Raw genomic sequence first — 72,089 nt, 5'->3', positions numbered from 1 at the left:
ATATTGTAGTATAGAAGACGTAAAGAAAACAGCAGTGACAGCACATCCACAGTGAATCCCTGTTTATTCACTCATCTCTGTTTATGCACTTGTTTAACATCTAGCAAATTTAAATTGTGTTAAACCAGAACACTGTATCTGTGAATGAATGGGGATTCACTGTGGGTGTGCTACCTTGAACGTTTTTTTTTTTTCCTACAAATATTTATTAGGCTAAGTTCACACAATGTATATTTTCTATTCATTATGGCCATTGTTGCCAATTTGCAACAATAACCGTGATTAATAGAAAATTTACAGAACGGCCAAAGTCTCATGCTGTGTGAACCCAGCCATAGGTTGTATAAGAAAAGTTATGTCTATTAGACTTTATTGAACAAAGCTAACATGTCAAAAATATACTGCAATTCTATTGATTTGCCAATACCCTCTGATGCTCTGTAGTAGCAGCAAGTCTTCCTTTAAATTAATTTTAGCTTTAACCCCTTAGCGACCCATGACGTATCTGGTACGTCATGGTGCCGCGGGGGATGTTCAGAGCGGGGTCCCGCCGGGACCCCGCTCTGAACGGCACAGCTCCCGGCTGCAATCTGCAGCCGGGCAGTGCCTCTATTAGCTGGCGCGGGTCCCGTTGCCGCGCCGGCTAATTAAGCACTTCAATGCAGCTGTCAAACCTGACAGCTGCATTGAAGTGCTTTATGCACAACATCCCTGGTGTCTAGTGGGACTGATCTCAACCTCCCCCCCCCCCTCGCGGGGGGGAGATCCGTTCTTCTGTCCGGCCAGGGCCTCAGCTTTGCAATGACGCTGATCCCGGCTCTGCAATAGATGCTCGTTTTTGGTCGCATCAAATCAAGAAAGAATGTAATAAAAAGCGATCATAAAGTCGTATATGCGTAATCAAGGTACCAATAGAAAGTAAACATCATGGCGCAAAAGATGACACCTCACACAGCCCCATAGACCAAAGGATAAAAGCGCTATAAGCTTAGGAATAGAGCGATTTTAAGGAACATATATTTGTTAACAATGGTTAGAATTTTTTAAAAGCCATCACATAATATAAAAGTTATACATGTTACATATTATTGTAATCGTAACAACTTGAGGGACATGCATGACAAGTCAGTTTTACCACAGGGCGAACGGCGTAAATGCAAAACTCCGCGAAATAAAAAAGAAATCGTTTTTTTTTTTTTTCAATTTGACAGCGCAAATGATTTTTTTCCGGTTTCACAGCATATTTTATGGAAAAATAATGCCTGTCATTGCAAAGTACAATTTGTTTCGCAAAAAATAAGCGCTCATATAAGTCTCTAGGTGAAAAAATGCAAGCGCTATGGACTTTTAAACATAAAATGGAAAAAGCAAAAATTAAAATTGGCTTTGACCTTAAAGGGTTAAAAGTATGTTTTGATGTAACTCGTAATTTTGTTAGGGTCATACCCATACTGTACTTTTTTAATATAAAATGTCAAATATTACTACTCCTTCCTATATCTTTTTTTTTTTGTTTCAGTACAATAATCATGTCTTGTATCCTATTCATGTTTCAGGCTTAGAAAAGAAAACCCAGGTTCTACATCCTGAGGAAAAGAAGACTGTAGCTTACCATGAGGCTGGGCATGCTGTGGCAGGGTGGTTCTTGGAACATGCAGATCCACTTTTAAAGGTTACACATCTAGCTGGGGCTGGTGATTTCTCAATTTTTAATCAGTTTTCTTTTTTTGCTAAACATGACAAATTATAGTTTTGTGTTTATTACACAGCACTGCATCAAAAGGGTTGTCCCAAGGATAGTTCTTAAAGGGGGGTTCTGGCAAATCTAATACTTTATTATCCACCTTGTGCATTATGAAAATAAAACCTGCCTACTTGTCACCCCCACCAATGCTGCTGTCAAATCTTCTGGTGTTAGCAGAAGGCCCTATTCTTTCTCCTTTTGATGATGATCTGCTCCTGTGCTGCTGCTGATTTTCTGCAGGAATTAAATGTAACAATCTGAGGAAAAGGACTGTAGCAGGGACTGAAATATTTACCTGCAGCTAGTATGCCAGTTTTTATTTAATATCTAATGCTTAGGGAAGTAGTAAAGGTTCAGATCTTTACAGGGTACTCTGACAAAACACAATTCTAATCAGTTGGTGCCACAGAGTTATAAAGATTTGTAAATTACTTTCATGTAAAGAACAAACAAAACTCAAGTCTTCCAGTACTTATCAGCTGCTGTATAGCCTGCAGGAAGTTGTGTGTTTTCTTCACTAAAACACAGTGCTCTCTCTGTCTGGGTCAGGAATTGAGTGGCTTGCTATTGGGATTTGCTACTCCTCTGGACAGAGAAAGAAGTGGCAGCAGGGAGTACTTAGTCTGACTGGAAAGAGTACACCACTTCATGCAGGACATACAGCAGCTGATAAGTTCAGGAAGACTTGAGTGTTAGTTATACAGATTTGTAAATTACTTCTATGTATAAACAAAGTTGATTAGAAAGTGTAGAAAATACTCCACAGCACTTCCAAAATGTTCCAAACATATAGTAGAATTTATTCCATAACGATACACAGCAAACTTCACATGTATACATTAGTGCATCACTTGTGTTAAGTTTGCTGTGTATTGTTATGGAATACATTCTACTATACGTTTGCAACATTTTGGAAGTGCTGTGGAGTGTTTTCTACACTAGCTGACCTACAACCCTTGGTCTGGGATTAGTCTGCTGGCACCTATTCGTTGGTTTCTGATGTGCTGCTTACATTTCACCAATAAGTTGACTAGAAAACATTTTTTGGGGGTTTTCCGGAGTAACCCTTTTAAGTATCTGCTTGCTGGGAGTCTGATCACTGGGACTCCCCCTGATCATGAGAATGAGGTCACATGCCCCTGAGTGAATCAACCATCATCCAGCATGCTTTTCCACCCATCCATTAATTTGCTATAAGGTAGCAAAAGGTACCAAAGGTAGCAAAGTGCTGTACTCCGTTATCTTAACACTCATAGCAAATGACTGGAACATCAGCTGAACATGCACACTCCTCATTGGTGAACAGTCATGATGAGAAACATGTCACCTATCTGGTGGATAGATGATACATTGTCATCTTGCGATAACCCTTTTTTTTAAAAACTATTTTGATTATCAGAATTGTCCCAGTTACTTTCATGTGCCCTTGTAAGGGGCTTGTCCAAACCAGAAAATTCATTTTTTATATATATATAATATATATATATATATATATAATTTATATTATATAATTTTTTTTTTAATTATTATTATTAACTTTATATTTAGTGTAAAGATTTTTTGTGTATATTAGAGCATAGTTACTCTTACTATTTGGATCAAGCAGTTAGAAGAAAATAACATACTGAACTATAACCGCATTATTAGCCACATATCTGTGAGTTGTCTATGACCTAATGTAGTACTTTTGCTATATATTCAGAAGGAGAGGTAAAGTTGGGACATTAAACGTTTTTATTTATGTAATAGTTTTTATGTTAATGTGTATATATATTCTGAATTATACCACGTTTATATTTATTTAAATAAATCCTTAGCAGTTTTCACTTTACATATAGTTACATAGTTAATACGGTTGAAAAAAGACACATGTCCATCAAGTTCAACCAAGGAGGGGATGGATACAGGGAAGGGGGAGGGATGATAGGTTCTATACATATGCATTTATATTATTTTGCTCTTCGAACTTGTCTAAGCCTGTTTTGAAGCCCTCTACTGTTTTTGCTGTGACCAGATCCTGTGGTAGACTGTTCCACAGATTCACAGTTCTCATGGTAAAGAAGGCTTGTCGCCTCCGGAGGTTGAACCTTTTTTTCTCAAGGCGGAGGCAGTGCCCCCCTGTCCTTTGAGGGGGTTTTACCTGGAACATCTTTTCCCCATATTTCTTGTAGGGGCCATTTATATATTTAAATAAGTTAATCATATCTCCCCTTAAACGTCTCATCTCCAGACTAAACAAATTTAATTCTTTTAATCTCTCCTCATAACTAAGATGCTCCATTCCCCTTATTAGTTTAGTTGCCCGTCTTTGTACCCTCTCCAGCTCTAGAACATCCTTTTTATGAATCGGGTTCCAAAACTGGACCGCATACTCCAGATAAGGCCGCACCATAGCTTTATAAAGCGGTAATATTATATCCCTGTCCCGTGAGTCCATGGCTGTTTTAATGCATGACAATATCCTGCTGGCCTTAGAAGCAGCTGACTGACATTGTGTGCTGTTCTGTAGTCTATTATCTACAAGTACACCCAGATCCTTCTCTATCATTGACTCTCCCAGAGTAACTCCCCCCAGGACATATGATGCATGTGGGTTATTAGTACCCAGGTGCATAACTTTACATTTATCCACATTGAACCTCATTTGCCAAGTGGACGCCCAAACACTCAGTGTGTCTAAGTCATCCTGTAACATCTGCACATCCTCCATAGACTGTACTGTACTACAAAGCTTGGTGTCATCTGCAAAGATAGAAACATTGCTGTTAATTCCATTCTCAATATCATTAATAAACAAGTTAAACAGAAGAGGGCCCAGTACTGACCCTTGGGGTACACCACTTATTACTGGGGACCATTCGGAGTAGGAATCATTGACCACCACTCTCTGGGTACGATTATTAAGCCAGTTTTCAATCCAGTTACACATTAAATTTTCCAAACCGATAGACTTTAACTTACCCATCAGACGTCCATGAGGAACTGTGTCAAACGCTTTAGCAAAATCCAGGTACACGATATCCACAGCCGTGCCGCCATCCAGGCTTCTACTTACCTCTTCATAGAAACATATTAGGTTGGTTTGACAGCTTCTGTCCTTAGTATTATAGGTGATAACCAGCATGGTTTTACTATTAGCCACTACATATTCATGGATGTAGTCCCTTATAAGCCCCTCAAATAGTTTCCCCACAATGGACGTTAAGCTTACAGGTCTATAGTTACCTTTTTGAAGATCGGCACTACATTTGCCTTACGCCAGTCCCTCGGCACAATACCAGTAAGCAAAGAATCACGGAATATTTCATACAAGGGTAGAGAAATTACAGAACTGAGTTCCCTAAGAACTCTGGGGTGTAATCCATCAGGCCCTGGAGCTTTGGTTACATTGAGTTTGTTTAATTTATCTTGGACCATATCTATAGTAAACCAGTTCAGTACATTACATGTGTTAGCAGCACTGGCCCCACCCACCTCAGTACTGGCCCCACCCACAACAGCTCCATCATCTTCTTTTGTATATACAGAGCTGAAGAAGCCATTAAGTAACTCAGCTTTCTCCTGATCCCCAGTTATTAACTCCCCGTCACCATTATTTAGGGTTCCTACATGCTCTGACCTTGGTTTTTTTGCATTAATATATTTGAAGAATTTTTGGGGTTTTCTTTTGCTATCTATAGCTACCTGCCTTTCATTGTGAATTTTTGCTGCTTTTTATTAAATTTTTACAGGTTTTGTTGACTTCTTTGTAATGTTTAAAGGCTACAGCTGACCCCTCTGATTTGTATTTTTTGAATGCTCCTTTTTTCTCATTTATGGCCCTTCTAACCTCGGTTGTAAGCCATGTGGGATTGGATTTTAACCGTTTATATTTGTTACCCATAGGAATATATTTGGCAGTACAATTATTTAATGTGGATTTGAAGATTTCCCATTTATTAGCTGTATCCGTATGTGACAGCAGCCGCTCCCAGTCTATGCCCTTAAGTTCTGCCCTTAACCCAGGAAAATTGGCCCTTTTAAAATTAAAGAGTTTTTGCCCTCCCAACATGTTTTTCTTTTCTACACTTTAAGCTAAAAGTCACTATATTGTGGTCACTATTCCCCAGGTGTTCATGGACAGTGACATCCCCAACTAGCTCAGCATTGTTAGAAATAACCAGATCCAACAAGGCATCACTTCTAGTTGGCTCCTCCATAAACTGGCCCACAAAATTATCCTGCAGGAGGTTAAGAAATTCCCTCCCCTTTGTGGATTTAGCTGAACCGTGACCCCAATCTATATCTGGGTAGTTGAGGTCCCCCATTACCGCTACTGTCCCCTCCCGGGCAGCCCGCTCTATTTGTCTATTCAGCTCACCATCTATTACCTCAGTAATGTTGGGAGGTCTATAGATTACACCAAGAATAATTTTATCACTCCTTACCTCCTTCTGTAGTTCTACCCACAATGCTTCCACATCATCACAGTCATCTCCCACTATTGCATCTTTTACACTCACTTTAATGTCATTTCTGACATACAGACATACTCCTCCTCCCCTTCTGCCCACCCAGTCCCTTCTGAACAACGCAAATCCCTGAATATTGACAGCCCAGTCATGTGAGGAGTCCAGCCATGTCTCAGTCACACCAACCACATCAATGGACTCCTCCAGAACCAAGGCCTCTAGCTCCCCCATCTTGCTGGCTAGACTTCTGCCATTAGTAACCATACACTTTATATTACCATTGAGTTTAACCGCTACATTATAAGAAATAGGATTTATTACTGTGCTGTGGCTACAATCATCCCCACTGCTCATCTGCAACATATGGATCTCCCTATGCACTGCTCTTATCCTCCCCCCACAGGACCCTCCTCCTCCCTCCTCAATGTTCTGTCCCCTTTCTAACCTATCCGCCACTATATTACACACTACATTGTACTCCCTCCACATCCCTAGTTTAAAAACCTCTCCACCCCTTCTAGGACATCTTGACAGTATAACGTGTAATATAAACACATGTTGGATCACACATTTGCTAGTGTGGTTGTGATTTTCCCCATTACAGAAATGTAACCTTTCCCTAGAATATATGCATATTTGAATTATTTCACATAGTGGATATTTGCCCAGAATTTTGAATTCTCTTCCAGGTTTCTATCATCCCTCGTGGAAAGGGGTTAGGATATGCTCAATATTTGCCTAAAGAACAGTATCTGTATACAAAGGAGCAGCTGCTGGATAGGATGTGCATGACTCTGGGCGGTCGTGTCTCTGAGGAAATATTCTTTGGGAGAATAACAACTGGAGCTCAGGATGATTTGAAGAAAGTGACGCAAAGTGCCTATGCACAGGTGGGCGAATGACTGTGTGTATGTGCAGCTATAATATGTAATCATTATACATTCATACTACAGTGTGTATAATATTACAGTACCAACATGCCATTCTGTACAGATCTATTTAACACAGCAATCTGAGCTTTGTATAGCTTGCCTTTTGTTTTATTTTAGTTTTCATTCATATGGTTTGCTCATTTGTATTGGGGTGGGGGTCTATATTTACAAAAATAAAATATTCAAAAGATCTCTGTCTATACATAGGGAAAAATTTAGTCTGGTGGGCAGAAGCCTCCTGGGACTACCACAATGACACTGGGCCTTGCTTTTGACCTGCTTATAATTTTGATTTCTCTGAAATGCTGGCATGTCATGGACCGTTATAAGGAGGGATTATGTCCCTGTTTCATGCTTTCTTCCTTGTGTACATGCTCGTATATGGAATCTAAACTAAATTGGTATTGCATTTATTCATATCTTTAATAACTTCTGTTAAAACATTTCCAGTCATCATATATATTACATATACTATATGATATATACACTTTATACTTTTTATGATTTGTATGACCCTTACATGCTTAATAGCTGGTGTAATCATCCTATCCATTATTGAACTTTCTAGAATAAAGTGCATCCTTCTATTTTATAGATTGTCCAGTTTGGCATGAGTGATAAAGTTGGGCAAGTTTCATTTGACCTCCCTCGCCAAGGGGAAATGGTGTTAGAGAAGCCTTATAGTGAGGCCACTGCAAGACTCATTGATGATGAAGTTCGAATACTGATTAACTCTGCATATGAAAGGACTGTCAAACTGCTCAAGGAGAAGAAGTCTGATATAGAGAAGGTAGGTCACTGCGCTGTAAACCATCCCAGTTTTATTTATTTTTTAAGTTAAAAAAAGGCCTTTCAAATGGTTGTTTCATCTTCCATTCTTTGTAGGTTGCTCTTCGTCTTTTAGAGAAGGAAGTGCTTGATAAGAGTGATATGGTTGAACTTTTGGGGCCAAGACCATTTGCAGAAAAATCTACATATGAAGAGTTTGTAGAAGGTACTGGGAGCCTAGAAGAGGACACAGCACTTCCTGAAGGTCTGAAAGACTGGAACAAAGATCGCAAAAAGGATAAGGAAGAATCAACTGAGGAGCAGATAGCCCACCATATCAGTGGAGGGATGCCATTTTGATTTACCCTACAATATCTAAATTTAAAAAAATCTGGACAGTTTTTTTTCTTTTTAACTCTGAAAGCAATTAAAAAAAATTCACTTCAGAAATAATAATGTGAAGACATTAACTTTGTCCTTTTGAGTGTATTTTGTCATCTGTAATGACAAAGATTTACCAATGAAATCCTACCATTATTTATTGGTTAGCAAGACAAGTGCAGAAACCAATCTAATTGCTGAAACAAAATCTGATTTGAGATGCCTGATTGTTGGACTGTTAATGTTATATAAAAACAGGGATATCATTATTTTTGTATTATTATTATAAGAGGCAGATATATCTGACGTCTACATTTCTTATGTGGACAAATCACTCCTAAAACTGATAACCGAGTCAGCTGTCTGGGTATTTCTGATGAAATCTACATTAAATGACGGTCATTTATAATAGTGTTACTTTTATTGTATCTCCCACCTGTTCTGCGAAGATCAATGCAGGCAGATGCCGTTGATTCTTTGAGGGGGAGGGGGAGGGGGGGGGGGGGAGATTGCCACCACCTGATGCCCAGCAAGTTCTGTGTTTGAAATTTGCTGAGCGTCTGAGAGTTGCTGAGGCAGCTGTCCTGCCCAATGTCAGCTGCATCTTCCCGCATGATTTGTGCAGAACGAGTGGGAGAAGAACAAGCACTTGCAAGGACTGCAGAATATATCATGCAGTAAGTTATAGACATTGCCCCAACAACTAGAGAGCACTTGATTGGATTCCAAAAATAACTGAGCTGAGTGGGTTTGTTTGTACATAAATGTGAATGAATTTCCTGCTGTATAAATATTTCATGCTTTAAGATAAAATATATAAGTTCCTGCGGCAGGTTTTTTTTTCTGGGATATATACAGTGAGTCCAAGAAGTATTTGATCCCTTGCTGATTTTCTTTGTTTGCCCACTAATAAAGACATGATCATTCTATACTTTTAATGGTAGATGTATTTTTACATGGGGAGACAGGATATTAAAAAGAAAATCCAGAAAATAAATCTAAGGAATATATATTAATTGATTTTTATTTCATGGAGTAAAATAAGTATTTGATCCCTTAGTATTCATTAGCAGTTCTGGCTTTTACAGACCAGTTAGACACTCCCAATCAACTTGTTACCTGACCTGAAGCCACCTGTTCTCACTAATCACTTGTGTGAAAAACAACTGTCCACAGAATCAGACAGATCACACAGATTTCAAGTCTCCAACATGGGTAAAACCAAAGAGCTGTCACAGGAATCAGAGTCAGAATTGTTGACTTTCACAAAGCTGGAATGGGCTACAAAAAGATTAGTAAGGTGTTGGATGTGAAAGTAACAACTATTGGTGCAATTATCAGAAAGTTTAAAGAGTATAACATGACAATCAACAGACCTCGGCCCGGTGCTCTAAAGAAGATTTCGCCTCGTGGGGTGGCAATGATGCTGAGAACAGTCATAAATCGTCCTGCAACCACTCAGCAGGAGTTAGCAAATGACCTGAAGGCAGCTGGGACCACAGTTTGCAAGGAAACAATTGGCAACACCTTGCGCAACAATGGATTCACATCCTGCAGTGCCCGAAAGGTACCCCTGCTGAAGAGAGCACATGTGGAGGCGCGCCTCAAGTATGCCAATGATCATTTGAAAGATGAACCAAGTTATTGGGAGAAGGTTTTGTGGTCAGATGAGACCAAAATTTAACTTTTTGGCCTCAACTCCACCTGCCATGTGTGGAGGAAGAAAAATGCTGCCTATGACCCCAAGAACACTGTGCCCACCGTCAAGCATGGAGGTGGAAGCATAATGTTTTGGGGGTGTTTCTCTGCCAAGGGTACAGGGCTACTTCACCGCATCACTGGGAAGATGGATGGAGCCATGTACCGCACAATCCTGAGGGACAACCTCCTCCCCTCTGCCAGGGTTCTGAAAATGGGCCGTGGTTGGGTCTTCCAACATGATAACGACCCTAAACATACAGCAAAGGCAACAAAGGATTGGCTCAAGAAAAATCACATTAAGGTCATGGAGTGGCCCAGCCAGTAGCCAGACCTCAATCCAATCGAAAATCTATGGAGGGAGCTGAAGGTCAGAGTTGCCAAGCGACAGCCCACCAACCTTCATGATTTAGAGAGAATCTGCAAAGAAGAGTGGGCCAAAATTCCCCCTGGTGTGTGTGCTAAACTTGTGGTTAACTACAACAAACGTCTCACCGCTGTGCTTGCAAACAAAGGCTTTGCCACTAAGTATTGAGTGTGTTTGGCAAGAGGGATCAAATACTTATTTTCCTCATTGAAATACAAATTAATTAAAATACATTCTTTAAAATTATATTCTGGATTTTTTTCTTGATATTCTGTCTCTCCATGTTAGAATGTATCTACCATTAAAAGTGCTGAAGGATAGTGTCTTTATTAGTGGGAAAACAAAGAAAATCAGTAAGGGATCAAATACTTCTTGGACTCACTGTACATTAAATATGCAGAGACACGTCCTTCTTTAATCTAAATGCCAAATGAATCTATCAGTATGTTTTTGCATTATGGGAGGTAACTGGAGGGCCAAAAAGAAACCCACAGAATCTCAGGGAGAATATACAGGCACTAGGGATGGTCCGAACAGAGTTCGTACGGAGTTCGTACAAACCCGAACCATCCGCCATAGCCATAGGCTGTATCCCAGTTTTCCAGGCGGTCCGCCCGCTGCACGGAGCAGGCAGACAGGGGTAATCCGATGCCGAGCGTTCGGGTTCAGCCGAACCCGAAACCTCGGCGGGTTCGGACCATCCCTAAGGCACCATACAGATGTTGAAGTTGCTTAGATTTGAGCCCACAGAATTGCAAAGTAACAGTGCTAACCCAGAGAGCCATCATGTTACCCATTTTTAGGCGGCTTTCAGTGATAAATAAGGATATGTGCAGCAAGTTATAATGTTTACGCTGTTTGAAAGTCCTGCTTTAAACAGCCCAGTTTTTTTTTCCTGTCTGTACTAATGGTGTGTTTACACAGAGAGATTTATCTGACAGATTTTTGAAGCCAAAGCCGGGAATGGATTTGAGGAAAGGAGAAATCTCAATGTTTCCTTTATGACCTGTTTACTGTTTATAGTCTGTTCCTGGTTTTGGCTTCAAAAATCTGTCAGATAAATCTCTCTGTGTAAAGGCACCCTAAGGGCTGTAGAAGAGAGGAAGGGAGGTGTTGCTGCTGCATACCTCCCTGTTCAGAGGGAGCAGCAGGAATTGATCGGGGTCTGAAGCGCATACTGTTGTCTGGTGGTTGGTGTCATGATTCTGTCCGCAGCAAATGTGCCTCCACTCTCTCTCCTGGTTAACTGGGCCTCAGCTTACATCCTCGGCCTGCTGTGGCAGCATCCTAGGATTCAGCTGGTTTCTCTAGTCAGGTATAAAATGGTGATGACATCCAGGCAGTCGGCCTTAGGAAAACTAAACCTTTGAGGCTAGTTTCACACAGCAGTTTAAAAAAAAAAAAAAACTACCACTGCAGTTTTTAAGCCAGATCTGGATTTAAAAGGAATGGGAAATATAAGGGAAGGACTTCTACATCGGTTCCCTGTTGGATCCCCTTCTGGCCTTGGCTCAAAGTCCGCAGTGGCAGTTTTCCACTGCAGTGTGTGAAAGTAGCCTGACCCTAGTACCCTGGCGGTACAGGTGTCTGTTTAGTTGGTTATGCTGAATTCTGATTTAGCAAGATATAGGTGGGTTTAGAGATTTATTAAGGCTCCTTTCCTCCTAGGGACTTGAATTAAGTACTGGAATGACTCTCTCATTTTTAACCTTTAGCAGAAAATAATGTAAGAAAACTAACATGGAAAACATTCTACAATAGCTATTACTACTGTTAGGAGAAGGAGCTTCAAGCCTTAAATATTAGACTAGGTACACATCTCCACAGGAACTCTGTTCAGGGTCTCTTTCTTAAAGGGAACCTGTCACCTCTCCGTGCTGGGGTGAAGGCCACCCAACCCCCCGCTAGAGCCCCGGATACTTAGGATATCTCCGTTCCGGGACCGGCTTCAGTAGCGGGACTTGGCGAGATGGGGGTAAGTATCCGGGGCTCTAGCGGGGGGTGGGTGGCCTTCACCCCGGCACGGGGGATGACAGGCAGGGCCGGGGCAAAGAGTAGGCAGGGGTAGGCGATGGCCTAGGGCGCCAAACGTCAGGGGGCGCCATCTGGATGGGTAAGTAATTTATTTACCCATCCATCCTACCCCCCGCTTGCCCCCTGCCTGTCTGCCGGCCCGCCCTGCACTGTAACTGTTACATACAGCAGCAGGAATAGAGTGTCCAGGAGGTGTAAAGGACCTTTGATGACATCATGCCCATGTGACCAGTGTGGGAGGAGCTATCTTCCTTTGCTAGGCTCTATGAGGCAGCTAGTTTCCTAGGCTGTTTATGAGGCAGTGAGGGCAGTGTATAAGATCAGCAGGAGGTAAGCCACACTGAGGGCACTGGTCAGCAGGGGGAGGGGGAGGGTGTGTGTGTGTGCATAGATATGAGATGTTCTGCAGGAGTGTGTGTGTGCATAGATATGAGATGTTCTGCAGGGGTGTGTGTGTGCATAGATATGAGATGTTCTGCAGGGGTGTGTGGGTGCATAGATATGAGATGTTCTGCAGGGGTGTGTGGGTGCATAGATATGAGATGTTCTGCAGGGGTGTGTGGGTGCATAGATATGAGATGTTCTGCAGGGGTGTGTGGGTGCATAAATATGAGATGTTCTGCAGGGGTGTGTGGGTGCATAAATATGAGATGTTCTGTAGGGGTGTGTGGGTGCATAGATGTGAGATGTTCTGCAGGTCAGGGGTGTGTGGTTGCATAGATATGAGATGTTCTGCAGGTCAGGGGTGTGTGGGTGCATAGATGTGAGATGTACTGCAGGTCAGGGGTGTGTGGGTGCATAGATGTGAGATGTTCTGCAGGTCAGGGGTGTGTGGGTGCATAGATGTGAGATGTTCTGCAGGTCAGGGGTGTGTGGGTGCATAGATGTGAGATGTTCTGCAGGTCAGGGGTGTGTGGGTGCATAGATATGAGATGTTCTGCAGGTGTGTGTGTGTGTGTGCATAGATATTAGATGTTCTGCAGGGGGGGGGGGTGTGCATAGATGTGAGATGTTCTGCAGGTCAGGGGTGTGTGGCTGCATAGATGTGAGATGTTCTGCAGGTCAGGGGTGTGTAGGTGCATATATATGAGATGTTCTGCAGGTCAGGGGTGTGTGGGTGCATAGATATGAGATGTTCTGCAGGGTCAGGGGTGTGTGGGTGGACTGTTATGTGATGCTCTGCAGGGTCAGGGGTGTGTTGGTGCACTGTTATGCGATGGGGAGAGCGGCCTCTTGTGACCGCAGGTAACTCTGCCACAAGAGTGCAGTGAAGAGAAGACGCATGGCCCAGGTGAGTATAAGTGGGTTTTTTTTGTCTGTTTTGGAGAATTACTGTTATATGGGAAGGGTTAGGGAGCACACAGGGGTCTATATATAACTGGAAGAGCACACAGGGGTCTATATATAACTGGAGGAGCACACAGGGGTCTATATATAACTGGAGGAGCACACAGGGGGTCTATGTATAACTGGGGGCAGCACACAGGGGGTCTATGTATAACTGGAGGAGCACACAGGGGGTCTATGTATACATGGGGGCAGCACACAGGGGGTCTATGTATAACTGGGGGCAGCACACAGGGGGTCTATATACTTCTGGGAGAGCACACAGGGGTTCTATATACTTCTGGGGAGCACACAGGGGGTCTATATACTTCTGGGGGAGCACACAGGAGATCTATATATTTATGGGGGAGCATTCAGGGGGTCTATATATTTCTGGGGGCAGCACACAGCAGTCTATACTATATTGGGCACAGAGGGGCTTTACTACAATACTGGGGCACAGGGACACCTTAAAACTATGGGGGCACAGAGGAGTGTAACTACTATATAGGGGTACAGGGGACCTAACTACTGTATGTGTTGGAGCCTAAAATGTCTCTCTGACAGATTCTGGAGAGAAGATTCACAGCCAGAAGACGACTTCTAGGTGGCCCAGGCTGGATGGAGGGAAAAAGAAAATGTGACAGATCGGAGAAGACGGCCCATGTGAGTCACTGGATGTAACTGCACAGTTATAGGGTTGTAGTGATAGGGGTCAAGGTGTGGCGGTATTACGGAATGGTATCATTGGGGATATCTTTCTGTTCTGTTCAGTGCAGTTTTCATGTAATATGTAATCACTGTATGGTGGAAATAGTGTTATAAGGTAACTACTGTATGTATTGGGGCTCTTAATACAGTGTGGGGGTACATTCAGGGCATTATACTGTGCGAGGAGAACCAATTCTAATGTGGGGGGGGGGGGGGGGGGGGCGGCGCCATTTGCCTTCTCTGCCTAGGGCACCAAAACTCCTTGTCCCGGCCCTGATGACAGGTTCCCTTTAAAGGGAATCTGTCAGCTGTACTTTGTTCCAAACTGCTGCCACTGTTAGATGCTGTAGGGACAAGGACACACATGGTACCTCACATGTCTGTATTTTAGAAAAATGCTTTTATTCTATAGTAAGAAAAGTCATTCCCAAGCCCTTGAAGTGCACTAGGCTGTAACACCTCCTTACTCCCCATCCCATACCTTACCCTGTTTGGGACTCTGCTTCCAAGTGTCAGTCATACATAGAGAGGAGAAATTCCAGCCTGCAGCTCTTTGACACCTTGTACCAGAGAATAAAAGAATTTCTCTACATCCTGGAAGCACAGCTGTATATATGAAAGGTACCATGTGTCTCCTTGTCCTAACAGATATCTAACCGTGTCAGCAGTTTAGAACATATATTACAGCTGACAGATTGCCTTTTAAGTTCCATTCACAAGCGTTGAAAGGACTGTTGCATAATGAATGGGAGCAGATCCCCAGAGTCCCCATTGACATTAATGGAGTTTGTAGGGTTTCTGTCTGATGTCGGTCATTTTACCGGATTCTAACAGGACATTTTTTTTTTTTTTTTGCTTACCGTTTGTACATTGAGATACCCTTAAGACAAGTGGGAAAGGGTTTTAAGGATTTGATTGTTTTAAAATACCATGTGCGGTCACTAAAAGGCTTTGCTTCATGTACTACTATTTTGTTGTCGTTTATCCTTACTGAAAGCTAGAAGGGGATCCCAAGAGGATATGTACCAAAAGGTTTTCTGTTTATATGGTTTCTAGATATGAGCGAACCTCGAGCATGCTCAAGTCCATCTGAACTCGAACTTTCAGCATTTGATTAGCAGTGGCTGCTGAAGTTGGATAAAACCCTAAGGCTATGTGGAAAACATAGATATACTCATTGGCTGTATCCATATTTTCCAGACAACCTTAGAGCTTTATCCAACTTCAGCATCCCCAGCTAATCAAATGCCGATCGTTCGGGTTCGGATGGGCCTGAACCCGGTTCGCTCATCTCTAATGGTTTCCTCTCTTAAGTGTCCATTACTAGCATTGCATGGAAAACAAAAATTGCGCCAAATTGTACTGTGTGAACCTGGATAAAGCATGGATGGCAAGTTCACGTAGCCTTAGGCTAAGTTCCATAGTAATCGTGGCCATTGTTGAGAATCGGCATTCATTGTGCTGCAGCTGAGGGAATCCGAGGGAATCCCAGCTGAGGGGTACAGTCATGGCCAAAAGTTTTGAGAATAACACAAATATTATATTTTCACATGATCTGCTGCCCTCTGGTTTTCATGTGTGTTTGTCAGATGTTTTTATCACATACAGAAATATAATTGCAATCGTATTATGAATAACAAAAGCTTATATTGACAGAATGAGTTAATGCAGCAAGTCAATATTTGCAGTGTTGACCCTTCTTCAGGACCTCTGCAATTCTCCCTGGCATGCTCTCAATCAACTTCTGGACCAAATCCTGACTTATAGCAGTCCATTCTTGCACAATCAATGCTTGCATTTTGTCAGAATTTGTTGGTTTTTGTTTGTCCACCCGGCTCTTGATGATTGACCACAAGTTCTCAATGGGATTAAGATCTGGGGAGTTTCCAGGCCATGGACCCAAAATCTCTGTTTTGCTCCCTGAGCCATTTAGTTATCACCTTTGCTTTATGGCAAGGTGCTTCATTATGCTGGAAAAGGCATTGTTGATTGCCAAACTGCTCTTTAACTGTTGGGAGAAGTTGCTCTTGGAGGACATTCTGGTACTATTCTTTATTCATGGCTGTGTTTTTAAGCAAGACTGTGAGAGCTGATTACCCTGGCTGAGAAGCAACCAAACACATGAATGGTTTCAGGATGCTTTACAGTTGGCATGAGACAAGACTGGTGGTAGCGCTCACCTCGTCTTCTCCGAATAAGCTGTTTTCCAGATGTCCCAAACAATCAGAAAGGGCATTCATCAGAGAAAATGACTTTACCCCAGTCCACAGCAGTCCACTCCCTGTACCTTTTGCAGAATATCAGTCTGTCCCTGATGTTTTTTCTGGAGAGAAGTGGCTTCTTTGCGGCCCTCCTTGAGACCAGGCCTTGCTCCAAGAGTCTCCGCCTCACAATGCATGCAGATGCACTCACACCTGCCTGCTGCCATTCCTGAGCAAGCTCTGCACTGCTGATAGCCCGATCCCGCAGCTGAAACACTTTTAAGAGACGGTCCTGGCGCTTGCTGGTCTTTCTTGGGCACCCTGGAGCCTTTTTGGCAACAATGGAACCTCTCCTTGAAGTTCTTGATGATGCGATAGATTGTTGACTGAGGTGCGATCTTTCTAGCTGCAATACTCTTCCCTGTTAGGCCATTTTTGTGTAGTGCAATGATGACTGCACATGTTTCTTTAGAGATAACCATGATTAACAGAAGAGAAACAATGATGCCAAGCACCAGCCTCCTTTTAAAGTGTCCAGTGGTGTCATTCTTACTAATCATGACAGATTGATCTTCAGCCCTGTCCTCATCAACACCCACACCTGTGTTAATGGAACAATCACTGAAACGATGTTAGCTGGTCCTTTTAAGGCAGGGCTGCAATGATGTTGAAATGTGTTTTGGGGGATAAAGTTAATTTTCTAGGCAAATATTGACTTTGCAAGTAATTGCTGTTAAGCTGATCACTCTTTTTAACATTCTGGAGTATATGCAAATTGCCATTTTAAAAACTGAAGCAGTAGACTTTGTAAAAATTAATATTAGTATCATTCCCAAAACTTTTGGCCATGACTGTATACACATAGGGGGACATGTATGAAAAGGCGAAAATGCCTTTTTTAGGTGCAGATGGGGCTGTTTGGCATAAAAATTTTCGCAAATGGTATCTTTGCGAATATTTTTTTCACATTATCCCCATCTGTGCCACCTTCACCAGTGGGGCAGAGAGGGGTCGTTACGGGGGGTGCGACAGCACGCAGAGAGGGTACAGCCTCTGTGTGCGCCGCATTTATCTTTTTTTCCGTGGAAAAACTATACTGAAACCTACGCCAGCTTCCGAGCTGGCGTAGGTTTCAGAATTTTCGCATGGACGGGCTCTGTGCGATCAGGATTTATGTAGAGGCAATGCACCACTACATAAATCCCCTGAGCTCTGGAGCTGCCGGGACATTTGTAAGCCTGGCGTAAAAAAGGCCGGACTTCATAAATGTCCCCCATAGTATACACTCCGGCCGGGATCCCTAGTGTCGCAGCAAAAAACTGACGTCAGTTTTCTACGGCCGCTATTCACTGAATATCCATGCTCCATTGTGTGCAGTGGGGAATTCAGATGCGGGTGCACACCGATGCGCCTGCATCTGAATTCTGTGGCAGTGAAGATAATCCATCCGGTACTGCAGTACTGGCCATCCTGACCCATGACCAGGCCGGTGTCTTACGCTGTGGGAACATGGCCTTAGCATGTGTGTCTGAAATTAGTCACTACTAGAAATGAGCGCATTGGTCCCTACTCAATCGAGCACATTTAAGTCCTTGTATTTGCATTTGCATACTGGTAGCCAAAGAAGTTGGATTCAGCCCTAGGGAGTCCTGGAAAACTTGGATACAGCCATAGCCCCTTTTTTCTTAACCCAAATCATATTTTTTATTCAAAATTACACCTCATTCGCCCATCCATAGTAATTTCTTACCCTCATGTGACTCTGTTTTCACTGGCTGATCTTACATCTGATTTCCTGCAATATTTCATATACAGAAATGTTCCAAACACACCTATGTTCAAAAAAATGTTCTAAATTTTGCTATGTCCTGTAAATAATAACAAAAATATTGGTATGTTAATATACAGCTCTGTGTATCCTAGGGAGCTGCCATATTCAGTTCCATAGAATCACAAAAAGGTGGCCAGGCATATGCATATGCTTAGCATGTTCCCAACAACCCAGTTAAATTCATAAAAGCAGAAGCATCTGCACAAGCGTGACCACCATTACAGGACCGTGATGGGGGCTGTAGCCATAGGAAACTGTAAACCCAGAAGGGCAGCTAAGGTACAGCTGATCAAAACGATAAAGAAGCTACTTTTGGTATGTGCATTAGCTACTGCTTTATGGGAAGAAGGCTGGCTTGCAACACTGTTATACAAGGAATCCTATAAACAAGAATTAAAACACATTAAGGGTGTGTTCACACGTACAGGATCTGCAGCAGATTTGATGCTGTGTTTAGTTTAGTTGAATCTGCTGCGGATCCCTTCCATGTGAAGCTACCCTAAATGTCACTGTTGCTTTTGGGGTGTCCCATGATAACATGCGTAATGTCTGTAACTGTGGTAACAGCTGAATTTATTTAAGCGTTTTAGTCCCTTTTTAAATTACAAAAAAACTTTCTAATCGGCTTATTCAGTACACAGACCAGATAGGGGAAATATAAGGTGTTTCTACAGGAGGCTTTTAAAGCAACTGTGATGTCTAAATTTGTTTCTACTGATTAGATAAAGATACTAGAACATGTCCTTTCCTTTGTTTCTATTTTCTTATTTTCATTTACTATTTTTTTTTATTTTTGTTTAGTGCTGGCATCTTGCCAACATATAGTTGCAAGCCTCAATGAACATTCTACAAAGAGAGGGAGAGGGTTGAGTTGTGAGCAGCAGCTTTTGCGTGTACCTCTGTTATCTATATACTGCTGGGAATGAACAGGTAGTCTCAATTATGAGCCTAGTGACCAAGATAAAAACAGCAAGATTTTAGGATTATTTTATTATGTGTGTGTGTGTATATATATATATTTATAGTAATATGGGAAAAAACACCAAAAATTCTTTGAAAAAAGTCTCACCTATGAAAACTTGATTTAACCAATAGGTAATTTCCAGATGACACATGCCCTATAAGCTTTGTGAATGTAGATATAAATCAGAATTCACACCTGGCATACTGGGATTATATACTTTTTTTATTAAACCAGATTACTTTTGCAAAGTACACGGATGTGACTGTAATAAAATACGGAAGTTAAGGAATACAAAATTTTTGGAGAATATTAAAGGTCAGTGCCAAATCCTTTCCTGACACTGGCCTGATAGCAAGACCTTGTCTATACAAATAAGTGGCCCTCCAAATTCAATGCAGCAGTACACAGCAGCTCGCTTTTACAGTACATGGCAACTAAAGTAATTTGGTATTCCTAGATTTAGTACGATCACTCAAAGATTTCATTTCATTCATGGATTTCTTCCTCATCCTCTTCGAATGCTTCCTCGCCATCATTGGCTGTGGCTTCTTGATACTGCTGGTACTCTGATACAAGGTCATTCATGTTGCTCTCAGCTTCTGTGAATTCCATCTCATCCATCCCTTCACCAGTGAACCAGTGTAGAAAAGCCTTCCTTCTAAACATAGCAGAAAACTGTTCTGAGATTCTTTTAAACAATTCTTGAATTGCTGTGCTGTTCCCAATGAACGTTGAGGCCATTTTTAAACCTCTAGGTGGAATGTCACATACGGCCACCTTGACATTATTAGGGATCCATTCAACGAAGTAACTGCTGTTTTTGTTTTGGACTGCTAGCATCTGTTCATCTACCTCCTTCATGGACATTGGCCCTCTAAAGACTGTAGCCACAGTTAGATATCGACCATGGCGTGGGTCACAAGCAGCCATCATGTTCTTGGCATCAAACATCTGCTGAGTTAGTTCAGGTACTGTGAGTGCTCGATATTGTTGGCTTCCTCTAGCTGTTAAGGGTGCAAAGCCCGGCATAAAGAAATGAAGACGTGGGAATGGGACCATGTTCACAGCTAACTTTCGAAGATCCGCATTAAGCTGACCTGGGAAACGTAATGAGGTGGTTACTCCACTCATGGTGGCAGACACTAGATGGTTGAGGTCACCATAGGTGGGGGTGGTTAGCTTCAGAGTGCGGAAGCAAATGTCATACAAAGCTTCATTATCAATGCAATAGGTTTCATCTGTATTCTCCACCAGCTGGTGCACCGACAAGGTGGCATTATACGGCTCTACTACTGTGTCTGATACTTTTGGCGAAGGCATGACACTGAATGTGTTCATTATCCTATCGGGATATTCTTCCCTTATCTTGCTTATAAGTAGTGTGCCCATGCCAGAGCCTGTTCCTCCTCCAAGAGAGTGCGTGAGCTGGAATCCTTGCAGACAGTCACAGTGTTCACATTCCTTTCTGACTATATCCAGAACTGAGTCTACCAGCTCTGCACCTTCAGTGTAATGTCCCTTGGCCCAGTTATTCCCTGCTCCAGTTTGTCCTGCAACCAGAGCAAAGTGTTTTAGCCTGGAAATTCATGAAGATACGAAGAATGCAAAATACAGTTTTACATTTTGTTAGAGTTTTTGCAAAGAAAGACTAAAAAGGGAGTAGACATGATCGAACATTGGAAAATCTTAGGTTCTATAGAACTCGAACCTTGTCGAACCTTCCGTATTTGATTCCCGGTGCTTTCCCAGTCCGTGGGGAAGGAGGAGACAGCCCGGGTACCGCCTGGAATTCCGGGATACAGCCTAGGTAATAGGATGAATCCCGGAATTCCAGGCGGTACCCAGGCTGTCTTCTCCTTCCCCACAGACCGGGAAGGCATCGGGAATCAAATGCGGAAGGTTCGACAAGTTCTATAGAACCTAAGATTTTGCAATGTTCGACAAGTTCTTTAGAACCTAAGATTTTCCAATGTTCGATCATCTCTAAAAGGGAGTGTCCAAGCTCCAAAAATCCAAGATCGTGGAAAAGCAAAACCCAAAAGAAGAGGTAATGATTCCAGTTTAAAATTATGTTTTCATCTTACAGAAAGATATAGTTGGCAAACCACTTTCACAGATTAATCTTTTGAAGTAACTGTGTAAGATGATACTCACCGAAAATAAAATTGTCAGGTCGGAAAAGTTGTCCAAATGGGCCAGACCTGACGCTATCCATAGTACCCGGTTCTAGATCAACTAAAACTGCTCTGGGCACATATTTCTGAGCTGTTGGGAAATAGAAAGAACACAATTAGATTGTATGTTTCATTTTTACCCCCTGTTGTTCTATTTGTGGTAAACAAAAACCCAATTTAATAGGAGAGGGCTCTGCTATTTTCCCTGTGCCCCATTCCCATTTACCAGGATGATTTGAGGTCCAAACAATACACTGATGGCAAACAGAGATCTTATAAATGGGAAAAATGGAAAGAAAGTACATTAGAAAGCTGCATTATACAGTGCTTGCAGATTGGCATAAATTCAAAATTGAAATAGAATCAGACAAAACAATTGCCCCTTATGTCAACATATGACGTCCATGTATAGGTATGTATAATACAATAGCTATTGTTCTTGAGGTATAGGAAGACATTACAGGCTCCTGCTGTCTGTTGTAACTTATTTGGGAATAGTCCTCGCCTGAGTTAAATCCTGGTTGGGAAATGCCTTTGTTTCTCTCACCGCCATTTTATAACAATAGCACTAGCTTAGCTAATGTGGCCAGTTAAGAGGGAAGCTATATATCGTGTGTGAGAGTAGTTTACATTTCCAAATGTCAATTCCAAAGAGAGCGAGAGGTTTATTGCAAGCAGTTTTATTTGATATTCCCATTACGACCGTTGCTGCTTTTTAAGTATTGTCAGTTTTGCTATGATGAAATACTGTGTATAGTGTATAGAACACAGCGTGGCTCTGTGTGAGCAAAAACAGTACCTTTTTTAGTCTTCAATCTGACATTTTAAGCATACCAACATTCCCGTCCGCCACGTGTAAACAGTTCTAGTGAGTCAGTAATATATACATAACACACTGTGTATCTTTAGCTGGCACCATTTACATATGTGAAATATTTCATAGATATAAGAACATTCTACCACGGATATAAATGTTTTTAGATGGTATGATCTAAGAAACGCTCTGAAATAGCTCTTATTTATCCCAGATTCATAATAAAGGAGTGCTATAACGTTTTAGGACAATGCTGTGTGTGTGTGGTATGTACTGTATGACAAATTAAAATAAAAGATGCAAAAAAGAAGTCATACTCACCTCTCCTGATCTCCTGATGCTGCCGTATTAAAGGAGAAGTCCAGAAGTGCCTACCCCAGAAGTCCGATTTTAAAAAGCCGGCAGCCAGCAGGGAAGAATTTCATCTGGGGTAGGCACTTACCTCTCCCTGTGCCTGTGGTGAGCAGCAAGATGCCACTCCAGTCACTGATTGGCTGAGCGTCAATTCCATTAGCCAGGTCAGGCATTTTCCTTCGAGTTGTAATGTCATCGCAACTTGGGGGAAAATGACTTCCGGCAGGAGTCCCGAGGCCGGTCTTGTCGCTCACCATGAGCACTGGGACAGGTAAGTGCCTACTCCAGATCAAATTCCCCCTGCCGGCTTTTCAAATTTCCTGGACTTCTCCTCTGATGCTCCAGATCTCCACACTTTAACTCTTTTCCTGGTTCCTTTGATGAGTCTACCCCGCAGAAAAAAACACATAGCCAATCAATAGCCAAGGAGGGCACTACAACAGGCAATGATTGGCTCTGTGGGCCAGTTCCTGTAGGGTCATCATGTGATAGGACCCAGTGACAAGCAGGACCTGGAGCATCAGAATGGCAGCTGTGGGAGATGAGAGGTGAGTATGCCTTCTTCTTCTCATTTAGAAGCCAATACGCATAGGAAGTTTATAATAATAATAATAATAAATTTATTGGTATAGCGCCAACAGATTCCGCAGCGCTTTTTTTTCTATGCATACAGTACAGAGGTACATAATACACAGTTAAATTAGAATAAATAAAAACATCATAATTTAGATGGAAAGCCTGGCCCAGGTTTACTAAAACTGACTAGTTCTTAGACAGTGTACACTTGAACTAGGCCTTCTAAGAGTGCACCAGTGTACCATGCCGCTTGATAAATGTGTTACACTTGTAAAGTCTTTAGTCTATGTTTAGACCAATTATCTGGTAGCTTAAACTGTTCCGGAATCTTAAGCCACTAAGAACAGGACAAAAGGTCTGAAAGTCACTTTGGGTCATCAAGGAATACACAAAAATATGTTATGTATAAATGTGCAATATAATATATACAGAAAGGTAGTAAAGCTCCATGGCCTGCTTATCTACATGTTACTACTTCTAGAGTCAATGCTGTCACGACTTGGTAGAATTGTGAGTCATTAATGTCAGACTGTGCCTGGAAACCACAACTAATTTATTATGGAATAAAACCGGGATGATTTCCCTTAAAAATAACACTGAGGTCTGAAATGCACTAGTCACAAACATGTAACTGATGTATTCAAAAAGCAGTGTGTTTCACATAGAGCAGATGAGAGAGGGAAGTGTGCCAAGACGGCAGAGCTCAGCGCTGGGCCAGTGGGAGTGCAGCCAAGCTAAATATTGCTGAGTGGAACTCTATTCACTTGGAGACAAGTACAGGAGTCAGAGCATTTTTTGAAAATTCATCCTATAAAGGAATTATTGCTGCTGGCAATTTGAATGAACAGTTATTACACGTATAAACAGCTTCCAAGGCGGCATTATTCTTAGTTATGAAGAACAGATACTGTGTTAAGATCCCTTACATATGTAACAGCACTGGTCTGACTATACACATGGAAAATTAAGAATTATTAGCAAATATATTCTGGGCTGTTATCAGTATGGTAGACCCCTGTTATGGCCATGTCGAGGTCACGTATGTAGAAGAGGCTTTATCAGCCAACTATTTTATAAAAATATAAAGTGTCAGTAGTCATAACTTCCACTCACAATCTAAAAAATAAAAATGTGTTGATGTATAGCTCGCTTGGCACCTCATGTAACATTGCTCCAGATAACTAAGATATGGGAAGTGTTTTAGTTGGGCCCATACACTACTTTAATAGTTCATGTGTCTGACTGTGATCACACTGCAGCTAATAAATACAGAACAGTAGACTAACCCTGTTCTATTCACCACTCAGTAAGAATACCAATGGTGAGCCACTCGTGTGAAAGAACGACTTGAGAGAAAGAAAGACTTGAGAGGATATTTCCGCACATCTCATAGCTCAGCTCTCTGGACCAATGCAACTATGGTATGGTAAGAATGGAATATTGGGATTTTCTTCAACCATACCTATATTTGGAGGCTATTAAGTATAGTTATTAGAGATGAGCGAACCGGGTTCGGGATCGAGTCCATCCGAAACCGATCGTTCGGCATTTGATTAGCGGTGGCTGCTGAACTTGGATAAAGCTCTAAGGTTGTTTGGAAAACATGTATACAGCTAATGACTATATCCATGTTTTCCACATAGCCTTAGGTTTGAAATGCCGAAAGTTCGGGTTCGGATGGACTCGAGCATGCTCAAGGTTTGCTCATCTCTAATAGTTATGCCTCAATTCTATGGAAACAGTAAGACAAGAGTGACACTTATGCGCCTTTCACACCTCAGGAAAATCTATCCAGATCTTTTAATTCAGGAAATGTGGCACTGTGTTTGACAGGACCAGGAGCCATTGGCCCCCGACCCTGTCAATCACCCTTCTGGCCAGAGGCGGCATAATGCCTTCAGCCACAAGAGGTCGTGCTCTCCCCCACCCCAAAGCGGACATTACTCACACATTCACAAAGCCCAAAGACAGAGGGAGAGGCTGGAAAACTGCACCACTGCAACCCACAGCAGGTGAGTATGTTTTGTTAATTTACTCCATTTTTATGATCAGGAAATACTAATAGTTTCCTCAAGCCTCCTAAAAGGCTTCCTGATCAGTGTTTCCTGACCGTAAAAATGGGTACGGAAGTGTAAAGGGGGCCTTATTGCTATTTGCATTTCCACTTTTTTTAACCTTTTTTTTACTATGGAATATCTAAAGCTAATGTATATAGGAGCATTATACTGTCTTGCTGGCTGTGAACTGTGAACGTTTTGAACTATTATAGGAAATTATACAGTACATGTCTCTTTAAGGGACCCAGTTTGGAGGGATAAGGGAAGGAGTGCTATTTCTAAATTGCTGGATGGAGATAACCTAGAATATTGACATTTTTCGCTACTCTTTTATTTTATAGCAATAAGGAAAATGTGAAAAATCTTAGAGCTTTCTGAGGTATAAACTAAACAAATCCCAGAATGGGAGGAAACATTCCCACATTGGCATCTGTTCATGGTCCAAGTGAATGATGATGGAAGTCCTGAGCATAAAGCTATCCATACACATAAGAAAGCTTGACAATCCACATTAGACCCTTAAATGTGCATATTCTAGAGCATTAGGCTAGGTTCACAATGCATTTTTGCAATCCGTTTTTTGCAAAAAAAAACAAAAAAACGGATGAAAAACGGATAACAAAAGGATGCATTTGTAGTGTCAGCTACGTTTTTTGATCCTTTCTTTTACAATGGAAGTCAATGGAAAAACGAATCAAAACAGATGCACACAAATGCAAAAAACGGATTACAAAAACGCAGTGTGAACCTAGCCTAATTCTAATAAATGGCATATTTTGGCTGGGTTTACACACAGCTGTATTTTGTAAGAAGGCATCTCAATGATTATATGTGGACGTGGACCTTCCAATGGCCCAAAATCTTTTCCATTATTATTATATATATATATATATATATATATATATATATATAAATATATATAATATTATTTTATATAGAAGTATATATTATATACTATTCCATTATTATATGTGATTCCATTTCAACAGATGTCATCCCCCACATGTTGCCTGTTTGGGACATACAATGTGTGACTTCTTACTATACTATATCATGTCTAGTGGTGAATAGTCAGTGTAGCAGTACAGCCCATATCCTGACTGTTCCTGGCGCTTTTTGTGATGCACTCACAGGATGATTCATTGTAGTACACGTTAATCCTCTCAAGCTGTAGAGCTGAATCACCGACATAGCTTCCTGCTGGATCAATGCCATGCTCGTCACTGATCACTTCCCAAAACTTGGAAGAAAGAACAATAAGAAAAGAGAGAGAGAGAAAAAAGAAGAATCCAGGTTAGAAAACATGCAAAGAACTTCTACAGCAAAAATACAAACATATCACTTTAGATGCTTCTGAAGTTTCACAGGTAACGTTATCATAATACCAAATGCATATAAAAAAAACTGAATGCATAAAATGTGAATACAAATAATCTATGCTAATGCTGTGTTTGGTCTCAGTCCACTGAGACAGGGAAATTGGTTTTATAACATTATTCATATTGCCCAGCCTTCCTGGACGTGTAAATGCCAATTTTAATATGTTTAGTTCTACAATTAGACCGGGCATTCAGTTGTATGGAAAAGCAGGATGACAATGGCAATCACCCAACGCTTAAAGGGGAACTTTCAGCAGGTTTGTGAAAATGAACCTGCTGACAGTTCCCTGCAGCCGTGTACCTCTTCTTTCTGGCTCTGAAAGTCTTTCCTTAGTCAGTTCCGCTATTTTCATTAACTTTAGTCATACAGAAATCTCTAAATTAGCGTGTTAGGAGCACTGGGGAGCACTGTTGCTCGGTCCCCTACCGCACCATTTGGCCCACCCACCACCTCCTTTGGCCACACCCACCTAAAGATCTTATGGTTATACATAATTAAATATGCATAGGTAGGCATGACCAAATGATGCGGTGGGCGGGTAAACGGTGCTCTGGAGGGCCGGGGAACGCCCCCTGTGCTCCTAACACACTAATATACAGATTTCAGTTTGATTAAAGTTATTGAAAACAGCAGGACCAACTAAGGAAAAAAGACCAGAGTTAGAAAGCTGAGGTACATGGCTGCAGAGAGCCGTCAGCAGGTTTGTTTGCACAAACCTTCTGATAGTTTCCCTTTAACGTTATGATCAAGGGGGGAGATATTTCACTGCGCACTTCATGCTTCCTGCCCAGCGGTCATTTTCCAGAATGTGGTAGCCTGCCTTTGCCAGCCTAAAATGTGATTGATTTTTATTGTCCCCTACTGTATAGTGTACACAGGCAAAGTTGTAGTCCAGGTATCAAGTTCATTCAAGCTGTTCCTCAGAATGTATACCAAACTTATTTGAATTATATCCGAGAGTGTTAAAAAAAAAAAGGAGCCCCATTCATCTTCTCTTCCACCACCATAATCCAAGAGTGACGGTTATGTCTAAAGGATATAACCAATAAGAATGGAAATGTATCTCCCATTACCCACATTACAAGCGCCATTGTGCAAGAGACAGTCATTAAATGTAATGGGGTCATAGTGGCCAACACTACCGTACTTTACATTCACTGAAAGAGTAGTAGATACTCAGAAGAAACTTCCAGCAGATGTGGTTGGTAAATCTACAATTACAGAATGTAAACCTGCCTGGAATAAGCATATATCTATGCTAAGATAATAAAAATGGAAATACTAAAAGGGCAGATTAGATGGACCCAGTGGTCTTTTTCTGCCGACAATCTTTTATGTTTCTATGTTTCACTTTCTTCATGAGTTGCATTGACTAGTATGACGGTGACGTCTTGAATTGAGTTAACAATACAATGTAACAGAAAAACAATTCTTATTTGGTGGCTTGCCTTACTTATTATACAAATGTGATATCTAGCACTTCAACAAATGTGATGGCTGTGACATGGCAGATAGTGTGATGTGGGTGCACGGCAGCTGGTGGCATTCCTGGCATAACAGAAGCCCCCAGGACACTCCCTGCTGCCGGATAGGGAGATTGTGGGGGCTTTTCAGAATTCCAACAGGATGAGAAAGCCATTTGCCAGAAACAAGCACACTTCCCTGACACCTCCTGTGAGCCCCAACCACAGCTGGACGTCTGCACACACAAGTAACCTGGGATATGCTTAGAAATAGGCTCTGAAGCATCAGTGAGCCATATGCCACTATATTACGCCACCCTCATATGACCCTTTTACTTCTGCTTTATCTGGACTTTGGAAAACCACAACTAAAAGGATATCGCTGTGCTATTCTAAACCAGATGCCTTACTGTAAAAAAATAATAATACACAAGTATGGCGTTCAGCTAAAAGGAAGATTTTCTATACTGTAAGATAACAGACCACGTGACGGCCTATCTGTACAACAAAACCCAAATTGCCCAAATTATTAGTTTTTAGTGCACTACTTGTCCCAGCATGCTTTGCACAAGCAGTGTGCCACACATGCGCAGAAAGAAATCAGAAAGAATAAATCCAATACTTAAAGGGATTTTTCTGTATTCATAGGCTAGGCTGTACATGATTGATTGTGATTGCTGAGACCCCCATGATCTTAAGAATGGGGGTCCCTTGTCTCTAGTATGAAGAAGAAGAGACACACAGCTCTGGACACAATATATTTTCTATGGGAGATCCAGGAACAGTTACTGAGGGTTTACACCTAGATTCCAATATTTTTCTGACTGGGCTGGCAGAGATAAACCAGCCATATCACTACATTATATACTGCACCCATCTATATCCTACAGTGCAGGAGCTACAGCTGATCAGTCTGAAGACACAGGGACATCCTATCCAAGACCAGGTGCGATCAGCAGAAGAGCTCCTTGTCCCACCCTACAGGCTGACATCCCCCATCATCCACTATGATGCACAGGGATCCAGGGATCCATCATCCACACACTCTGCTCCTTGTAGGGACAATTCCCATTATTCTCTATCAGGCTGTAACATGGAGTTCTGTGCTGTCAGACACACCCAGTGCTCTGTGCATAGGGCTGTGTGCGCCAATTCACACTGACAGAGCAGGGAGATGAGGGCAGGACTCGCTGATCATTGATCGGTCACTCAGTGTCAGGTACGATCAGGATTACCTTGGTACCGATCTGGTTCCCGCACTGGCCGGCCTGGATGTGCACGATCTCCCTCATGTCTGGCTCCCGGGATCTGCTCCGTTCCTCTGCTCTGGATGACTGATCCTCTGTGCTGCAGGCTGCTCACTCATCTGCCGGGGAGACAGCCTACATGGGGCTGGAGCTCACACTGGTCCCAGTCCCAGCAATGGGTGGGGATTGGGCAGAGGCTTTTCCATAGAGGGAAATGAACTGATCCAACTTTGTCAGAGAAGAGATATTATTCTAGGAGGAAGGACATGAGGCAGCAGCACCCTCCTCCTAGTATACATGTATTACACATCCTCATGGGGAGACAGACAGGGACTGTGGACTGGGACCATAGTATCCAGTGGCTGTGTACTGGGACCATAGTATCCAGTGGCTGTGTACTGGGACTATAGTATCCAGTGGCTGTGTACTGGGACCATAGTATCCAGTGGCTGTGTACTGGGACCATAGTATCCAGTGGCTGTGTAATGGGACCATAGTATCCAGTGGCTGTGTACTGGGACCATAGTATCCAGTGGCTGTGTACTGGGACCATAGTATCCAGTGGCTGTGTACTGGGACCATAGTATTCAGTGGCTGTGTACTGGGACCATAGTATCCAGTGGCTGTGTACTGGGACCATAGTATCCAGTGGCTGTGTACTGGGACCATAGTATACAGTGGCTATGTACTGGGACCATAGTATCCAGTGGCTGTGTACTGGGACCATAGTATCCAGTGGCTGTGTACTGGGACCATAGTATCCATTGGCTGTTTACTGGGACCATAGTATCCAGTGGCTGTGTACTGGGACCAGAGCATCTTATTAGCCCCAGTGCAGTCCTGTATTTAGAGGGATTGTCCCATAAGACCAAAGAGAACTGGGACTGGGAGAGAGTGTGTACTGCTACTGGAGGAAGCTGGGGGCACTGACATAGACCAGAGTCTGCAGAGTCTTTCATGCAGGGGGCACCTGGCAGAAATGTGACTAAAACTGTGTATAGGAGAATCCTGTTCATGCTAACCTGTGAGCTACTCTACTAGCTACTCTTAAAGAGACAGTATTTATGGACTGCTTTTTGCCACTCTCCCATTTCTCCAGGCCAAGGGACTACTTAAAGCATTACTGTAATTTAAAAAAAACTTTTGACATGTTGCACAGGCAGTGGGGGTGTCAGTCCCCAAACCCCCTCCAATAATCAGATATAGCAGGGTGAAGCCTATGGCTACATGGTTCACTCCCCAACTGACTACCTGATTTCACTGCTTGCAGAATACAGACTCCGTAGGCTAATAATGTAACCGAGCGTGAGCGCCAAACTGGGGAGTGAAGCACCTATCTGTATGCTTTAAGCAGCTATACCTTATCATCGGAGGGGTCTCAGGATTGAGCCCCCGACCAATCTAAACTTTTTTTTTTTTAATTCTTCGTTCTTTTTTATACAGTTTTCCATTAAAATAAAAGAAAAACCTGTAAATTCCTCACATCATGAATGTACTCATATCTTTACATACACCACTTCATGAGCATTATCAATTCCTGTGTACATTCCTACTATATATACACTTGCACAATACATCTGTGCTCAAGCAGTGTTTTGTAAAGCCTTAATATCATATCTACCTTCTTGATATTATTTATTCCTTCATTATGTGCCACCTTAAATAGATATGTAGATTAGAGATGAGCGAACCGGGTTTGGGTTCGAGTCCATCCGAACCCGAACGATCAGCATTTGATTAGCTGGGGCTGCTGAACATGGATAAAGCTCTAAGGTTGTCTGGAAAACATGGATACAGCAAATGACTATATCCATGATTTCCACATACCCTTAGGGCTTTATCCAACTTCAGCAGCCACCGCTAATCAAATGCTGAAAGTTCGGGTTCGGATGGACTCCAGCATACTCCAGGTTCGCTCATTTCTAATGTAGATATGTAAATAGACAGGTGTTATCTGTAATGCATTCTTTAAAGGGGAGCTATCAGCAGGTTAGACAAAGCTAACCTGCTGGTAGCTCCCTAGTGGGCACAGGTCGCTAAGGATGAGGGTATGTCTCATACCTTCATCCTTGGCGCTGTTCCCGAGCTGTGAGCTGTGGAATCTTCTGCCTGGAAAGCCATTAGGAGCACTGGGGGCAGGGCTACCGCCCCCAAGCACTATTCCAGCCCACCCTCATCACAGCCCTGCCCCTGCTCGGCGATCTGCACCCCCTAATGATTATAATTTGGAGGGGCCAGCCAGATCGGTAAAAAAGGGGGGGGGTTTGTAAGCTTCGCCCTCAGTGCTGCTAACGGCTTACCAGGCAGAGGATTTCACAGCTAACAGCTCAGGAACGGATTGGGAGGATGAAAGTAAGAGACATACCTTCATCCTCAGCACCCTGTGCCCACTAGGGTGCTAGATTGGTCTAACCGGCTGATAATTCCCATTAAACTGTAAATCTTTACCCTATGACTCCCAGGCATAACCTCTTCTCAGTCATAAAACGGCCATAGACATAAGATATTATTATATTATTATGTCAGTTGAACTTGAACTGATCAGTAAATCCATGCAACACGTCATCATTTGCAGTCATTGGAATACACTTGGGTTAGGGTGCGTTCACACCTACAGGATCTGCAGCAGATCTGCAGCAGATTTGATGCTGTGTTCAGTTATTTAAATGAAATCTGCTGCAGAAAATCAGCTGCAGATCCTGTAGGTGTGAACGCACCATTAAAGAGGTATTCCTAACAGAAGAAGTTATCCCCTAACAATGGGATTAGGGCTAGCGAGCTGATGGTGAGTCCAACCAGAGAGTGCACCTTTTATTCTCTGTGGCTTCCGAGCATCGCTAAGCTCAGGTTCTAGGCACAGTTTGTGTATTCGTAGTGCGCTCTATTTATGGTGGGGACAGTTATTTCCTCTATTCTCATGGCGGGGTTCTAGTGGTCAGACCCAAACGATCATCCTGTTATGCATGTATAGGGGATACCTGCTTGACATGGCAATACCCTTGTAAGAAAATCATTATGAGTGTACGAATTCAACCCAGGGAGACAAGGAATTTATAAAAATAACAAAATTGAGTGGAACTCATTTTATCTTTAAAACATTGAGTGGACAAAAATAATCTATAAATAAGACAATGGTAAAATAAAATACGGAACTGGATGCTACACCCATAATTGTGAATAGTGGAGGGAAGGCCATTATGGGTTGATATTACAACCATTTATGCTGTTCTTACATAAATACATTCCTTTTCCTTTGAAGAAAATGTCCGACTATGTAAGGATGATAATTGCTATTCCTTTAGGAGTAGTGTGCCATGTACTATAAACAATGACTAGCCCTGTTTAAGCTGATACAAGCTGATTGAACAATCATGGGTCATAATGAGAACATTATAGTGGAAGTGGGAGCTTCTGCCTATGGAAGGAGTTTCACTAGTGGGTGTAGGTGACATCATGAGCCGTATAATTACAAATGAAGATGAAGGGAATATTAATAAGCTGCCTCCTGTTCTCTGCAGACATTGTATACATGAAACATAAGCACCATAAATCACAGGTGACACTGAACAGAAGACAGACAGTAGTGAAAGATAAACAGGTGAGCCATTATAGTGGCCCACATACTGTATGCCAGGGTGTGAAATAGCTGGAACATTATATTTATACAATTGTAGTATTGTATATAAGTTAATAGGATGGAAACCAGACTAGGTGTGTCCACTGAAAACAATGATACAGTCCAATCATACAATGCAGAACAGATCTTTTAATTCCTTGCTATAATAGCAACTGATTCTGCAGCACTTTACATAGTTTTGTCTATTTTGGTCCCTGTTTTAGGTGTGGAAGGAAACCGGAGTACTCTTTGCAGATGTTGCCCTTGGTGGGATTTGAACTCAGGGCCCCAGCGCTGCAAGGCTAGGGTGCTAACCACTTGTTCCCATGGAAATAATACGCAGTGTAATAGGTCACTCAGATATTTAGAAAGGGAGAGAGAAAACCGAAGATTGGATGGGAAGTGTAAGCAGAAACATCTGGGCACCCAGAAGGGAGGACTAGTAACATCTTAAAGAAGCAGTTCACAATTTTTTTTTTATCCACCCCCCCTTCCCCCCCGACACACGCTCATGTCATCCGCTGCTGTGACCCCTCTTCTGTCTCCTGTGATTGAACGCCGGAAGTCAGGCGCTCCCATAGAGACTCCCGGCGTTCAATCACAGGAGACAGAAGAGGGGTCACAGCAGCGGATGATGTGAGTGTGTGCCAGATTTGAACGGGCCCGGAACAAAGCTGTCCCGCGGGACACCGATCACCTGAGGTGAGTATACGTGCCAGCGCCTAGCGGGGGGGGGGGGGGGGGGGGGGGGGGCAATAAAACACAAAGCAGCAGTCAGTTAGAAGGCAGCAGGCAGATAAAGAAGTGCTTCGCTTCGTTATTACTGTAAATTCTATCATCTCTAGTACAACAAACCGAATCTGCACTGGACCGACAGATACACTAGTGTCCTTCCTATTCAGGTAGCGCAGGTGTCCAGATCGAGGTCAGAACCGCTTGGATGGCATGCGGTATTCAAACCACTGAACATCCACAGGTAACTCTAAAACTATATTTATTTAGGCCTGGCTGGCTGTACTCCCCAAAATGGTCGGTGACCTGCCGGGTTGTGATGGGTCCATTGGGCTCTTGTCGGGGTAGTGGCAACTGTCCCACCCGAACTATCGGTACCGCCACCCACAGAAAGGGGAAAAATAACCCAAGGTGTGCGGCTAGTGTGTATAGGTGCTGGTGCGGAGGAAAAGATGACCCAGTGATAGAAAAGTGATAGAAAAGAGTCCCAGTGATAGAAAAATATAACAGATAGATGTAGACAGATAATATAGATAATAGATAAATCTTTACACAGACTTTAGTGCTTGAACTTGATTGCGCTGAGAAGATGCTTGAAGAAGTAGAGTAGAGTAGAGGTAGTTGTAGCAATGCTTGAAGAGTTGAGAGTAGAGTAGAGCGGCATAGAGGAGAGGAATTTGTCAAGGGAGTCCCAACCCAATGTAGCAATGTAGTCTGCCGGAACTTGAGAGAATACCTTAGAGTGGGAAGTTTATTTGTACCCATGTATAGACTTTAGTCTGACCACCTTCTGCCCTACAATGTCGAGTGGCTCATCCTCCTAGGGTGATACAAGCCCCAGTCGTGCTTACCAGGGCGAAGTTCCCGAGGAATCCCAGTTACCTGCACTGCGAGATAGGATACGTAGACCTTCTGGTAGCTTTGTCCTATCCAGGTTAATTTCTCTTGCTGTTTTGTATCAGGATACTGCCCTGCACCTTTTAGAATGGTTAATGGCGTGGGCTAGGATGTTCCCAGACTCTTCTCCCTGTAGTGTTTAGCACTGCATAGTAGATGTAGTAGTAGTATATAAAAAACTAAGTGTCTCTAGTTGCATTTGACCACACATGTCCTAGACCAGACTACACTGAACTGACTTGTCCCGGACAAGGGTTTTGGCAGAGCTACAGCAGGGACCTTTGCTCTGTGTGTCCTTCTCCCACGACGCTATACCTCCTCCCAGCACGTAACATCCTACAGGGGCTAAATAAGGTAACCTGTGAGTGGTGGAAAGGAATTTGTGCAAAAGAAAAAAGGAAAGAGATAGGTTAAAAGCAAAGAGCATTTCCTATAGGTCAGCTAAGGCACGTGGTACATGCAAAACAGTAACCCATTCCTAACTTAAGCTGTGCAACACATAAGAGAATACATACAGAAAATACTGACATCTAGAGGTGAAACTTTAGAGTACTAGGGATTAGGTGAGTAGCAGGGGGTCGCGGCCATACTTACGGGGGATGCCTTAGTTTAAGGGAGGGTGCCTTATTTTCAGGGGGATGTCTTACTTTAGCCTAGTTTGTAGGATAGTGGGGGTGTTTTATTTTAGGAGGATGTCCTATTTTTGGGGAAATGTTAGAACAATCTGGTGTCTCTCCCTGTTCAATTTTAAAAGTTCAGATTCAGGTTGGCGCAGATATGCTCTATAGGGTAGGAATGCAAGTGTTCTGAAATACTAAAAGCTAATAGACATTGTGCAACAACAGAGAAATGTCTTCATTATTCGGCTGTCCAGCCTCAGCACATCATCAGCCCATCATCAGCCCCCACTGTGTACCAGCGAGGCAACTGTCCATCTCCGATTACCGCTCTGGAAGAAATGTCATTCCTCACTGCTCCATCTGGTCTTAGTACAAACATTGGAGAGAAAGCCTCGGCTTCTGGCCGGCCTGCAGCCTATTTTTATATGTAAGCCGGAGATGCAACAAAAGACTTGTGTGATTTAGAGCTGTGTCAGAATGTTATCATGATCCCATAATAACAGCTGAGGTGACTGTTCAGCATACTACACGATTTCCAGGCGTTCTGTCGTCTACAATTGTGTTTGTTCCACAGGGATGAGCTAGATCAGTGAGTAAAATGTCTGGTGAAATTTTTTTTGTTTTAACACATGTAGCACTGCAGTTCATGACTGACAGAGCGTACTGACAGAGGCACCCATCCTCCTGCATAGACCGATCGTGCAGGCTCCCCTCCGCTGTGCTGCTGCTGCTGCCGGGCATGGCTCTCTTCTCACGGCTCGGAACGCTGCACACACCGCTCCACACACTGCTCCGTGGGGGGGGGGGGGGGGCGTGCAGCGTCCCAAGCTGTGAATATTTGCCATTAAATGACGGCCATCCACTCAGCTTTAACATTGTGTGTTTTTGGTTGCAATATGAGGACCAAAATACTGACTGAAATATACTGTGTTTGAACCCAGCCTTAGGCTATGTTCCCACACAGTATTTTTCCTCAGTATTTTGCAACCAAAACCAGGAGTGGATTGAAAACACAGAAAGACTATGTTCACACACTTTTAAAATTGAAAGGATGGCTGTCAATTAATGGAAAATATTGGCCATTTTAAATTAACTGCAATTATTTGCCATTATATGGCTGCTATCCACTAAATTTCAACAGTGAGTGACATAGCCTTTCTGTGTTTTCAATCCACTTCAGTTTTGGTTGCAAAATACTGACCAAAATACTGAGCAAAAATACTGCGTAGGAACATAGCTATAGGCTATAGTCACACACTGTATAAACAATGGCGTGAACAACTGTTGTTTAATGCTACCTATGGCCAAAATAAATGATCATTAATTCCAGCCGTAGGTAGCGTTAAACAACGGCTGTTCATGTGGAACGGCTGTTGTTAATACAGCGTGGGAACATAGCCTGAACCTGCTCTATGTGAATAGGTTAATACTGTATACAAAGTCTTATGTACAAATGCATCTTAATATACATTTTGATTATGAAAATGTTGTTGTCATCTGCACACTTTATTTAGTATATTGATATATGTAGTGGGCTACTACTTTAAGGCTTCATACATCTATAATATGACACCTATGTCTTTTCAAAGGCTCATACTTTACATATGTATACCCCCAAATCAGGGCCGGACTGGGACTGAAAAAACTGGGCATTTCAAAACACAGGCCCAACTTACCGTACGGGGTCGTCTATGCATCATCTATGCAGCGTCTACCAGACAGAAATTATAGGCTCTCAGCTCCAGCACCATTATCACCTCTTTACAAACTCCCCATCTATATTGTTCCACGCTGTTACAGCGCCCACGTTATGCCCCTTGTAGTATTTACAGCCAGGTTCCCTCTATGTAATAGAAAGGCCCCCTGTGGTCTAGTGGTCTAAGGAGCATAATGGTGGGTGTAGTAGTGGTCTGGGGGCATAATGGTGGGTGTAGTAGTGGTCTGGGGGCATAATGGTGGGTGTAGTAGTGGTCTGGGAGCATAATGGTGGGTGTAGTAGTGGTCTGGGGGCATAATGGTGGGTGTAGTAGTGGTCTGGGGGCATAATGGTGGGAGTAGTAGTGGTCTGAGTGCATAATGGTGGGTGTAGTAGTGGTCTAAGGAGCATAATGGTGGGTGTAGTAGTGGTCTAAGGAGCATAATGGTGGGTGTAGTAGTGGTCTGGGGACATAATGGTTGGTGTAGTAGTGGTCTGGGGGCATAATGGTGGATGTAGTAGTGGTCTGGAGGCATAATGGTGGATGTAGTAGTGGTCTGAGGACATAATGGTGGGTATAGTAGTGGTCTGGGTGCATAATGGTGGGTGTAGTAGTGGTCTGGGGACATAATGGTGGGTGTAGTAGTGGTCTGGGGGCATAATGATGGGTGTAGTAGTGGTCTGGGGGCATAATGATGGGTGTAGTAGTGGTCTGGGGGCATAATGGTGGGTGTAGTAGTGGTCTGGGGGCATAATGGTGGGTGTAGTAGTGGTCTGGGGGCATAATGGTGGGTGTAGTAGTGGTCTGGGGGCATAATGGTGGGTATAGTAGTGGTCTGGGGGCATAATGGTGGGTGTAGTAGTGGTCTGGGGGCATAATGATGGGTGTAGTAGTGGTCTGGGGGCATAATGGTGGGTGTAGTAGTGGTCTGGGGGCATAATGGTGGGTGTAGTAGTGGTTTGGGGGCATAATGATGGGTGTAGTAGTGGTCTGGGGGCATAATGATGGGTGTAGTAGTGGTATGGGGGCATATTGGTGGGTGTAGTAGTGGTCTGGGGGCATAATGGTGGGTGTAGTAGTGGTCTGTGGGTGCAGTAGTGATTTAGTCAGAACCCATACATAACACCTCCCCCAGTGCCTCCATTACTCACACACTCTGCTCCTGCTGCCGCTGCTGATGGTTCCTCCCCTGTCCTGACTGCTGCTGCTGCTGACAGGGAGGAGGAGAGTCACACACAGGCGCTGCCCCCGTCTCCGGGCCTTCAGTGAGGGAGGTCATGTGATCTCTGCAGGGGAGGTCATGTGATCTCTGCAGGACCCAGAACTTACATGTAAATGAGCAGGCCCAGCCGATGCCTGCTCATTCTGCATGTCAGTGACAGGGCCGGCAGGGGGCAGCAGGGGGCGGGGCTTCCCGGGACAGGAAGAAGAGGAGGCCGCACTGCACTGCAAGTGAGACAGACAGCATGTAACGTCCTGATGCTGCAGGACCGTGTGATTGGCTGGGCAGCATCAGGAGTTTACAGGAGTTGGGGGAGGAAATAGCCGGGTATGGAGAGTTCCGGACCGGCCCACAGAGGGGGCAGTCCCTCTGGCATTTGCCAGAACTGCCCTATGGCATGGATGCACAGAATGTTTTCAAGGATTCTTGGTGAATAGAATGAACAATTAGCCTAAAACCAGCCCCTGCATTTTTTTTATGCCCAAAACAGAAAAGGATCCAATAGGAAAGAGAAGTACAAGACCTCCCTTTGTATTTTCCATTACATTTGAATCCACTTCTGGTTTTGGCACAAGAACTCTTGTGTGTGTTTCGAGCTTTACGATATTTTTCTGGTTGATAAAATGTTTTAATTTTTTAAATGAGACTTAACTGAGCTTAGGTTCACATCTGCAGTGAAAGTATTAGGGTACCATCAAAATTTGATGGTGTGGATTTAATGAGAATAAATAAATAGCTAAAATTTTAAGTGGGAAACCAGCAGAAGTACATGTGAACATACCCTCAGCACATTCTGTAATTTTCCTACGGGAAAAAAATAGTGCTTTAGACAGAGGTGTTTTTCTGGTAATATGACACACCATGGCAAAGCGCAATGGACTCCATTACAAGTCAATGGGGTCAATCAGGTGCCAATGGTTTATGTCATATGATGGAGCCAGAACTGGTGGCATTTTTATTTTTCTCTTCTGGTGACAGAATAGAAAACCTGAAATGTGATTTTCTAACTTAAAAGGAATTTGCAGGAGTCAGGTGTTTCACAAAGGGTGCACCTACTGTTGTTTACAGACCACCCTCAGCTAAAAAAAATAGGCTCAGTTCATGACACTCTTGCTTCCTTCAGGAATAGCTGCTGCTCATCATTAGGTTAGCCTTAAAGAGTCACTGTCGTTAAGAAACTTTGCAATTGGGTTTATTAAGCAAATATGCCATTATCTGCATTTAAAAAGCCTTTTACCAGGTCCCCCCTCTTCTGCTTTCTGTCATCCACTGCAAATCAGGAAATTGTGATTTGTTGCACCAGACACAACCTGGCTGTTCTATAGAGAGGGGAGGGGGGAGGAGGGAGTTAGGGGCAGCAGAGAGCTGAGAACAAAGGATTACACACAGTGTCGGACTGGGCCACCGGAGGACTGGAGGATCCTCCAATAGGCCCCGGTCCCCACGCTGATACGGCGCACTGACTGTCGGGCGGCGGGGCCCCCCGACAGCCACACAGGCTGCCGCAGGCTTGCCGCACTCTTGTGCCTTGCTTGCGGTCACAAGAGGCAAACCAGCTTCCAGCTGATGCTGCGCTCCCTGGGAGGGTGTCCCGCACCCGCCCAGCGCACGCATCAGGAAGCTCTGTGTATGCCGAAGGCCGGAACTTCCGGTACAAGCAAGCGCGTATTAGAGATGCTCGCTGTACCGGAAGTACCGTCCCCGTCGCGCACAGAGCTTCCTGATGCGTGCGCTGGGCGGGTGCGGGACAGGGAGTGTCAGCCGGGGATGAAGAGAAAGAAGATAGCCGGCGGGGAAGCGAGTGATTCGGTAAATTGTTTTTTTTATTTCTTTTTATCTGCACTGGGGGCCATCTATAAGGGGGATATCAGGGGGGGGGCATCTCTAAGGGGGCTAATGGGGGCCAGCCATCTATAAGGGGGATATCAGGGGGGGCATCTATAAGGGGGCTAATGGGGGCCGGCCATCTATAAGGGGGATATCAGGGGGGAGCCATCTATAAGGGGGCTAATGGGGGCCGGCCATCTATAAGGAGGCTATCAGGGGGCCATCTATAAGGGGGATATCAGGGGGGGGCATCTATAAGGGGGCTAATGGGGGCCAGCTATCTATAAGGGTGCTAATGGGGGCCGACCATCTATAAGGGGGCTATCAGGGAGCCATCTATAAGGGGGATATCAGGGGAAGCATTTATAAGGGGGCTAATGGGGGCCGGCCATCTATAAGGGGGCTATCAGGGGGCCATCTATAAGGGGGATATCGGGGGGGGGGGCATCTATAAGGGGGCTAATGGGGGCCGGCCATCTATAAGGGGGCTATCAGGGGGCCATCTATAAGGGGGATATCGGGGGGGGGCATCTATAAGGGGGATATCAGGGGGCCATCTATAAGGGGGATATCAGGGGGCCATCTTTAAGGGGGCTAACCGGGGTGGGCATGTATAACAGGGATAAAACAGGGGGGGGCATGTATAAGGGGGATAAAACAGGGGGGACATCTATAAGGGGCATAACAGGGAGCCATCTATAAGGGGATAACGGGGGCCATGTATAAGGGGGATAATGCAGGGGGGCATTTATAAAGGGGATCATATAGAGTCAGGGCTACCCACTAAATAAGGGTGTAAAGGGGCCAATATAGATGTGCAGTTTGTAGGGAGATGAGGATGGTGACAGAGTGAGGAGCCTAATATGTCTGTCTGGCAGATTATGTGGATTCGTGGCTTGGAGAATTTCTCATAATGGCCCAGGGCAGATGAAGAAGAAGATGAAAAGGAAAGAACTCCGATCAGAGAAGACGTCCCCTGTGAGTCACCAGATGTAACTGCACTGTAATGTATATGGTGTAAAGAACCTGTGTAGAGCTGCGTCAACCTCTATATGACTGGATGAGGTGATATTGGTCTGTGTACAGTGCATTATTCAGTAGCAGCAGTGATGTTAGTCAGTATGTGGGGGTAATATTTGTAACTTGTTATCTGGTACAGTGTTTTATTGGTTTTAGTATACAGGATTTGGTCAGTCAGGGCCCTATTACACCAACAGATTATCTGACAGATTTTTTTTAAGCCAAAGCCAGGAATGGATTTGAAAAGAGGAGAAATCTGAGTCTTTCCTTTTTTTACCTGTTCACTGTGTATAGTTCATTCCTGGCTTTGGCTCCAAAAAAATCTGTGAGATAATCTGTTGATGTAATAGGGCCCTAACAGTATGGCGGTAATATGTATCATAATAATATTTCCTTCCTATATACTGGTATTATTAGTAATATTGGTCTTGATATATATCAATAGCATTGCTTGGTCATTAGTAATTGCTTTCATAGTATGTAATCACTTACATAGTATGCAGAGCATGTTTATTATTGGTGTCTAAATGGTTCAGTGTATGGCAGTCCCGTGGTCACTACAGTACACTAGTGCCATCATAATTAATCCAGATGCTGGGAGCTCCCAGGTCCAGTCCCCAGAACAGTGTGACAGTATGGTGATAATATGGTAGGGGGAGATGTTTTAGTTCTATCCCCTATTAGTGATGTTCTGGGGTCACTTCCCTACACTGAGCCCCCACAGATCTATGTATTCTGATCTTCCACAAAGCATCCAGTGTATGATGCACCTAGGACCCAACTACAACAGCTGCAGGTACTACAACTCCCAGCATTTACTGACATACTGACAGTCTGCAGCCCTCAGGATATGCTGGGAGTTGTAGCACAGTAGTATAATCCTCTGATAACTGGCACTGTAGACAGATGTATTGCTGGACCTTCAGGACTGATTGTTGTCACCCACAGATTGCAGCCACCAGGAGCCTCTGCACACAGTGATTTATTAAAGGGTTGTCCTCTCAGAGACTACAACTCCCAGCATACACTGACAGCTGTATAAATGTAGGGGGTTCTGAGATTTGTCACAGATACAGATGAATCCAGGAAAGGACGGGGTCAGCATGTCGTGTCTCGCTGGTTCTATATTGGTGGGCCCCAAGGATCATTTCCTCTGGTGGGCCCCAGGTACCCCAGTCCGACACTGATTACACAAACACGGAGCTGGGTGAAGCTGTATTCAGAGGTCAGAGAGGTCAGTGCTGACTGTCAGAGGAGATAGCTGGTGATGTATTTGTAGATAAACTCTTTGTTGTCCTGTTTTGGTCTTTTATTTCCCTCTCTCCATAGGAGAACATTGAAGACAGGGGGGAGAGCTTCAAACTGCTTTTTCATGATAAAAAATTTTCGGCTAATAAACCCAATTACAAAGTTTCTTAAAATCACCTGGACTATTGATTTCTGCAAAAAGAAAAAAAAAATTGACGACAGTGACTCTTTAATTTAAAGTGTAACTGTCCCTAGACGCGCTGCTAGATCAGTAGTGAAGATCTGGAAGCAGATGTAGTGAAAGGTACGCGTTAAAATTGATAGACTTTCTGAGGTCTAAATCAGGCCCCTTGAAAGCAGGTTACTATGGGAAAGGTGTTGGGATATGCACTACAACAGTTTAAATGACACCAGAAGAGGCAAGAGCACTTTCTTTGCTGAGAAGATCATCATAACATTTAAAATCATACCGCTGAACCTCAACTTCTGCCTAATCTTCAGATGGGGAGTTGAAAGTTGCCATCCATGCAGGTCTGTTGAATTGCTGAGGCAACTGTGTCATGTCCAGCGAGTTCTGTTCATAAGTGTCAGCCAGTGGCGTCGCTAGGCAGTTTTATTCTGGGGATCATGCCCCGGAAAAAATGCCTGCTGCCCCGGATCTCTGCTGCCCTGGGCCTTGCAAGCCAGATGCGGCTGTTTTGATGGCCGCATCCGGCTCGCAGCTCGCCGCAACTGCCCCTCCACTCACCTACTGCCCGCCCGACGTGTCCCTCCAATCCAATCAGCACAGAGCGGGAGTGCAGGGCCGCTGCTGCGGGTCGTGGTGCTCTGGCTCTGCGCTGATTGGAGGGACACGTAGGGCGGGCACTAGGTGAGGCTACCGAGGTGAGGAAGCGCGGGGGAGATAGTATGTGGAGGCAGTGGGGCATATGGCTCAGCTGCCAGTGGGCCACCCCCCGCCACGCTGTCAAAAGGAGGCCGCCCGCAGCTGCCAAACACTTCTGGAACGGGCAGCAGCTGCAGCTCCTCTGCCAGCAGCGTGCGGTCTCCTGTGATCTTCCGGCGCAGGCAGCATGGTAAAGAGACACTGCCTGCGCCGGATGTGTCAGGCAGCCTCTATCATGAATGATAGAGGCTGCAGGGGCATGTGATGCAAGCAGTGTCTCTGTACTATGCTGCCTGCGTCGGAAGATCACAGGAGACCGCACGCTGCTGGCAGAGGAGCTGCTGGGAACGGGTGAAAGGTGAGTTTTTTTTTGTTTTTTTTTCTGGTGGGGAAGTGCGGGGGCTGGTGTCACTAGAAGGGCACTGCAAAGAGGGGAGGGGCTGAATTGGTGATATGGGGCACTATTGGAGGGGATATTGGATACTATATGGGGCACTGTGGGGGTATTGGATACTATTTGGGGCACTAGATACTATATGAGGCACTATTGGGGTTGTTAGAAACTATATGGGGCACCATTGGGGGTATTGGCTACTAAATAGGGCACTATTGGGGGGTACTGGCTACTAAATGGGGCACTATTGGGGGGTACTGGATACTATATGGGCACTATGGGGGTATTGGCTACTATATGGGGCACGATTGGGGCGATTGGCTACTATATGGGGCCCTATTGGGGGATTGGATAGTATATGGGGCACTGTGGGGGTATTGGCTACTATATGGGGTACTGTGGGGGCATTAGCTACCATATGGGGCACTATGGGGGGGGGGGAGTAACTAATCGCTTGTATAGAGGTGGGTAGGTGTATTATAAAAGTGAAGAGCCTAAGATGTGTGTCCGACAGATTCTTTGGAGATGGCTTGTGACCAGAAGAAGTCATCATGAGCCTGGGCCAAGTGGGAGAGACAACAGAAGAGGAAGACTCCAATCAGCGAAGAGGTCACTTGTGAGTCACTGGATGTATAGTATCTGTGCTATAATATGCTCACTGTATGGTGGTATAGATGGTCTGTATATAGTGTATTGTATACAGCAGGGGTACTCAACAACTTTTAGTGAAGGTCCACTTACCGGGGTCTATTGTCAGGTAAAGGTCCGAGCTGAACATCAGTAGGAAACGTGTTTTGTTAAACGTTCAACTATTTACATACAGAATTGCTGCTAATTAGCAGGAAAACTGGCATTTTTTTTCTCTCTCAACAGCCCTTTGATATTAGGTACAAAGGGGGTGACTGCCCTGGTTGTATATAACCCCCCCGTTGCTCCCCCAGTAGTGTATAGCCCCCCTGTGCGCTTTCCCCCAGTAGTGTATAGCCCCCTGTTGCTCCCCCAGTAGTATATAGCCCCCTGTGCGCTCTGCCCCTGTAGTATATAGCCCCCTGTGAGCTCCCCCCAGTAGTATATAGCCCCCCTGTGCTCTCCCCCTGTAGTATATAGCCCCCTGTGAGCTCCCCCAGTAGTATATAGCCCCCTGTGAGCTCCCCCCAGTAGTATATAGCCCCCTGTGAGTTACCCCCAGTAGTATATAGCCCCCTGTGCTCTCCTGTAGTATATAGCCCCCTGTGAGCTCCCCCCAGTAGTATATAGCCCCCCCTGTGAGCTCCCCCCAGTAGTATATAGCCCCCCTGTGAGCTTCCCCCAGTAGTATATAGCCCCCCTGTGCTATCCCCAAGTAGTATATAGCCCCCCCCTGTGAGGTCCCCTCAGTAGTATATAGCCCCCCTGTGCTCTCCCCAAGTAGTATGTAGCCCCCCCTGTGAGGTCCCCCCAGTAGTATATAGCCCCCCTGTGCGCTCCCCCCAGTAGTATATAGCCCCCCTGTGCGCTCTCCCTTTGTAGTATATAGCCCCCTCTGAGCTCCCTCCAGTAGTATATAGCCCCCCCAGTAGTATATAGCCCCCCTGTGAGCTCCCCCAGTAGTATTTAGCCCCCCAAGTAGTATATAGCCCCCTGTGCTCTCCCCCTGTAGTATATAGCCCCCTGTGAGCTCCCCCCAGTAGTATATAGCCCCCCTGTGCACTCTCCCCCCAATAGTATATAGCCCCCCTGTGCACTCTCCCCCAATAGTATATAGCCCCCCTGTGCACTCTCCCCCAATAGTATATAGCCCCCCTGTGAGCTCCCCCCAGTAGTATATAGCCCCCCTGTGAGCTTCCCCCAGTAGTATATAGCCCCCCTGTGCTATCCCCAAGTAGTATATAGCCCCCCCTGTGAGGTCCCCTCAGTAGTATATAGCCCCCCTGTGCTCTCCCCAAGTAGTATGTAGCCCCCCCTGTGAGGTCCCCCCAGTAGTATATAGCCCCCCTGTGCGCTCCCCCCAGTAGTATATAGCCCCCCTGTGCGCTCTCCCTTTGTAGTATATAGCCCCCTCTGAGCTCCCTCCAGTAGTATATAGCCCCCCCAGTAGTATATAGCCCCCCTGTGAGCTCCCCCAGTAGTATTTAGCCCCCCAAGTAGTATATAGCCCCCTGTGCTCTCCCCCTGTAGTATATAGCCCCCTGTGAGCTCCCCCCAGTAGTATATAGCCCCCCTGTGCACTCTCCCCCCAATAGTATATAGCCCCCCTGTGCACTCTCCCCCAATAGTATATAGCCCCCCTGTGCACTCTCCCCCAATAGTATATAGCCCCCCTGTGCACTCTCCCCCCAATAGTATATAGCCCCCCTGTGCACTCTCCCCCCAGTAGTATATAGCCCCCCTGTGCACTCTCCCCCCAATAGTATATAGCCCCCCTGTGCACTCTCCCCCCAATAGTATATAGCCCCCCTGTGCACTCCCCCCCAGTAGTATATAGCCCCTCTGTGCGCTCTCCCCTTATAGATGGCCCCCAGACAAAAAAAACAAACAACCCACAACTCACCTAGCACCTCGTTCCGCGCTGCGGTTGTCTTCTCTTCTCCTGTCGGTCCGGCCCCCGGCTGATACACGCTCTGTAGGGATGTCCCGGGGATTCCCCAGCAGAGCGCGCACCAGTGACCTCAGTGTACGCCGCCGGCCTGTACTTCCGGGAAGTTCAGGTCGGCGGTGTACACTGAGGTCACTGGTGCGCGCTCTGCTGGGGAATCCCCGGGACATCCCCAGAGAGCGCGTATCAGCCGGGGGCCGGACCGACACTGCCCCCAGCCCTACAGGCGTACTGACATCTAAGGACAGTACGCCTATGGGGCGGGAGGCAGTGCGGTGGGGAGCGGGACCTCCTAACCGCCCCGGATCCGGTCCGTCCCGGGCAGTTAGGTCTGACCAGGGGTCCGGACAGCTGGCCTCCGCGGTCTGGGTTCGGACCGAGGTCCGCCAGTTGAGGACCCCTGGTATACAGTATGGTGGTATTAGTCATTATGTGTCAGTGATATGTGATCATGGTATAGCAGTATCATTTGCCCCCCCCCCGTATAGTGCACGGGGGGGGCAAATGTACCCTAGTGATTGGCCGTAACTCATGGGCCAGTGCTGTGTGCTTGCCCCCCAGGCTAAAACTCGCCAGCCAGCTCCTGTGTGGGGGGATCAGGTGGAGTAGTGTGTGTGTGTAGGGGGTCAGGTGGGGTAGTGTGTGTGTGAGTGGAGTGGGTCAGGGGGTAGTGTGTGGGTGGAGGGGGTCAGGTGGGGTAGTGTGTGGGTTGAGGGGGTCAGGTGGGGTAATGTGTGCGTAAAGGGGGTCAGGTGGGGTAGTGTGTGTGGGGATGGCGGTCGGGTTAATTGCAGGCAGGAGGAGAACTTTATTACTATGGTATGTACAGAAGTCGCATTATTACTACATAGGAGGCACAGCAGAGGGGGCATAATTACTATATGGAAGGCACAGCAGGGGGCATTATTACTATATGGGGGCACAGCAAGGGGCATTATTACTATATGGGGACATTATTACTATATGGGGCACAGCAGGAGGACATTATTACTATATGGTGGCACAGCAGGGGGCATTATTACTATCCGCTTATGACGGCACTCAGAGGGCCCATGCCCCGGATGTTTTAGGACCCTAGCAACGCCCCTGGTGTCAGCTCACCCGCAGTTTTACTTGAATGCACAGATCCACCTTCGGTCATGCGCTGCAACATCCATAGAAGATAAGAGTTGATCCAGCGTGATCAGTTAAAACCTCTGCTTCGCTTTATTCCAATATAGTAAAAACAGGACGATTCCAACCATTGTGTAACACTCCTGCTAGTCTCTAGTAATGCGTTTCAAACGCATGCGTCCTTGCTCACAGCCATACCCTCCTACTAGGTATAAATGCACTTCATACAGGTGTTTTTACTAATTACAAAAATGCATTTCTTTAGACATGTGAAATACAAAATACCAATACATATACAACATTTAGAAAAGGCTAAAAAGTGAGTGAGTTCTGTGCCTGTGTCCTGATAGAAATGGGCTTGTGCATGGAACTTGGCTGTCAACAACTCTACCCAGTGGCGCCGCAATGATGAGGCGACCTGAGTCGTCTGCCTCAGGCGGCGCCACCAGCTGTCTTCATGGGGGCGGCATTCAGTGGCAGATTATAATATGGGCGGTTCGGGCGGCCGCCCACATTATAATTCGCCACTGATTGTACCATGTACCGGAGTCCCCCCCCGTGCCCGGACAGCATCTGTAATTAGATGCTGGGAGCGGGGGAGACTGTATTCATAAGCGCTGTAATCAATCAGTCGCGCGGTGCTGTTACTACAGAGCGGCGCTTATGAATACAGTCTCCCCTGCTCCCAGCATCTAATTACAGATGCTGTCCGGGCACGGGGGTCTCCGATACCAGCATTCGCCTTAGTCCCCTTGCTGATGCGGCTGCTGGGGGTGTCCCATCCTGTCCCCGGCAGCGCGCGCATCAGAGAGCTCCCCGTGCGCTGGAAGTCACAGCCACAGGCGCACGGGGAGCTCTCTGATGCGCGCGCTGCCAGGGACAGGACGGGACACCCCCGGCAGCTGCATCAGCTCGACGGCGGAACGGATGGCAGGTGAGTTATGTGCTGTTTTTTGTTTTATCTTTTGTGCAGGGGGGGGACCATCTATAAAGGGGGGGGACCATCTATAAGGGGGGGAAGAGGGGGACCATCTATAAGGGGGGGGAAGAGGGGGACCATCTATAAGGGGGGGGGAAAGAGGGGGACCATCTATAAGGGGGGGGAAGAGGGGGACCATCTATAAGGGGGGGGAGAGGGGGGACCATCTATAAGCGGGGGGTACCATCTATAAGGGGGGAGAGGGGGACAATCTATAAGGGGGGGGGGGGAAGAGGGGGACCATCTATAAGGGGGGGTACCATCTATAAGGGGGGGAAGAGGGGGACCATCTATAAGGGGGGGAGGGGGGACCATCTATAAGGGGGGGGGAGAGGGGGACCATCTATAAGGGGGGGGAGAAAGAGGGGGACCATCTATAAGGGGTGGACCATCTATAAGGGGGGGAAGAGGGGGACCATCTATAAGGGGGGGAGAGGGGACCATCTATAAGGGGGGGGGAGAGGGGGACCATCTATAAGGGGGGGGGAGAAAGAGGGGGACCATCTATAAGGGAGGGGGGAAAGAGGGGGACCATCTATAAGGGGGGGACCATCTATAAGGGAGGGGGGAGAGGGGGACCATCTATAAGGGGGGGGAAGAGGGGGACCATCTATAAGGGGGGGAAGAGGAGGACCATCTATAAGGGGGGGGGACCATCTATAAGGGAGGGGGGAAAGAGGGGGACCATCTATAAGGGGGGGGAGAGGGGGACCATCTATAAGGGAGGGGGGAAAGAGGGGGACCATCTATAAGGGAGGGGGGAAAGAGGGGGACCATCTATAAGGGAGGGGGGAGAGGGGGACCATCTATAAGGGGAGGGAGAGGGGGACCATTTATAAGGGAGAGGGGGCCATCTATATGGGGGGGGGAAGAGGGGGACCATCTATAAGGGGGGGGAGAGGGGGACCATCTATAAGGGGGGGGGAGAGGGGGACCATCTATATGGGGGGGACCATCTATAAGGGGGGGGAGAGGGGGAACATCTATAAGGGGGGGGAGAGGGGGACCATCTATAAGGGAGGGGGGGAGAGGGAAGAGGGGGACCATCTATAAGGGGGGGGGAGAGGGGGACCATCTATAAGGGAGGGGAAAGAGGGGGACCATCTATAAGGGAGGGGGGAGAGGGGGACCATCTATAAGGGGGGGAGAGGGGGACCATCTATAAGGGAGAGGGGACCATCTATAAGGGGGGAAAGAGGGGGACCATCTATGAGGGGGGCCATCTCCTAAAAGATCAGCACCCTCCTCTCCTGACATCCTCTGTGCTGCTGGGACTTCTCCTATAGGATTAGCCCCCTCCTCTCCTGACATCCTCTGTGCTGCTGGGACCTCTCCTATAGGATTAGCCCCCTCCTCTCCTGACATCCTCTGTGCTGCTGGGACCTCTCCTATAAGATCAGCCCCCTCCTCTCCTGACATGCTCTTTGCAGCAAGGGACCAAACATTATGTTTATTGGGGACAGCAGTGGGGGGGGGGGGGGGCAGTAGTGGATTATAATCTGGGCGGATTGACGGGGGGAGGGGGGGGGCCTCATTCTATAGTTCGCCTCGGGCAGCAGAGAGGCTAGAATCACCCCTGACTCTACCACCCAACAAAGATCCACATCTATCCAAGCTGGATCTGGAGAATGGGCAGGAGTTGGACCACACACCTTTTACTCACAAAGTACTATGTCCCTGATTCTTGCATATTATTAATCCTTATGCAAGCTCTTTTTCATCTCCCACCTGGATTATGGTAACCTTTTTCCTATTCAACAAAACTAATAATCTGCAGACAGAACTACCAGACATTGATACTTCTGTCTGTTGACACCAGGATACAGTTAAAAAAAAATAAAATCTGTGTTTGACCTTCAAAGCCATGGACAGTGCTGGACTTGCCCAACTCTCTTACCTGCTCTCCTTATTAATGTCCTTTGATCCACCAATAGCTTTCATCTAGTCTTCTTGCCACTTATTACCACAGTCATATGCACACCTCTATCTCTCCTTTCCTTACTTTATCTCCCCAGAATTGTACATCATTCTTCACCAGTAGCCAGGCCTCCTAGTTAAGGGCCTCAAGGAGAAAAACTAGTGAAGTAAAAAACTGGAGCAGTTTCATCTGGCTGGGTCATTTCATTTCTATCATTTCATAATCTGCACTGAACAAACAAAACCCAAATTGCACATCGCTAATGGTCTAAAATTCATTTAAAAGACTTTAATTATGGTTTACATATGAGCCATTAGTGTGTATATTATACCTCATAATGTACACTTACAGTATCTCATATGCTATTTTTTACAGTTTGTTCTTAGAAACCCGGCTTGATTGTCACTATGTACCACATTTTACTATTGGCCTATAGTACCCAGCTGTCTAACCACTAAGTTTACTTCCATTTATTTTAAAAGGTGCAGAACTTATTTAAGTGTTAGGCTTGTTTCACACTGTTTAATGTATCTATTTTTTGTGTATCCCTTTGGATACACAAGGATCTTTTTTTTACCGGGTTTTCGGTTAATTTAAAGGAGCCATTTGGATCCGTTTAATGGGCTGCAAAAATGCATTGTAAGTCAGCCTTAGGCAGGTGTGGAATAAATTCTGTAGCGTAAACGTTCTTCCATCAGGGAGGCATCTGATTGGCTCCAAATTTACTCTGCAGCAGGACAACATGCAGCCAAACATACAACTAATGTCACTAACCCCTTTCCCTGTATTAGGTTTTTGGCAAATTTGTAGCTTTTCACATTCAAAGAGTTATAGCATAATTTTTCATATAATGAGCCCCGTGCCCAATGGGAGTATCTGTGCCCTAATTTTGCACCACCCCTCCGTCCCTCCTCCCCACACTCTCCATCATTAGGAATGCCACTGGAACATTTTTTCCATGCTGAACATTGCACAGGTGCCTTAACGATCAAGCCCATGTGCCGGGCTGACACAGCTGAAGAATAGGAGACAATCTGCCTGGAGCATTCCTAATGATGATGAGGAGGGTGGGGAGGAGGGACAGAGAGGTTGTGCCAGCCTAATGCATATACAATCTAGGCCACGCCTGTAGGGCACGGGGCTGCCAGTTAAAAAGTTATTTTTTAGGACAATAACTGCATCACCTTTTGAACAGACCGCAGGACAGATCTTGGATTAAAAGCAGCTATCCGAAGGTACAAGTGGTTTGGGGGGGGTCAGATTGTGGGTACAGAGTCGCTTTAAGTCCACCTAGGGGATTATAATATGTCATTATTAGATTGCAAATACGGATCAATGCTATGCTTTTGCACAGCATTGATCAGTTAGGTTAGTTTTCTGCTAATAAAGTCTGCCTGAGGCAGACTCAATTAACAGAGATGTCATGGCTGCCACAAAAAGGTAAATATGGACCTGTGGCCATAGCAACTGTTCAGCACCCCGTTTTTGTGTTGGGGAGGTGCTGATCGGACTTCTGACAGGTCCGGCGCCTGTCAGGTCACTCTTTGTATGCTGCAGTCAATATTGTTCATGGCATGCAGAGGGTTTAACTGTCAGGATCAGACTGACTCCCAGTCAGGTGCCAGCTATAACATACAGGTGGAACGTGCTTCATATAGTGTAGGCTGAAACCACTCTTTATGCAATGACCACCAGGCTGCCATAAAAAGGCATATCAGTGGCCGTTAACAGGTCAAGAACTATCTCTAGCATAAAGAACAAGTGGGGAGATTTATCAAACTGGTGTAAAGTAGAATTGTCTTAGTTGCCCCTAGCAACCAATCAGATTCCATCTTTCATTTTTTTAAACAATCTGTGAGGAATGAAAAGTGAAATCTGATTGGTTACTAGAGGCAACTAAGACAATTCTACTTTACATTAATTTGATAAATCTCCCCCATGGTGATTATATGGCATTATAAGGCCCTGATCTGAGCATCATGTAGTCTGTCTGGGTTTACATGAATAGACAGAAGGACTTGTGGCAGTAGTTCACATATTTCCTCACATCTTCATTACACCTGCCAACACTAGTATATATAACTAGTCCTATATCCTGATACTTGTATGTGTGATACAAAATGTAATTTTGTTTAATTGTTTGGTTTTGCCATTCTTCTAATCTACTACTATTACTTTTGGATATTTTACCAGCATACCAGTTTGAGTTATTGCCTCCCCCCCATGTCTTTCCCTTATCCTCACTTACCGTCCCTTTTTCCCTCCCCCTTCCTTCACATTACCACCCTTATCCTCCCGTTCCTCTCCTCCCCTTCCTGTTACCCTGTCTCCCTTTCTCCTTTCCCTTTATGTACGGACAATTACTATATCTCAGTAATCGATTGTATGTACAAATGAATAATTTACCTTTTTCTGCATGTTTAATGCCCGTTTTTGTGTTATGCAGTCTCACTTTGCCACAATTTTGCACATCTGCCTAAAAGGTTTACACAGTACCATATCTCTCAAGATGTCGCAACACCGACCTGGTGAAGTTCAACCTGCATGCTTCTCTTTCCCAAATTCATTGGGGGAAAGAGGCTGATGTGATATGTTTCCAAGGTGCTAGGTAGGGGGACAGGGGTTGTAAGGTTTAAAAAGGGACACTGCTTTATCCAAAGTTTCTAGATATAATAAAAACAGGTATAACTTTGATTCTGGGTTGGCTTACAGGACTTCTTTTATGGAGAGATAGCCTGGCTCCAGAAACCCAAATGCTCTCGGTAACCCTAGGATTTCCTGCAAAATGTAGAATATTATGATTGTCTCTATAGTAGAAGATGAGATACAAAGCAAAATTTCCACAATATGTGATGGAACTTGACTACGTCATCAGGAGAATTGTTGTAGTCAAGATCACAAAACAGAAAAAAAAAAAAAACTTTCAACAACTCAACTTAGTCATAAAGACACAGCTGAGATCAGAATGTGCAATGACAGACAGAGACAGGAGGGATAGATTGGCCACTGTTGAAAGAATTATAATTGATCAGCATTTTGAATGCTATATGTTAAGATACTATTCAGTCTTGGCATGAGCATGTGTTCACAGTATTTCCACATTTCCCAATAGGCAAAGTAGCACAAATGATGTCCATGTATTACTCAGAGACATCGCTTTACTGAAACATCATAAAAAGATGTTATAAAGATATTTCCTTCATTGTCAAACAGTTCACCTAGGCAGACAATAAGTTGATATGTGAGAACCTCACTTTTATGTTCTTTCTCTTCAATCACAGAAAAGACAAGCAAAATCTAGGTTATTTTTTTTTTTTTTTTTTTTAACTCCACTTCTATTTTACTGTATGTAAAATGGATAATGTGGTACTGTATGTAAAATGTGGAGCTGCTCTATATTTATTAGAGAGGACAGATCTATTGTTTCATATTGTTAGTTTACTATATTTGCATCAAACTCACAGAATTGTAAACTAAGCTACAACTTTTATTCAATTTAAAAAACACCCACGATTAAAAAAAGTGCATGATCCCAAAATAAGCAAACTGCCCTCTTGGTCACACAAATTGGTCTATACCTACGGAGTCGCACACTCTATATCCTGCAAGGTAAAATGGAGGGAAGTAAACATTGGGCCTAAGGGCCATATTACATGCCGGCCTGATATTTTGGAGCAAGCGAGCAACCAACCTGTCAGGTAAGCGCTCGCTTGCTCCTCGATCCCCACTTGTTGTCTGTGCTATTACACGCACTGACATTGAGTTTGCAGGGGGCTGCAGGGAGTTGTGGGAGGGGCTGCCCAGGCGATCTTTAGATCATCTGGATAACCGCTAGAAGAGAGCGGCGGTCTGCTCCCACCGCACCTATTACTCTGAGCGACGGCCAGCAGATTGTCACTATCAATGTCCTTTTGATAGGTCATGTTTTAAGACAACAATCAGCTGCCATTGTGCATGTCGGCTGATTGTTGCCTTTTAACGTGACCTATTACACTAAACAAATATCAGCTGTAATGGCCGTAAATCGTCCATGTGCAGCCAATAATCGTTTGGTGTAGTAGGCACAGTGTCCCTGTTGAGGGATAACTATCTATGGCTAGACGGAGTGTATATCCTGATAAGGACGGCCCCTCACCTATCCCTCCCTGTTATTCCCTAATAACCAGCTTGATGTCACCACTAGGTGTTCTACGCCACCTAGGGCAGGAGTGAGAGACCTTCTCAACTACTAGGTGAGTCTGATATAGTGGCTATTTGTCCCATAATGCATTGTCATAGCGCAATGTACTGAATATGTCAGCAAAAACATCTAAAAGAGAGAGGAGCAAATTTACAGTAACAAGGAAGCAAAGCACTTATCTCTGTAATCCGCTCATCACCCTGCTGCCGTTTAAGTGATTCTCTCTGTTATTATTGTAAATTCGCTCATTTCTAATTTAAAGCAGTAAATACTCACCCATCTCTATGTGGTATATCTGAATAAAAGTTATATTTTAGTTTATGCTTCTGTGAGTTTTTTTCCTGTACATCTATTACCATGTATGCAATATTTCTATCAATCTACTGGATAAATAAAATCAGTAAAATACTTTAATACTTTGTTTGGATCACCACCTACAAAAAATTAGGCACCTCTGGTATGGAGAGGTGAAAACTAGGTGATATTCTGAGTATGTTTCCTAATGCATAAGACTACGGCGAGTACATTACATTGTGGATGATTCCTATAAAGGACATCAAAGTGGACTTCATCCAGACTTATGCCTTCATTTGTCCATGAATAATCAATTTTCCTGGTTCATTTGGCAAACTCTGTAGCCGTCACATTAAAGGATCAGGATTGCATTGCACACTCACTACACAAAGAAAGTCATTGCCTTGTAAAAGCCATTGAAACATTTGTGCAAGATTTACAGACCAGACATGCTTTTCAAACAACCACATTCTTTTTCCCTACATTTTGAAGCGACAGGTTGTGTGCATTTATTAATATGTCTCCTGTTTGTGTGATTTTCACATCGGATATTGTGATAGATGCCCGACTCACTACGATTTTCCATCAGATGAGCCTTTCCTCATGCATTTCTTATTGTGTTGGTTATCACTCTATACTGTTAGCCAAGCAGTAAAAGTGGTATAATGCCAAGAGCTGATACTAAATATTTACATCTGAATTCTTCAGGCCGTCTTCTTGCAGGAATTTTTCTTTTCTTTTTTTTTTTCTTTCTTTTTTTTTACAAACAGAACTACTTTATTATGGAATGAAGTATACAGTAACTGTATGATGCATGGTTGCCAGGTTCCAAAAATCTCTTATCAGGCATACTCACCCATGTATAGTATGTGTGTAGAAATCCTCAGAAAGATTATCCTAGATCCACAGTATAGGAAACCCCACCAATCCTACAGACGTAGCACAAATCTTCACCAAATGAATAAAGCAGTGGCGTGCATGCACATTTCTCCATTTATCTCTCCTTTTTTCTCAAGCTAAATGAGGTTCCAGTGATTTTGGTGTTCTGCTCCTCCTTGGGGGTTAAAGGGGTTATCCAGCGCTACAAAAACATGGCCACTTTCCCCCTACTGTTGTCTTCAGTTTGGGTGGGGTTTTGAAACTTAGTTCCATTGAAGTAAATGGAGCTTAATTGCAAACTGCACCTGAACTGGAGACAAAAGTAGGGGGAAAAGTGGCCATGTTTTTGTAGCGCTGGATAACCCCTTTAAAAGGTGATTCTGTGCACAGCATCACAACTTAACCCCTGATTGGCTGGCAAACTGAGCCCCCTCAGCAGCAGTACAGACAGGGCTCCCTCCAGAGCAGAAGTTTTCTGCTTTTGGCCAGGAAACCCCATTTAGAGGAGCTGGAATTTCTTTATAATAAAGGGATTCACCGCTCTAAACAGTGATACCTGAACACCTCCGATAACTATCGGCTGAACAATAGTTTAGCTGACAGTTATCTCCCCCAATTTTGTTCAGATACAGAGAAAAGTTTGAGTACCGAAGAAAACTTTTGGGGAAATCGTGGTTTCCGAGGTCATCTGCGCTCACAGAGAAGGCAGTCATGTTATAAATGGACCCAATGAGCTGTGACACTCTGTACTGGCCGGAATTCCTGTGTTTAGTCTCTTTTGTTCAACCAACACAAGACTAAAAAGCTTTAAGAGACTTTACCTGGATTTCTGGTAAGTTCAGCTTTGTTCTAAAGCATGATAACAAAAAAAAAAAGTAAATACATAAAAAATAATCAATGTAAATTGCAAACTTACTTTATTTCACATCTACTGTTGATTTAGATTAGGAAAGTTATAACGACAGGGACACTTCAAGCTTGTTGGATCTGCCTCATTTCTGGGTCATGCAGACAAAATATTTCTGCTGTTGTTAGTAGGAGTATATATAGTTATAGCATTAAGTATATAGAGCACTATGTGCTTGTGAGGTAATGAGGAAACCACCTGATAGGATAAAAATGATGAAATCCTTTGGAAAAGAAGACAGCATATTGTTATTGAAGTAATGTTACATGATGTGGATTCCAGACAGTCAAGTAGGCACATGCGCTCACATGGTTACTGTTGAGACAAGCCTGGCCTAGAAAAATTGCATAGTTTGTGTATTAGGTGTATGCCATTTGTTATAAATGAAGACTGTCGGGTACCCAAGTAGTCACACCTGCTTTACAATGTGTGCAATAATGTGAACTGGATGCACAGAGATCTCTTTTCTTTATGTTTTTAGTAATAACATTAATCTGCTATGTAACACTGCACAGCATTCACAATATTTATACATGACTAGCTATATCTGCAGTTCTACGAACCCAAATGCTTGGCATTTGACTCCCTGTGGCTGTAAAAGTTGGGTGTAGCCCTAAGGAGTCCATTGATTAACATTAGAAAGAGCAGCCCGATGACAGAACAGTGCTCCCAATAGTGCATCGGAGCTTAGATTACGCCAAGAGCATGGGACTGGTGCCAAGGAGGAAGGTAACATGCATGCCGTCCTCCTTAGCGCCCCAGAGCTATAGGGGGCTGTCAGCAGGTTAGAGTCATAGAATTCCTGGCATAGAGGTAACCTCTCTAATAGAAAGGATGATGATTGGCTGCTACTCCACATCTGATGTGCAAGTCTGAAGTATCCTAATAAGTGTGCCACATAGGCTACCACTGTAAGAAAGTGTATAGTATATGATGTTTTTATTTTATATGCTATTGCTGTTTTTTATTGCATCCAGCTTAAAGGGGTAGTGCAGCGCTAAACATTTATTCACAAAATAACACACATTACAAATTTATACAACTTTGTAATGTGTGTTATGTATGTGAATGGCCCCCTTCCCTGTGTTTCCCCCCACCCACGCTAAACCCAGAAGTGTTGGTACATTATACTTCCCGCATTCGTGTCAACCCCCGGCCATCTTGTGGCAATGATGTCGTCTTCGGGAGGCCTGCTGAACCACTTCACCAGTCCCTCATGCCAGCCCCCCCATGCCGCGTCATCAGCTGCTCAGCCGCGATTGGCTGAGCATAACTGTGGTGCAAACCCCACCACTTATACACTTTTGGCCCCTATCAGACATGGAGGGAGGGGGGGGGTGATATGCATGCTTTTAATGCACGTGATGGGACCTGTTCTGGCATTTGTGTTAAACAAATCTGGCTGTAGCCTGTATCTGTATCATATCTGTATATTAGATAAAAATTAAAAAGGCTAGATGAACAGCCTGTAAGAATAGTGATTCCATGAGTTCTCCCAGGCTTCTATAGGTCATACTCTTTAAGGGCTCTATTACACGGGATAATTATGGTGCAAAAAAATCATTATATCGTTCGAATTCAAACGACAATCGTTCTGTGTAATTGCAGGCAACGATCGAAAAATCGTTCGTATGTCGTTGATCTAGATCTGAACCTAAAATTATCCTTAATCGTTCGCTGTAATACCACGTTCATTTGCTCAAGTTCTGCATTTTTTCACTAATCGTTCAGTATAAGGGTACAAACCCACACACCGTATACGCAGCAGATACGCAACAAATACGCAGCAGATTTGATGGTGAAGATTTGATGCTGTGTTCAGTTATTTAGATCTAATCTGCTGCGTGTTTGCTGCTTATCGCAGCAGTAAATACGCTACGTATACGGTGTGTGGGTTTATACCCTAATAGCACATTGCCTGTGTTTTTCTGAGATCAGAAGGAATAGACGATCATGGTAACAATCGCAATAACGATAGTATCTAACAACCATCGTTCTGTGTAATATGGTGAACGATTTCAGATTAACGATAAACAATCTGGTTTGCGATCGTTAATCGTTCAAAATCACTTCGTGTAAAAAACGGAAAATCTTCTATTTGTAAAAGGGACATAGAGTTTTTAGAAGACATATCTATCTGTATTACAGGAGAAAAAAGATAGGGGAAAACACTTATGTTTTTGCCAAAGCATGGCTTTACATGGCCACCGATAAAATTTCAATCAAAAACATGCTGAAGATAGCACAATTTGTATTTTGTATTAGTAAGTTATATCTTGGGTGGATTGCATTAAAAAACATTTTCTGATACTGTGGACACATCCTTAAAGCACAAGCAATTTACAACTAACAATGGCTCATGACCCTAAATGCCTTGATGTGTCCCTCCCTGTTGCACGCTTTTGACTCCACATTTTATACATACATCTGTTTCTGTGGATTGATTATAGTCATGAAAAATATTACAGCTGACTCTTGGTAATAAATTGTTACATCTCCCAAAGTCTGATGCAGCTGTTATTTGTGATTTTATAGCTTGATGCAGACACTGAGAGACATGGCTGGAGAGCAGAGTGAAGCAGCATAAGGAGAAATGGACAAAATGCAGAGCTGATGCTGCAGCAGCTGCGATTTGATCAGTACCCAAAGGTGTGGTGAGTTGCTTTGTGACTTAATTATTAGCGATACTACCCACTCTATCGCTTTGCTAGTTGCTACCATTTTTCAAAACTCTCGCTTAGACTATCATCCCAGGGATACTATACCTTGAGCTTAAAAGGGTAGTTCGGCGTTTAACATTTATTCACTAAATAACACACATTACAAAGTTATACAACTTTGTAACGTGTGTTATTTAAGTGAATGACCCCCTTCCGCGTGTTCCCTCCACCCTGGATGTGTGGTGCAGTATACTTACTCAATTGCTGTCGACCCCGGCCGCCATCTTGGGTCGACGACGTCATCTTCGGGAGGCCAGCCAGACCGCTCCAGCCGTCCCTCATGACGGCCCTCCTCTGCCGCGTCATTAGCTGCTCAGCCACGATTATTTAATGAATAAATGTTAAACGCCGCACTACCCCTTTAAAGAAGCATTCCACAACTTTTTAAATCCCTTCTCCCACTGGCGTATATACTCATCAATAATAATGATCAATGCCGTTCAAATCCTGCGGGTGTCCACGTGACGTCTTTAAGCCCTGCAGCCAAGGAGACAAGAAGTCAGGGTCTCCAATGCAGCATTATGAGGGCGCTCTCATAAAGATGCATTGGAGACCCTGACCTCCAGCCTTCAATAGCCCTGGAGACAGAAGACGGGTCAGAACAGCTGTGGAATTTAAACAGTGCTGCAGGACCGCACTGAAGCAGCGCCGCGGACACCGATCATTATTGGAGCAGAGGGGGGAGGGATGAAAAAATAAATTGTGGAATGCTTCTTTAATGATGTGGATGGATAATAAAGGACAATATGAACAGTTATATGTTAGGTTTAGTCATCGATCTGCTAAGTAGTTCTGAAGGCTGTATGGCTACCCACATTTATGATTATGTTGAATCTTGTTGATTCAGCCACCAGACAGAATTAGCGGCTATCTGTTCAGTTAAACTTCAGCCATTGCCTAACCCACTGATATACAATTAATAAATCTCTGAAAACAAAAGCAGAAATGAGTCAATTGAGCACCATTCAGAAACAAACTGTAGAGAGAACGAAGAAGAGACAAAGCAATAGGACAATAAAATCATTTTATTTAAAACAATCTACCTTACACTTAAGAGTTGACGGTATCCATTTTCCATGTAATGCTCATTGACTCAAGTTGTAAAACGTAACCTAGCCACTGCTAAAACTGCTTGGAGACTTTCAAATATCGAAATAAAAGGAAACGTACCATAGATATTAAAAATTGGTAAAAAAAAAATTTAGTTGTATGGTAATAACACAGGAAAGTGAAGGCTGTACGAGTCTGTTTGTTGGCAATTAATAGGACGGAACAAATGTAGCAAACTAAAGTGCTTAGAAACACTGTCAAAGTCAACAGAACAATGATGCAAGGACCACATGACACAAGCATCACCTCAATGAAGTAGTGTATGTGATGACCTTCACAAAAAGTTGCGTCACAGGGAAAAAAAAAAAAAAAAGATTGAGTTCCTTCAAGCCTTATCACTCTCAATATAAATAAGTCCAGTTAAAGGAATCAGTCAAGCAAATCAAATGTTTGTAGAAAACTACTGTAAACATATTCACTTTTGTTAGGTTCATATTTGACAAGATACATAAGAATTTACTTAGAGTTAAACAGCACCAAGTTGAAAAACAAAGTAATAAAGAAACAAAGTAATATCAAGTATGTACCCATAAACCCATAAATTATACATTATATATGTCAAGTAATTAGAAGTATACAAATTCTGAAACTAGCAGCAATCACAAAGCTTCAAGGACTAGTATTAATAAAAGCATCTAAACAAAACCGATAACAGCAATAGAAGTTTCCTATTCAAAACTTTTTGTGACCGAAGTTAAAAGGGGTTATCTGGTTAAGTAAAATATGTTAAACCATCCCCCCTCCTGGAGACGAACAATTCATTCAATACACTACATTACCTTATCTGTCTGTCTTCTTCCCTCAGCTTTGAGCTGCTGCTTTCTGCTAAAGACACAAAAAACTGTGAGAGCTGCCCAGTCTGTCTCTGCTCTCAACCCCCTCTTCCTCCCTCCCAGATGGCTGATGTAATCAACTCCCTATCTGCAACATTGTAGTAACTTTGTAACGAAGAAAGAGATAATCAAAGTAAGTTCATCAGCAACCTGACCTCAGATTAACCCTCCCAGCATTACAAAAAAAAGCTACAAAGTTGCAGATAAAGGCTGTCAGGGACTTGTTTACATTAGTAATCTGGAAGAGAGGGGGAGGAGGGGTTGATAGCAGACACAGAATGAACAGCTCTCACTTTTTTGTGGCTTTAGCAGAAAGCAGCAGCTCAAAACTAAGGTAAGGAGACAGATAAGGTAAAGATATGTATGGAATGAATTGTTAGTCTCCAGAAGGGAGTTAGTCCCTCTAAAGGGATTATCCAGGCTTAGAAAAAGATGGCCGCCTTTTTTAAGCAACAGCACCACTCTTGTGCTCAGTTCAGCTGTGGTTTTGCAGCTCAGTTCCATTGAAGTGAGTGGAGCTAAATTGCAATACCACACAACTTAGGGACAGGAGTGGAACTGTTTTTGCAAGAAAATAGCTGTGCTTTTCCTAATCCTGAATAACCCCTTAAACCCACTAAAATGTTTTAGACTGGGTTCACACTGTATTTTGTGTTTTTGTTTAACATACATGTTTGTATATTCTTAAAATGGATAAAACTTTATGTAAAACATACTAAAATCAGACTCAGCTGTACGTCACTGGCTTTCATTACAACAAAAAACAACAAAGCTCCACATTGCAATGTATACTTTTTTTCCTGCAAAAAAACGGAAACCAGTGACTCTTGGATAAATGGAAATACTCAGTTTTTCTCTGTTACACCATAGATATCAATGCATTTATGTTTCTATCAGTTTTAAAAGAATAAAAACAATAAGCATAAACACAATATGCAGTATGAGTCCAGCCTTAGTAATACAGTGGTGGGAAACAGGCTTTCTGTGAATTATCGCTCCCAAAGGTCCAGGAAACTAGGATATAGGGAGCTATATGACAAGGTGCTCACAATGTAAAACTAATTTTCTTTACTCAAATTTTTTTTTATATTTCTTTTTTTCGTTCTGCAGAGTTGTTTCTATTGTTCAGCACAGGAGACCACAAGCTGTGCATTCTAATGGTCCTACAAATATCTCCCCATATCGCAGCTTTTTGGGTCCTGGTGAAAGTGACACAGGATATCAGCAGACATCAGGGTCATGCTGTAACGTATGTAAACACAATATAGAGGTATGCAATATGAGTAACAGAACTCATGAGACAGAAATGCAAATATGAGGAGTGCTTTATCATTGTAAGTGGAAGCATTACACTTTAAAACTAAAAAACATACAAGCTGTACAAAAAGTGCATATGAAAAAGGAAGTGTCCCCGACTCTAGAGACATGCACATGTTGGTTGTGTGGTTATATGGAAAAGCTTATTGCTGCCATCAGCTTTAGCTAGTGAAAAGTGTTTACTTATATACATTATAATGGATGGATAAAGGACGTCCCACTTGTATTTTAAGAGTTTTGTGCTCTTCTATATGTTCTTTCATCGTCATCTGTCCACTGAAGTAAATATGAGCCACTGTACAGAAGCAAATGCCCAGCTACCTGAGCAAGGTGTGACAGCATCCGCAGCACGCTCCTAAAAAGCCATAAACAAACAAAGTTAATGTTATACTTGAGGAGGGGAAGATACATAAATGTGCTAGTGTTATTTCATATTAGATTCTGTGACACTGGAAAATTATTATTATTCTTTTACATTTGTTTACTATTGTTAATATAACCTTATAATACATCTTTATCTGAGAAAATCTATGTGTATGTATGTATACTTATGTATTTTTGTTTTATAAGATGCACCCAGTTTTTAGAGGGAGAAAAAAGGGAAAAAAAATATTTTGAACCAAAAAGTGGGCGTAACGTTGGCATTATTTTGGTAAAGGTCTTTTTATGATGTTATAGGGTGTTAAAGTTTAGCAACAAATTTTTCACATTTCACTAACATGTATGTGGGGTGAGAAAGTATAGCAACCAGACGTACATGTATGTGAAATTCCACTATTAGTTACTATATGTGTAATAATTGGTGGTCTGTTAAACCCCCTCCCCACCACTGTACCTTAAACACTTATTATCGGTGGTCAGTGGGTTTACAGATGTTTACTCCCTTCACTGCCCCCCCCCCTCATCTTACCCAATACCCCAACCCCAATCTCAGTAGTGCTGGTGCGTTTAGAGCAGATAAAGGGACTGCGACTTCACTGCCTCACCGCATCTGCACCACTGAGACAGAAGACTGTGCTTGCAGTTCATCTGGATCTTCCATCTCAGCCTTAGCAACACTACCAGAGGAGTGGATCGCATTGCTGAATGCAGACAGGGAGAGGGTTACAGCTTCGGATGAGGTAAGTATATCTTCATATTTTCGCTTTATAGGATGCACTAACTTTTTTCTCTCACTTTGTGAAGAGAAAAATTGTTGTTCCCTGGAAAACATGGGCACAGCCTATGCCTCGGTGCAGGTGTAAATGATAAAATACTATGCACACAGAGAGGCCATGCCTAAGCAACGCTTGGGAAAAATTACATTTTTGTTTAACCTGGAGTAACCCACCCCTTCCCCTTCTTGATAAATTCCTCCCTTTGTTTCAACATATAAATTAAAGGGGTTATTTGAGATAAGAAATAAAATTGCAGATTTTTTGCAAACACAGCACCGCACCTGTGCTAAGGATGTGTATGGTATTACACCAACATTTGCTTCAACACCACAAACAAACTGTAGCACTATTTCTGGAAGACAGCAGATATGTTTTGTAACCTTGGATAACCCTTTAACTGCTTTATTTTAAAGATGACTATGTTGGGCCAAGGTTTTAACTACATGATAAGCTACATGAAGATTCTGTTTGGTAATAATCCTTTGGTTTGGTAATAAGCTTTGTTCAGAATATTTGCTACTTCCTCTTTAAAACAATACTGGAAAAAACGAGAGAATCATTCTTAGGGTAGCTTCACACGTACTGGATCCGCAGCGGACCCTTTAATCCCCTGCAGCCCCCAGCCCAGAGAATACATTACCTGCTCGGCGTCACGGCTGTGTGTGAGGCTCCTGGGTCCCCTCGCTCCCCATCAGCCAATCACTGGAAGCCTCACACACAGCAGCGGCGCCGAGCAGGTAATGTATACTCCGAGCCGGGGGCTCCGGGTGGCGGGGCGTTAAAGGGACCGGGTTACATATCTGCAGTGGAGTGAAAATTCCACTGCGGGTATGTGACCTATTCAACTTCACACTACCAGGATCCTGCAAACTCGCAGCATGAAATCCGCTGCGGATCTGGTATGTGTGAAGCTACCCTTACTTCGGTACAGAAGTTGAACCTCCTATTTCAGTCATATGATAAAATATAGTGAGCACTCAGCCGAAAGCTAACCACCGTATAAAGAATATATGTCAAACAAACTTACAGTCTATATGGTGTATAAAAAAAAGTTTCTTTTTAAAACCTGAAAACTATTACAATTTTAGATTTAGTATTTGATCCCACAAGTATAATATACAATAAGCATATTTGGCCCAAAAGTACAGCTAGAAACATAAGGATAGGCAACGATTATTACAGTCCTTGTAAATCCCTCTACGTCTGTGAGCCATGTCTTTATGGAGTTGTCTCTCTCGTCGTCCTATCTGGAACAGAGTAAGTAGAGTACATAGAGATACATTCGGAAGGGGGCTTTGTGTGACCATTTGTGCGCTGCTTTTAGAGCTCTCATTTCAGTTGTGTGAGCGAGCCTGACAGGGAGGATGAAATCAGGATATGGTGGCAGGTGTGGCCCAACTCCTCCAAGACACAACTGGACATACAACAGCTGCGTTCTGCAGAACAGCTGGTCTGTATAAATCAAGGGATGATCTTACTGTTCTCTAAGGTCTCTAGCGTAAAGAGTTAGCTGCGAGTGAAAGAAAGAACATGTAGGCTGACACAGTAAGTGAGGTAAGGAAAAACATTCACTCCTCATCCAGATATGCACATTTCATTTAGAGGTGGAATGTATCCCAATTACAGCAGGAGACATTTACACATTCACATAATCTTATTTTCCTCACTCCTCTGAAGTTGTATGAGTATCCCTAAAGAAGGTAAACTAAGAAGACCAAACAAAAAAGAAGCAGTTAAAAGCAGCAAGTCTACATACAAAAAGGAAACAAGAAGGGAATTGAAATATAATTCGGCTTGGCCAACCCCACCTACACTAGACACATGTATGCCTTTTGGCATTGGGCGAGTAAGAAAATAGCAGAATATTGCATGTAGGAGAATATTGGATAAGTAGGAGGACAGGGTTGTTGTTTTTTTTCTTTTTTGGTACTAGAATTTATTACATTTAGATGCATAGGGATAAAAAAATCATGCTGCCCCATCCTCATATTCACAACCTCTGAGCCTAATTCATGCCCCTCGGCCTCATATTCACACCCTCTGAGCCTAAAATGAGTCACCAGTGCAACCAGGTGGTGGGGAAAGCAAATTGTATACTGGGCTGCATAGCTAGAAGTATAAACAGTAAGAAGAGGGAGATTGTGAACCCGCTGTATAGAGCTCTGGTGAGATCACATCTGGAATACTGTGTCCAGTTCTGGAGACCTCACCTAACAATGGATATTGATAAAATAGAATCCAAAGATGGCCTGAAAAAATGGTGGTGAGTGTCAGTCATAAAACATATCAGGAAGGACTTAAAGGAGTCCAGCCAAAATCTTTTTCTTTCTAATCAACTGGTGTCAGAAAGTTATATAATTTGTAATTTACTTCTATTTAAAAATCTTAAGTCTTCCCTTACTTATAAGCTACTATATATCCTGAAGGAAGTGTTGTTTTATTTACATTCAGACACAGTCCTTTCTGCTGCCATCTCTGGCCGTGACAAGAACTGTCCAGAGCAGGAGAGGTTTTGTATGAGGAGTCCTATAGAGATCCTTTCCTGCTCTGGACAGTTCCTGTCTGGGCCAGAGATGTCAGCAGAGAGCAGTGTGTCTGTCTGAAAAGAAAACATTTCCTGCAGGACATATAGTAGCTTATTAGTGTGGGAACATTTGAGATTTTTGAATAGAAGTAAATTACAAATCTCTCTGACACCAGAGGATTTGAAAGAAAAAGATTTTCACTGGACAACCCCCTTAAAAGGATTTGAATCTGTATAGTCTGGAGGGAATATGAGAAAGGGGGGACATGATTAAAAATCTTTAAATATGTTAAAGGACTAAATAAGTTTCAAGAGGGAAGAGGGAGGTTAGTTAGGGGAAAGATCAATAGCAATATGAGAAAATATTACTTAAAGGAGAAGTCCAGCGAGAATTTTTATTAAAGTATTGTATTACCCCCCAAAAATCACCAATATACACTTGTTACGGGAAATGCACATAAAGTGCTTTTTTTTTCCCTGCACTTATCACTGCAGCAAGTCCCTTCCTGGATAAAATCGTGATGTCACGACCTGACTCCCAGAGCTGTGAGGGCTGTGGCTGCTGGAGAGGATGATGGCAGAGGGATGCTCAGTGTCCCTCCAGTGCCCTGTGTCCCTCAGTGTCCCCCTGCCATCATCCTCTCCAGCAGCCACAGCCCATACAGCTCTGGGAGTCGGGTCGTGGCATCACCATTTTATCCAGGAAGTGAAGACTTGATGCAGTAGTAAGTGCAGGGAAAAAAAAACAACTTTATAAGCATTTCCCATCATTAGTGTATATTGGTGATTTGTATAACTTTTAGGGGGCAATACAATACTTTAACATTTGCTGGACTTCTCCTTTAACTGAAAGTAGTAGATGCTTGAAACAAACTTCCAGCAGATGTGGTTGGTAAATGTACAGTAACTGAATGTAAGCCTGCCTGGGATAAACATATCTATCCTAAGATAATACGAAGGGAAATACTAAAAGGGCAGACTAGATGGACCAAGTGGTCACTTTCTGCTGACAATCTTCTTTGTTTTTTAATTCATGCCCCTCAGCCTCATATTCACACCCCCTGAGCCTCATTTAGGCCCCTGAGCCTCATTTTCACACCCCCAAGCCTGGTTCATGCCCCTCAGCTTCATATGTACACCCCCTGAGCCTAAGGCTCCGTTCACACAGAGAAAAACTGGCGCAATTCATGATGACAATCTATGGGACATGCCCATCCTTCAGCGCGGAGATTGGAGATGCACGAGCTTCCCACAGACTGTCATTATGACACAGAGGCTGGCAGGATTCTGCCAGTTTTGCTCTGTGTGAACAAAACCTTAATCATGCGCCTTAGCCTTGTATTCACACCCCCCTAAGCTTGATGCATGTTCATGTTCCTCATATTAGTACCCCTTTTCATAGAATTGTGTAGGGGCATTGGCAGCCTGGCTACTGGGGTTTGTGAAACCCTGTCAATACACAAGCATCAAATATAAGACATTTGGGCCACTGAATAAGCTTGCATAGGCTGTGTAATATAAAATATTGTTCCAGTCCAGTTTGAGGTATGATCAATCATTGAGAAGAATAGAGGATACTTTTTTCAAAGAAACTGACTCACAGGAGCCAAGAAGAAAATAATCTATTGTAGGTACCTCGCCACTAATATTCCTGATAATTTCCCATAGGCGTCTATAAAAAGTTTTTATTTTCAACCACTAAAAGTTGTACTGACTGGATATGATCTATTTCTGCTTTCATAAAAGGATAGACATCCTTAGAGCTGTATTACAGGGCCTGACCTGCAGGCCAAGCTAGGCTCGCTTACTGTGCCTATTATATAGATAATCATGCGGGCACGGCTGTATTAGTGATGTCCGTGCAGCCTTTGCTTTAAAAAGGGTACTCTGGTGTCTGTGTATAGAAAACAATATATGACTCTTGCCTCTTCATGCACTCCAGGTGCCCTTCTGGTATGTCTCTGGGTTTCTTGCTGAATGCAGCCCCAGCTGACACTTCCGCAACTTACCCCCTTACACACAAATTCAAACGTCAGGAAGTTGACATTTGATCTGGTCATAAATAACGTTCAAGATCAGAAAATTGCGTGAACCGCCACAACTAGATAACATGCAGCAATATTTCACTCATTTAATAATGAGATGCAGAGTCACTGTGACACTTCATTGTCTGTAAATGTCCCCAATGTAGAGAGCATACTCACCGAAGCACCTTCTTTGCACCTAAACATCTAATATCACAAGATACGGAGTACATTTCATAAAAGGTTGCCTTTACGTTCAAGCAGCCAATAAAATCCTTGGGGCTCAACTTGTACAAATCCAGTGTAATGTTGGCTATTCCTCTCTTGTTCCCTTGCTGGGTGGATGGTTTAACATTTCTTCCCTATGAACAGAAGAGTGCACAATTGTCATTGTGTCATTTGAAGCTACACACATTGGCAATGGCTGTGCGGCACCCAGATTATTTGAGTGGGGTAAAGACATGTGTAAAATAGAAACTGGTATAAACGGTCTATAGTAACCAATCACATCTCTAAAGCAGTTGTCGACCTGCGTCAAAGTGTTGTCAAGGCCAGGCCGGTAAGTATGATGGATCAGTTTTAAAAGCAGCACTTAAAGCGTAACTGTCATGTTTTTTTTATTGCAGAAATCAGTAGTACAAGCGATTTTAAGAAACTCTGTAATAGGTTTCATCAGCCAAAAAAGCCCCCTTCTGTACTCAATAAGCAATCTCCCAGCCTCCTCCCCTGACTTCTTATCTGTGCATTATCAGGCAAACACGTCTTCATTACAGAGAAGCCAGTGAAGACGGGCTCTGCTCTCTCCATTCTATCCTTATGGAGGGGGGAGGGGCCGAGGGAGATGAGGGAGCAGGAAGAGGTGACATGAAGGTCAGCTGTTTGTAGACTGTCTGGGCACCTAAAACGCAGGATTCTGGGGTCAGAAAGGTCAGTGCTCATCTATGAACTTACTGAGAGAAGATTGCAGGGTGTTGTGCTTTGCAGAAATCCTCCGTGCTCACTCACTCCTAACAGCCCCTCCCCTCTCCATAGCCACATAATGGAGACAGAAATCCTGCTGCTTCTGATGTCAGGGGGGAGGCTGGGAGATTGCCTTTTCAGTACAGAAGGAAACTCTTTTAGTACATAAAACCTATTTGAGAGTTTCTTAAAAATCGCTTGTACTGTTGATATTTAATGTTTTCAGAAAAATGACCCTGAAATGACAGTTACGCTTTAAAATGTTAAATAGCCCATATTAGTGATGCACGATGCACCGAAATATCGATACTACTATCGATATTTCGGGCATAAAAACGGTTCGGTACCAGGATTTCCTGGTATCGATACTTTATGTTAAGCTGCATAATAGAGCAGCTTAATATAAAGTATAGAGCAGAGAACACGGGCAGCGGCTAGTTGAGCGCCGGACGTGTTCTCTGTGTGCCACCCCCGGCCCCCTGGTGTCCCCTCCTCCGCCCACGTGGTCTCCGCTCCCGGCGGCGGCAAATTCAAATAGCCGGCACATAGCGAGCGCTGGTGCTGGCTATTCAGGGTAAATGCCGCTGTCACAACTGACAGCAGCATTTAACCCTTCCCGAGCCGCTCCATATGCAGCAGGAGTCTGCTGCATATGGAGCGGCCCCCACTGCTAATGACTGCGGCCCGCGAGCGTGTTCGGGCGGCAGTCATTTAACTATTCCATTCCCACCTGGCAGTTCCCCACCATCCAGCACCTGCCAGTTCCGCACCCGCCCGTGCAGCACGGTCCCCCGCACCTGCCCGATCCCCCACCACCACCCTTCCCCCGGGTACAGTGACACAACAACTCGCAGCATACCTTCTTGTGGGGAGTTGTTGTGCACAAGGAGGTATGCTGGGAGTTGTTGTGTCAGGAGGCTGCTAACGCACTACAACTCCCAGCAGCATACCTCCTTGTTCACTACAACCCCCCAGCATACCTCTTTGTGCACAGGGAGGTATGCTGGGAGTTGTAGTGCACAAGAAGGCATGCTGCTGAGAGTCGTGTCAGGAGGCTGCTAACGCACTACAACTCCCAGCAGCATACCTCCTTGTGCACTACAACCCCCAGCATACCTTTTTGTGCATAAAGAGGTATGCTGGGGGTTGTAGTGCACAAGGAGGTATGCTGGGAGTTTCAGTTTTGCATTAGCAGCCTCCTGATACAACAAATCACAGCATACCTTCTTGTGCACTACAACTCCCAGCATACCTCAGTGTCCACTACAACTCCCAGCATACCTTCTTATGGTGATTTGTAGTGCACAAAGGGGGTATTCTGTGCACAAAGGGGGTATTCTGGGAGTTGTAGTGCACAAGAAGGTATGCTGAGAGTTGCAGTTGTGCAGCAGAAGCCTCCCGACACAACATCCTAGCATGCCTCCTTGGGCACTACAACTCCCAGCATGCCTCCTTGGGCACTACAACTCCCAGCATATCTTTTTATGCACTACAACTCCCAGCATACCTCCGTGTGCACTACAAATCCCCATAAGAAGGTATGATGGGAGTTGTAGTGCATAAGAAGTTATGATGGGAGTTGTAGTGCACAAGGAGGTATGCTGTTGTGCACAGGGAGTTATGCTGCAGGGTTGAGGGGAATTAAAAAGTGTTATTAAAAAATCACAATAAAAGGTTCTAATAATCCCTTTTGCTTTTTTTTTAAAAAAAAAAAGTGGAAGAAAAGGAACATACATGTTTGACATCCATTGCATGCGTAATTGTCCGAACTATAAAATGTAACAAAGTTATCAAAAATCACATAAATAAGTATATCGCTTATATTTGTATTGTTACTTATTTTTTTTAAACTTTATTTAGTATCGAATTGGTATTGAGTATCGAAATAAGAAAGCTGGTATCGGTATCGAACTCAAAATTCTGGTATCGTGACATCCCTAGCCCATATGGGCTTCCAGAATGTAGAAAAATGCTGTGCAAAGTGTGAGGGGCTTTCCCAAGCTCCTGACTTGCTGAGGGCTGTAGCGCCTTCTCACCCCCCTTCCCATCCTTACTGTCAGGGATGTCTCTGCTTCCAGCACACAGACAAGATGTTGTTTTATTGCAACAATAGGTACACAGTACACAGAGGCTACAGCAGATTAGATAACCATAAAAATGATCACACAAGCTCCCAAAGAAACTTGTAAAAGCAACTTATGAATTTAGCCTTAAGGTCTAAACAAAAAACAATGATAAAACAGGTGATGACGGCAACTTCTTAGATCCATGCAACTCACAGGAACAGCATTACTAATCTAACTAATTATTTTTACTACTATGCATATACAGAACACGCCTGTTATTAGCTGAATCTACAAAATTTTAAACATTCGCTCTCCCACATTAAGAGGGTTTTCACTGAGTTTATACTGATGGCCTATTCTTAGAATGAGTCAGTGGGGGTCCATCCTAAAGTGACACGGTCACCCCCTTTTTGCATTCTAACTTCTCCACACAGGTGTAAAGGGTAAGTTTTGCAGTTATCATACCTTATTTTATATCATACATCATGGTGGCTGTTTCAGTAAAAATGATCTTTTATCTGTGGATTGTGCTATCTGGGCGGGGCTTTACGACCGAAGTGCCACTCACAACCTCACCGTTGCTGTCTCCCGGCGCATAGGCCCCGCTCCCTCAGCGGCCATTGATATGGGTCGACCTAGAGGGGGTGGGGCCTAGACCTTTAGGCTTTCGAGGGGTGGGGCCTATGTGTTGATGACGTCACAGGAGGTAGGGTCAACAGTAGTGTTGTGGGCGGGGCTAAGTGGCGCTTCAGCTGTGAAGCCCCGTCCAGATAGCACAATCCACAGATGATAAAAGATCACTTTTTACTGGAACAAGCACCATGACGTATGATATAAAATAAGGTATGAAAACTGCTAAATTTACCCTTTACACCTGTGTGGAGACAGTGTCACTTTAAGT

At 43.9% G+C, this 72,089-nt stretch overlaps 3 protein-coding genes across 4 annotated transcripts in view; 1 reads left to right on the top strand and 2 right to left on the bottom strand.

Moving 5' to 3' along the window:
* The window catches only part of AFG3L2 (AFG3 like matrix AAA peptidase subunit 2), a 24,673-nt gene extending 15,466 nt beyond the window's left edge, over positions 1 to 9,207 (top strand). The window contains exons 14-17 of the mRNA XM_069957796.1: positions 1,557 to 1,672; positions 6,885 to 7,085; positions 7,723 to 7,917; positions 8,013 to 9,207. Coding sequence (XP_069813897.1) covers positions 1,557 to 1,672; positions 6,885 to 7,085; positions 7,723 to 7,917; positions 8,013 to 8,255 — 755 coding nt within the window. The 3' untranslated portion in view covers positions 8,256 to 9,207. The remainder of the gene's footprint in view (positions 1 to 1,556; positions 1,673 to 6,884; positions 7,086 to 7,722; positions 7,918 to 8,012) is intronic.
* A 10,405-nt stretch (positions 9,208 to 19,612) lies between these two features.
* Positions 19,613 to 38,258, bottom strand: TUBB6 (tubulin beta 6 class V). Of its 2 annotated transcripts, none has more exons than XM_069960106.1 (4): positions 38,187 to 38,258; positions 26,515 to 26,623; positions 21,563 to 21,673; positions 19,613 to 20,958 (listed from the first exon to the last, which is right to left on the bottom strand). In XM_069960106.1, the coding sequence occupies exons 3-4, from the start codon at positions 21,621 to 21,623 to the stop codon at positions 19,895 to 19,897; spliced, it is 1,125 nt and encodes a 374-aa protein (XP_069816207.1). In that variant the 5' UTR covers positions 21,624 to 21,673; positions 26,515 to 26,623; positions 38,187 to 38,258; the 3' UTR covers positions 19,613 to 19,894. The 2 variants fall into 2 exon arrangements, with proteins under 2 accessions (XP_069816207.1, XP_069816206.1); XM_069960105.1 differs by lacking the exon at positions 38,187 to 38,258 and adding an exon at positions 29,462 to 29,625.
* Positions 38,259 to 61,212: 22,954 nt separating this feature from the next.
* The window catches only part of CIDEA (cell death inducing DFFA like effector a), a 23,810-nt gene continuing 12,933 nt past the window's right edge, over positions 61,213 to 72,089 (bottom strand). The window contains exons 4-5 of the mRNA XM_069960107.1: positions 68,343 to 68,524; positions 61,213 to 62,812 (exon numbers count right to left, since the gene is read on the bottom strand). Coding sequence (XP_069816208.1) covers positions 62,686 to 62,812; positions 68,343 to 68,524 — 309 coding nt within the window. The 3' untranslated portion in view covers positions 61,213 to 62,685. The remainder of the gene's footprint in view (positions 62,813 to 68,342; positions 68,525 to 72,089) is intronic.

This window comes from Dendropsophus ebraccatus, chromosome 2 (genome assembly GCF_027789765.1).
Source record: "Dendropsophus ebraccatus isolate aDenEbr1 chromosome 2, aDenEbr1.pat, whole genome shotgun sequence".
NCBI classification, from domain to species: domain Eukaryota; kingdom Metazoa; phylum Chordata; class Amphibia; order Anura; family Hylidae; genus Dendropsophus; species Dendropsophus ebraccatus.
The sequence above is the reverse complement of the archived record's forward strand: the minus strand, read 5'-3'. Positions and strand labels throughout refer to the sequence as shown.

What these genes read in the sequence shown, in the direction of transcription:
- TUBB6 (XM_069960105.1), bottom strand. Translation starts at nt 29,518, where the DNA reads ATGAGGGAGATCGTGCACATCCAGGCCGGCCAGTGCGGGAACCAGATC. An exon ending in GGAACCAGATCGGTACCAAG is followed by an intron (nt 26,624 to 29,461) that starts GTAATCCTGATC and finishes CTTTCTTCCAAG; the next exon opens with TTTTGGGAAGTGATCAGTGA. An exon ending in GTACTACAATGAATCATCCT is followed by an intron (nt 21,674 to 26,514) that starts GTGAGTGCATCA and finishes ATTTCCCAACAG; the next exon opens with CTCAGAAATATGTGCCCAGA.